The 72,089-nt window shown below is 45.0% G+C and overlaps 1 long non-coding RNA gene across 1 annotated transcript; it reads left to right on the top strand.

Annotated features, from left to right (window-relative positions):
• The first annotated feature begins 28,511 nt into the window (after nucleotides 1-28,511).
• LOC124658281 lies at nucleotides 28,512-59,879 on the top strand. The gene is made up of 2 exons (XR_006989107.1): nucleotides 28,512-29,281; nucleotides 59,322-59,879. It is a non-coding gene; the product is annotated as an uncharacterized LOC124658281 (long non-coding RNA).
• Nucleotides 59,880-72,089: the final 12,210 nt, after the last annotated feature.

Here is a 72,089-nt window from a genome sequence, read left to right as displayed (position 1 = left end):
TAGCTACTCTCCTAGTATGCTACTGCTATCTATCAAGCTGGTATGATGAAAGCTTCTAACAATTGTGATTGATTTTAACACAGATATTGAAGTACAGGAAGATAAACATGGTCATGTTTGAGATTCTTAATCAGGCATAGATGTTTTGATATGTTATAAAATTTTGCTACATGGCAACATTGTAAACTAAGAATTAAGAACATATGGAAGTTCACCTATCACATGAACCTTTATCATGATGCCAATTTGGTATCTGAAAATTTTCTTTTGGAGGGCAGGTGAAGCAAGAAAGCTCAGGTGGAAGTCGTGGAGCTGATGCAGCATGCCGCACCGATCAAAATTTTATTTGATGTACAAAGTGTCTTTATGTAATGGCTCAGAAATTTTTATTTTGTCCAACTGCTTGTCTTAGTGGTAAGCAGCTGCAAAGAATTACAGTATTTCTATCAGGTATGGAAGCTCGAAGCAACAACATGTTGCAGCAAGTTTTCGCAAATTGACATGAATCATGATGGAAATTCTCCATTCCAAACAATACACTTTATCTTGGAATGTGGTCTTCGGTTGTAGCTGGGTTTTCAGTTCTTAGACACTGCAAAATGTTCTGAACACTTCATGTAAGTAGTTGTTTCAGCACTCTGAACTTCCATATGTTCTCAACCTTCAGTTACACTTTTCCCTTGTATAAATCATTTGGTTTTGTTAACATATTAAAAAAAATGTATGGCTTGTTCTTTCTCAAATTTCCATTCACAGCAACTTACACAGTTACACTTTGCAAGCACTAGATACAGTAAACAAGAACACTGAAAATTCAGAGCCTGTAGCCGGCCAATTTCCCAAGCTATGAAGCTATCCTCTTCTGTGCTCGCAGCTCACGCGAGTCAGCAGCAGGCCGGCGTCTTCAGGAGCAAGTGGGGCTCCCTCAAGACGCCATTGGTGCGGAGGCTGCAGACGCCGGCGTCCTCCGCGTCAGGGACCGGCGAGAATGAGGACCTGCGCCACATGCGGCTCCCATAGACCTGTATAGGCACGGCAGATCACATCGGAGCCGTCGAGAGGCGACTCGAGTCCGGCAACGGCGAGAGCGTGGATGGATTTTCACTGGAGACGCGTCTCGCAGACTTGGAGCCGACCTCATCGCAGTCGCCGTCTCACCGTGGAGTGAACCGCTGAGCTCATCGCGGTCGTAGCAGTCGCTGCCTGTTGTTTAGGGATAATACAAGGTGTTGACATGTTTGCCGTTTCGATGTACAAGGGCTATTGTGCAAAATAAACGGGCTGGACGTGGCACTTTAGGCAAAACTACCTAGGAATGAGCAGACGCGCACGATCCAGACCGGGTGGATGAGGATAGCCGGATGCATGGATACAGGAAAGTTGGGGATTCATAGGATACGACGCCTTGGGGAAATAAACGGTATGTTCCTTGTCATCGACATTGAAAGTAACTTTTCCCTTATTGCAATCAATAACAGCCCCTGCGGTGTTAAGAAAAGGTCTCCCGAGAATAATAGACATATTATCATCTTCAGGCATTTCCAACACAACAAAATCAGTTAATATCAAGCAGTTATTAGTAATTTGATCAGGAACATCCTCACATATACCAACAGGAATAGCAGTAGATTTATCAGCCATTTGCAAAGATATATCAGTCGGTATCAACTTGTCTAAATAAAGTCTCTTATAAAGAGAGAAAGGCATAACACTAACACCCGCGCCCAAATCACATAAAGCAGTTCTAACATAATTATTCTTAATAGAACAAGGAATAGTCGGTATACCTGGGTCGCCAAGCTTCTTTGGAACCTTACCATTAAAAGAGTAATTAGCAAGCATAGTGGAAATCTCCTCATTAGGAATTTTCCTTTTCTTAGAGACAATATCTTTCATATACTTTGAATAAGGAGGCAATTTAATAGCATCAGTCAAAGGTATTTGCAAGAATAAAGGTTTCATCCAATCACAGAATTTATTATAGTGTTCTTCTTCTTTTGATTTTAGTTTCTTAGCAGGAAAAGACATTTGCTTTTGAACCCACGGTTCTCTTTCATTACCATGTTTCTTAGCAATAAAATCTTCTTTAGTATACTTTTTATTTTTAGCATGCTTTTCAGGTTCTTCTTCAACCTCTTCTTTATCAGAAGCATCATTCTTATCATTATCTTTATCATGTTCATTACCACTTTCAGTTTCAACATCGAAATAGAAATACTATTAGGATCATTAACGAGCTCGGAGGATTCTACAACGAGTTTTATGTTTCTTTTTCTTTTTCTTAGATGGAGCACTAGTTTCAGTTCGTTGAGAATCTTGTTCAACTCTTTTGGGATGCCCTTCGGGATATAGAGGATCCTGGGTAGAAACACCGCCTCTAGTTGTTACTTCATAAGCATGTTTTTCTTTAGAATTATCTTTTAACAAGTCATTTTGCACATTAGTGAGTTGATCAATTTGAGTTTGAACCATTTGAAAATGTTTAACAAGCATCTTAACATCATTGGAGGTTCTCTCCACAATACCATGCAATTCACCAATAGCTCGAGAATTTTCCATTAAATGATTCTCTGCTCTCATATTGAAATTACTTTGCTTAACAATATAATTATCAAACTCATCTAAGCATTGAGCAGGAGGTTTTGAATACGGAATATCTTCTCTAGTAAAGCGTTCAAGAGAGTGTACCTCAATCATGGATGAAGGGGGAGTGACCTTACATGAATCTTCTATGGGAGGTAAATTCTTCACATCTTCGGATTTAATACCCTTCTCTTTAAGAGATTTCTTGGCTTCCGTCATATCTTCATCATTTAATTTAATCATACCCCTCTTCTTCAATATTGGTGTCGGGGTTGGTTCAGGTGTAGACCAATCATCATGATTCCGGCCTATTGATACGTCCAATTTGCATCACTATTTTATATCATAATTTGTTGTTATTCATTGATATATTTCATATTGGGACACAATACTTATGTTATTTCATCTATTTTGCATGTTTCATGATTATTTGGAGATCGAGCACCGGAGCCGGATTCTCGCTGGAAAAAGCACCGTCGAGATGCAATATTTCGGAAGATCAACTTGTGGAAGGAAGTTTTACCAAAAATCCTATTTTTCCGGATGACGGAGGAAGCCGGAAGGGGGAGCCAGCTGGACCCAAGGTGGGCCCACACCATAGGGTGGCGCGGCCCATGGCACGGCCGCGCCACCATGTGGTGTGGAGCCCCCTCGGCCTCTTTCGCCTCCTTTTCTTCGCGAAACCCTTCGTCCCGAAGACCTAAGCCACGAGAGGAATCCTCACGAAGGGTTACAGCCGCCTCGCGGGGCGGAGAACACCGAGAGAGAAAAGAGCTCTCCGGCGGGCAGGAATCCGCCGGGAAATTCCTCCCGGAGGGGGAAATCGACGCCATCGTCACCGCCATCGAGCTGGACATCATCTCCATCAACATCATCATCATCTCCACCATCATCACCGCCATCTCCACCACTGGACATCGTCACCGCTGTAGCAATTTGGGTTTGATCTTGATTGTTTGATAGGGAAACTCTCCGATATCGATTTCTACTTGTTGTTGATGCTATTGAGTGAAACCATTGAACCAAGGTTTATGTTCAGATTGTTATTCATCATCATATCACCTCTGATCATGTTCCATATGATGTCTCGTGAGTAGTTCGTTTAGTTCTTGAGGACATGGGTGAAGTCTAAATGTTAGTAGTGAATTATGGTTGAGTAATATTCAATGTTATGATATTTAAGTTGTGGTGTTATTCTTCTAGTGGTGTCGTGTGAACGTCGACTACACGACACTTCACCATTTATGGGCCTAGGGAATGCATCTTGTACTCGTTTGCCAATTGCGGGGTTGCCGGAGTGACGAAAACCTAAACCCCCGTTGGTATATCGATGCGGGAGGGATCGCAGGATCTCGAGTTTAAGGCCGTGGTTAGATTTATCTTAATTACTTTCTTGTAGTTTCGGATGCTTGCAAGGGGTATAATCACAAGTATGTATTAGTCCTAGGAAGGGCGGTACATTAGCATAGGTTCACCCACACAACACTTATCAAAACAATGAAGATTAATCAACTGTATGTAGCGAAAGCACTAGACTAAAACCCCGTGTGTCCTCGAGAACGTTTGGTCATTATAAGTAAACAAACCGGCTTGTCCTTTGTGCTAAAAAGGATTGGGCCACTCGCTGCAATTATTTCTCTCGCATTTTACTTATTCGTACTTTATTCATCTGTTACATCAAAACCCCCTGAATACCCGTCTCGTGAGCATTTACGGTGAATCCTTCATCGAAACTGCTTGTCAACACCTTCGCTCCTTGTTGGGATCGACATTCTTACTTATCGAAGATACTGCGATACACCCCCTATACTTGTGGGTCATCAAGACTATTTTCTGGCGCCGTTGCCGGGGAGTGAAGCGCTATTGGTAAGTGGAATTGGTAAGGAAAACCTTTACTCGTTTGTGCTGATTTTATTTCTGCCTTGCTTGCTATAAGTCATTATGGAGAGATCTTCTCTTCAATTTCTATTTGGGAAATCTACTACTACTGCAACGGTAGTGGATGAGGCGCCAGTGAGGAAGTAATACCATATAAAATACCTACGAAAATTATTGAACATGTTATGGATAACCGCTATGAAGGGGATGGAACTGTCCATCCTGGTGATCATTTACTGTTTTTGCATGAATTATGCGGGTTATTCAAATGTGCAGGTATTGCTATGAATGAAGTTAGGAAGAAACTATTCTCTATATCGCTGTCTGGTAAAGCGGCGCATTGGTATAAATTGCTGAAGAATGGTGATTCTCTTGATTGGGAGGACATTGTGCCTTTATTTTATTCCAAATTTTATCCTCCAAGTGAAATTCACAAAGATCGGAACCGCATATATAATTTCTGGCCTCATGATGGAGAGAGTATTGCCCAAGCTTGGGGGAGATTGAAGTCTTTAATGCTCAAATTCCCCATTCATGAGCTTCCCGGTAATGTTATTATTGATAATTTCTATGCAAGATTTTCTTTTCAAGACAAGACCTTGGCTGGATACTTCTTGTTCCGGATCATTTACACGCAACAAAGAAGAGTTTAAAAGGGACCTTCTTGATCGGATCCAAGAAAATACTGAAGGTTGGGAGAACGACAAAGATAGAGAGTCAGGTATAATTTATGATTATAAATGCATTGAAGCTTTTATGGATACTGATACATTTCGTAATATGAGTGCTACATATGGTCTTGATTCTCAAGTTGCCGCAAACCTTTATAAAGCTTTTGCCTCTCATTATGAATTGCCTAAGAAGAATTTTGATAAGTATCATGAACCGTATAAAGATAAAATTGATTCATCTATTAATAAGTGTGTTGTAGTTGAAAGCTGCCGATCGTGTTATTCCTGAAGCTTATATTGAAAAAACTCCTTTTCCTGCTAAAATGAGGGAGTACTCGTTATAAATAGTGTGGTTCATAAAAGTGAAAAGAAACCTATAGAACCCGAAGAACAAATAAAAGTTGAACTCGTCTGTTGCAATAGTTAAAGATCTTGTGACTCGAAAATGTGGAGGATGGTCATATTATTTTCTCGTGAAGATGCTTCTAATATTGTTTCACATCCTAATAAACCCAAACAAGCTAGTGTTCCTATGATATCTGTTAGAATTGGTGATCATTGCTATTATGGTTTAGGTGATATTGGTGCAAGTGTTAGTGCTATACCTTATGAGCTTTACATGGAGATTATGCACGAAATTGATTCTTGTGAACTTGAAGATATTGATGTGGTTATTCAGGTCGGCTAATAGAGAAACTATTTCTCCAATTGGTATTGTTCGAGATGTGGAAGTTCTATGTGGTAAGATTAAATATCCTGCTGACTTTTTGGTACTTGGTTCTCGCTGCTAGTGATTATTGTCCTATCATTTTTGGTAGACCTTTTCTAAATACTTGTGGAGCTATTATAGATTGTAAGAAAGAGAAAATTTTGACTAAATTTGCTGGTGAATCTTATGAGTTTAACTTCTCTAAATTTACCAAAACTCCTTATAAAGCTGATTTGCCTAGTAATGATTTTAAAATGGAGCAAGTGTGCATCTATTGTTCTTGTTCCTAATAATCCTTTGCAGCAACATTTGGAGAATAGCGAGAGTGAAGTTTTTAGGAAAGAAAGAGATGAGCTTGAGGAGATTTTTCTTCGCCAACCTATTCTCAAGCATGATTTACCGGTGGAAGACTTGGGTACAACACCGCCACCAAAGGAAGATCCTGTTTTTGATTTAAAGCCTTTGCCCGATAATCTTAAATATGCTCATATTGATGATAAGAAAATATATCCTGTTATTATTAGTTCTAAACTTAAGAGTTTGAAGAAGAAAGATTATTGCAAATATTGAAGAAACACCGAGGTGCTATTGGCTATACTCTTGATGATTTGAAGGGGATTTCTCCCTCTATTTGCCAACATGCCATTAATATGGAAGATGATGTGAAGCCTGTTGTTGAACCTCAGCGTCGTCTAATTCCCAAGATGAAGGATGTGGTAAGAAATGAGGTATTACGACTTCTTGAAGCTGGTATTATATATCCTATTACTGATAGTAGATGGGTTAGTCCTGTGCATTGTGTTCCTAAGAAAGGAGGAATGACTGTTGTGCCTAATGATAATGATGAGCTCATACCTCAAAGAGTAGTTGTAGGGTATAGAATGTGCATTGAGTATCGAAAAGTTAATAAAGTTACTAAGAAAGATCATTACCCTTTACCATTTATTGATCAAATGCTAGAAAGGTTATCTAAAAATACTCATTTTTGTTTTCTTGATGGTTATTCTGGGTTTTCGCAAATTGCTGTTAAAGCTAAAGATCAAGAGAAAACCACTTTTACTTGTCCCTATGGAACTTATGCTTATAGGCGTATGCCTTTTGGTTTATGTAATGCTCCTGCTACTTTTCAAAGATGCATGTCTGCTATTTTTCATGGCTTTTGTGAGAGTATTGTGGAAGTATTCATGGATGATTTTTCTGTCTATGAGAATTCTTTTGATAGTTGCTTGCGAAACCTTGATAAAGTTTTGCAGAGATGTGAAGAAACTAACCTTGTTCTTAATTGGGAGAAATGCCACTTTATGGTTAATGAAGGAATTGTATTGGGACATAAAATTTCCGAGAGAGGTATTGAAGTTGATAGAGCTAAAGTTGAAGCTATTGAGAAGATGCCCTATCCAAGGGATGTTAAAGGTATTCGTAGTGTTCTTGGTCATGTTTGGGTTTTATAGGAGATTTATTAAAGATTTCTCCAAGATTTCAAAGCCTCTTACTAATCTTCTTCAAAAAGATGTACCTTTTGTTTTTGATGATGATTGTAAGGAAGCTTTTGAAACTCTAAAGAAAGCCTTAACAACTGCTCCTATAGTTGAACCTCCTGATTGGAATTTACCTTTTGAAATTATGTGTGATGCTAGTGATTTTTTCTGTAGGCGCTGTTCTTGGACAGTGAGTAGATAAAAAATTAAATGTTATTCATTATGCTAGCAAGACTCTTGATGCTTGCTCAAAGAAATTATGCTACTACTGAAAAGAATTGTTAGTCTGTAGTCTTTGCTTGTGATAAATTTAGATCTTATATTGTTGATTCAAAAGTTACAATTCATACCGATCATGCTTGCAATTAGATACCTTATGACAAAGAAAGATGCTAAGCCGAGGCTTATTAGATGGGTGCTTCTTTTGCAAGAATTTGATTTACATATTGTAGATAGGAAAGGTGCTGATAATCCTGTTGCTGATAATTTGTCTAGATTGGAAAATATTGCTTATGACCCTGTTCCTGTTAATGATAGTTTTCCAAATGAACAATTGGCTGTAATAAAGGTGAGCTCGCGAGATAGTCCTTGGTATGCTGATTATGCTAACTTTATTGTTTCCAAGTACTTGCCTCCAACCTTTTCAGCTCAGCGGAGGAGGAAATTCTTTTATGACTTGAGGCATTATTTCGGGATGACCCACACTTATATAAAGAAGGAGTGGATGGTATTCTGCGAAGGTGTGTTCCCGAATATGAACAACAAGAGATATTGAGTAAATGTCATGGCAGTGCTTATGGAGGACATCACGCCGGAGATGGAACCGCGCAAAAGGTTCTACAATCAGGTTTTTATTGGCCAACTCTCTTCAAAGATGCAAGGAAGTTTATTTTATCTTGTGATGAATGTCAAAGGGTTGGTAATATCTCCAGACGCAATGAAATGCCTATGAATTATACTCTTGTTATTGAACCGTTTGATTGTTGGGGATTTGACTTCATGGGACCTTTTCCCTCTTCAAAAGGTAACACTCATATACTTGTTGCTTGTTGATTATGTTACTAAATGGGTGGAAGCAATACCTACAAAAAGTGCTGATGGTGAGACCTCTTTAAAAATGCTTTTAGATGTTATTTTTCCTAGATTTGGAGTACCTAGATATATTATGACTGATGGAGGTTCTCATTTTATTCATGGAGGTTTTAGAAAAACCCTTGCTAAGTATGGTATTAATCATAGAATTGCTTCCGCTTATCACCCTGATACGTCCAAAACGTATCTACTTTCCCGAACACTTTTGCTATTGTTTTGCCTCTAATTCGTGTATTTTGGATGCAACTAACACGGACTAACGCTGTTTTCAGTGAACCGATTCAGTGTCTCGTTTTTGTGCAGAAATCCAACTTTCAGGAAAAACCTCGGGATTTTGACGAAAGGGCCTATTTTCCCAGAATACTGACGGAGCCAGAAGGACAAGTAAGGTGGAGGCCCACGCGGCCCTGTGGTGTGGCCCCCTCGGCCGGCCTCCGACGCCCTCCTTCGGACTACTTATTCGCCTCGACCTAAAAACGCACGGAGAGAAGTCGAAGTCGCCAGAAACCCTCCAGAACGCCGCCACATCGCGAAACTCCGTCTCGGGAGCCGAAGTCTCCGTTCCGGCACTCCGCCGGACGGGGAATTGGAGGAGATCATCACCGCCATCACCGCCAACGCCTCTCCATCAACCAGCCATGTTTCCCCCATCCATGTGTGAGTAATTCCCCCGCTGTAGGCCGAAGGGGATGGTAGGGATTGGATGAAATTGGTCATGTAATAGCATAAGATTGTTAGGGCATAGTGCCTAGTGTCCGTAGATGGTACTTTTATGATATTGTTGCAACTTGTTATGCTTAATGCTTGTCACTAGGGCCCGAGTGCCATGATCTCAGATCTGAACATGTTATTGATTCATGAAGATATTCATTGTTTATGGTCTTACCTGCAAGTTGTATACACATGTCGCTGTCCGAACCAATGGCCCCGAGTGACGAAATCGGGACAACCGGAGGGAATGGTAGCGATGTGAGGATCACATGTGTTCACGGAGTGTTAATGCTTTGCTCCGGTACTCTATTAAAAGGAGTACCTTAATATCCGAGTAGTTTCCCTTGAGGCCCGGCTGCCACCGGCTGGTAGGACAAAAGATGTTGTGCAAGTTTCTCATTGCGAGCACGCACGACTATAATTGGAACACATGCCTATTGATTGATTAGTACTTGGATACCGTTTTATTATTATCCGCAAATGCCCTGCTATGATTGTTACATGAGTTTCTCTCATCCATGCAACACCCGTCATCCGTCCCCGTGCCTACAGTATTTTAATCCTGCTTGTTTACTAAAATCACTACTGCTGTCTTTGTTACTCTGCTCGCTGTTATTTCACTACTGCTACTACTATAAAACTGTTACTATCGATAAACTCTTGCGAGCAAGTCTCGTTTCCAGTGCAGCTGAATTGACAACTCCGTTGTTAAGGCTTTCAAGTATTCTTTGTCTCCCCTTGTGTCGAATCAATAAATTGGGTAATACTTCCCTCGAAGACTGTTGCGATCCCCTATACTTGTGGGTTATCAAGACTATTTTCTGGCGCCGTCGGACATACTTCTTAATCGCATCGAGCACAATTCGGAGATGATCCGCAACCTCATGTACAAGATCGACGAGCTTCAGGAGCTTGTGGAGAAGCTTGTGAGGAATTCATCACCACCATCGCCAAAGGAGTAATCCATCATCGGTATTGGCATCCCCTTGGTTTGTTCCAAGCTTGGGGGAGTGCCGCGGTATCACATTATCATTACCCTTTTACTTTTTACTATCAAGTAGTGTCATATCATGAGTAGGGAAGTTATCGTATGAGATGGGTTGCGAGTGTGGAAGTATCTCTCCTTTAGTTTGTCTATGTATCCCTTGGTGTGAGTTATCGTTATGGAATATTAATGAGAAGTCTTATCATTTACATATTGCACACCTTATTTTAGTTTGCAATTTCTACTATATGATTGATCTTGATTTTAGTATTGGTACCACTTTGGGAGCATTGAGTTAATCTATTTGGTTTTGGCAAACTTAGCAATGGTCAATAGCAACAACACTTTGAGTTTTAGAAGAATAGAGGAAACAAATGTAGAAGATGTTATTATCTTTCTTATCGGTTCTTAGCTTAGTATTCTAAAGTTAAAACTGTTTGTGCTTACAAGTAAGATGCATGATTGTTTCTATCACATGTATATTTGTTTGTTTCCCTCAACTCCTGTGCTTGCTATTTAACCTTGCTAGCCAAAGACCTGTACCGAGAGGGAATACTTCTCGTGCATCCAAACCTGAACCCAAACCTATGCCAATTGTGTCCACCATATCTACCTACTGCATGGTATTTTCTGCCATTCCAAGTAAATACTTCATGTGCTACCTTTAAACAATTCAAAACTTATTGCTTCTTATTTGTGTCAATGTTTTATAGCTCATGAGGAAGTATGTGGTGTTTTATCTTTCAGTCTTGTTAGGCAGCCTCAATTAATGGACTAGTGGCTTCATCCACTTATCCTATAATTTTGCAATAAGAGCCGGCAACAGGGTTCCCAGCCCCAATTAATCAACTTTCATTAATAATTCTCTTCACATGTTTTGCCCTGATTCATCAGTAAGCAACTTAATTTTGCAATAGACACTCCTCCATGGTATGAGATTGTTGGAAGGCACCCGAGGATTCGGTTAGCCATGGCTTGTGTAAGCAAAGGTTGGGGGAGTGTCATCCTTAAATAAACTTAAATACATGTGTAAACAAAAGAGAAGAGGGATGATCTACCTTGCTCGGTAGAGATAACGTCCTTCATGGGAGCCGCTCTTTGGAGGTCCGTTTGGCAAGGGGGTTAGAGTACCCGCTACCAGTCGTTGACAACAACAAACACCTCTCAAAACTTTACTTTTATTCTCTTCATATGATTTCAAAACTGAAAAAGCTCTAGCACATGATTTAATCCCTGCTTCCCTCTGCGAAGGGCTTGTCTTTTACTTTATGTTGAGTCAGTAAACCCATTTCCCTCCATCTCAAGCAAGCATTTGAGTTGTTGTGATCAAACTATTATATTGTGATTTGCTTCATCATGTTTTTACTCTTTCTTGTTTAGTACAAGTTTTACCTGAATGAATATAGCCTTGAAAGTCATCAATGATTAATATGATTGAGTATGCAAGTTTACCATAAGTTTTAATATGAGAGCGCTGCTCAATAGATAAGTATAATCGTTAATCGTTCTCTGACCAGGAACAAAGTTTGCCATCACCAATTATGATTCCTTATGCACCTTTATTTGTGACTACCTTATACCTGTTTCAAGTTGAGTTATATGAGGAAGTTGTTTACTATAATGTCTTGTGTAAATGAATATGATGCTTCTTGTCCGTATTTTGTTTATCGACTCTTCACTCCATAAACATGCGGTCCTGTTTACCGAGTTCAGTTTCGCTTGGGGACAAGCGAAGTCTAAGCTTGGGGGAGTTGATACGTCCAATTTGCATCACTATTTTATATCATAATTTGCTGTTATTCATTGATATATTTCATATTGGGACACAATACTTATGTTATTTCATCTATTTTGCATGTTTCATGATTATTTGGAGATCGAGCACCGGAGCCGAGATTCTGCTGGAAAAATCACCGTCGGGATGCAATATTTCGGAAGATCAAGCTGTGGAAGGAAGTTTTACCAAAAATCCTATTTTTCCAGATGACGGAGGAAGCCGAAGGGGAGCCAGCTGGACCCAAGGTGGGCCCACACCATAGGGTGGCGCGGCCCATGGCCTGGCCGCGCCACCATGTGGTGTGGAGCCCCCTCGGCCTCTTTCGCCTCCTTTTCTTCGCGAAACCCTTCGTCTCGAAGACCTAAGCCACAGAGGAATCCTCACGAAGGGTTACGGCCGCCTCTGCGGGCGGAGAACACCGGAGAGAAAAGAGCTCTCCGGCGCGCAGGAATCCGCCGGGAAATTCCCTCCCGGAGGGGGAAATCGACGCCATCGTCACCGCCATCGAGCTGGACATCATCTCCATCACCATCATCATCATCTCCACCATCATCACCGCCATCTCCACCGCTGGACATCGTCACCGCTGTAGCAATTTGGGTTTGATCTTGATTGTTTGATAGGGGAAACTCTCCCGATACTGATTTCTACTTGTTGTTGATGCTATTGAGTGAAACCATTGAACCAAGGTTTATGTTCAGATTGTTATTCATCATCATATCACCTCGATCATGTTCCATATGATGTCTCGTGAGTAGTTCGTTTAGTTCTTGAGGACATGGGTGAAGTCTAAATGTTAGTAGTGAATTATGGTTGAGTAATATTCAATGTTATGATATTTAAGTTGTGGTGTTATTCTTCTAGTGGTGTCGTGTGAACGTCGACTACACGACACTTCACCATTTATGGGCCTAGGGGAATGCATCTTGTACTCGTTTGCCAATTGCGGGGTTGCCGGAGTGACAGAAACCTAAACCCCCGTTGGTATATCGATGCAGGAGGGATCGCGGGATCTCAGAGTTTAAGGCTGTGGTTAGATTTATCTTAATTACTTTCTTGTAGTTGCGGATGCTTGCAAGGGGTATAATCACAAGTATGTATTAGTCCTAGGAAGGGCGGTACATTAGCATAGGTTCACCCACACAACACTTATCAAAACAATGAAGATTAATCAAGCTGTATGTAGCGAAAGCACTAGACTAAAACCCCGTGTGTCCTCGAGAACGTTTGGTCATTATAAGTAAACAAACCGGCTTGTCCTTTGTGCTAAAAAGGATTGGGCCACTCGCTGCAATTATTTCTCTCGCATTTTACTTATTCGTACTTTATTCATCTGTTACATCAAAACCCCCTGAATACCTGTCTGTGAGCATTTACAGTGAATCCTTCATCGAAACTGCTTGTCAACACCTTCTGCTCCTCGTTGGGATCGACATTCTTACTTATCGAAGATACTGCGATACACCCCCTATACTTGTGGGTCATCACCTATTCTTGCCAATAATTCTTCAGCGTCGTCTGGAGTTCTTTTCCTGAAAACACAACCAGCACAACTATCCAGGTATGCCCTAGACTCAATGGTTAGTCCACTATAAAATATATCAAGTAAATCATGCTTTTCCAAATCATGGTCAGGCCGAGCTCTAATAAGAGAGAAAAATCTAGCCCAAGCCTCAGGCAATTTCTCTCCATCTTCCTGATCAAAATTATAAATTCTCTGCAAAGCGATATGTTGAGCACTAGCACGAAAGTATTTACGAAAGAAAACATCAAGAAATTCTTTTGGACTATTAATAGAATCAGGTGGAAAATTATTATACCAAGTTTTAGCATCATCCTTTAATGAGAAGGGAAAATTTTAGCAACGAAATAAGTACGCTTCTTAACATCATCAGAAAACAAGCTACTAAGAGTAGATAGCTCAACCATGTGCTCTACAGCACTTTCTTTTTTAGTACCGCAAAAAGGTGTTTTCTCAACAATAGATATATGAGACAAATCAAGAGAAAAATCATAATCCTTATCCTTAATATTTATAGGAGATGTGGCAAATTTAGGATCAGGAGACAGTTTATATCTAACAGTATGTTGTGCAAGCAACTTTTTAATTTTTCTTGCATCAGTAGTAGCATTGCATTTATCAATAAAATCATCATCAAGTTCTACATAATCCTCATCAAGATTATCACTAGAGTATTCAACAGACTCAGGTGAATTAACAGGTGTAGCAGCATTTTCATTAGGAGTTTCAGCATTTTCAATTTGTCTAGACCTAGCAATTGTAGCATCTAGAAAAGATCCCAATGAACCAGAAGCATCATCAATATTATAAGAATTTTCAGATCTAGCAGAAGTACCAAGCATGTGAAGCATGTGGTGGTGAAACAAGTTTATCAATCACAGATGGTGAATCAAGAGCAGCAGAGGTACTCAGAGTTGTACCTTTTCTTGTAGTGGATGGTAATATGACGACTTTAGTATCGCGAGGTTTACCCATGATGGAGAATTTGCAGCGAACAATATCAATCCAAGTGAACTTCCAAATAAAGCTATGCTCCCGGCAACGGCGCCAGAAAATAGTCTTGATAACCCACAAGTATAGGGGATCGCAACAGTCTTCGAGGGAAGTAAAACCCAATTTATTGATTCGACACAAGGGGAGACAAAGAATACTTGAAAGCCTTAAGAGTGGAGTTGTCAATTCAGCTACACCTGGAAACAGACTTGCTCGCAAGAGTTTATCAGTAGTAGCAGTTTTATAGCAGTAGCAGTGGTGAAATAACAGCAGCAGAGTAACAAAGACAGCAGTAGTGATTATAGTAAACAGCAGGATTAAAATACTGTAGGCACATGGATGGATGAACGGGCGCTGCATGGATGAGAGAAACTCATGTAACAATCAAAGAAGGGCATTTGCAGATAATAATAAAACGGTATCCAAGTACTAATCAATCAATAGGCATGCGTTCCATATATAGTCGTACGTGCTCGCAATGAGAAACTTGCACAACATCTTTTGTCCTACCAGCCGGTGGCAGCCGGGCCTCTAGGGAATCTACTAGAAATTAAGACACTCCTTTTAATAGAGCACCGGAGCAAAGCATTAACACTCCGTGAACACATGTGATCCTCATATCACCGCCATCCCCTTCGGTTGTCCCAATTTCGTCACTTTGGGGCCTCGGGTTCCGGACAGCAATACGTGTATACAACTTGCAGGTAAGATCATAAAGCAATGAATATCATAATGAAACAATAACATGTTCAGATCTGAGATCATGGCACTCCGGCCCTAGTGACAAGCATTAAGCATAACAAGTTGCAACAATATCATAAAAGTACCAATTACGGACACTAGGCACTATGCCCTAACAATCTTATGCTATTACATGACCAATCTCATCCAATCCCTACCATCCCCTTCAGCCTACAGCGGGGGAATTACTCACACATGGATGGGGGAAACATGGCTGGTCGATGGAGAGGCGTCGGTGGTGATGATGGCGATGATCTCCTCCAATTCCCCGTCCCGGCGGAGTGCCAGAACGGAGTTTCTGGTCCCGAGACGGAGTTTCGCGACGGTGGTGGCGTACTGGATGGTTTCTGGCGATTTCTCCTTCTCCCCGTGCGTTTTTAGGTCGAAGGCAATAAGTAGTTCGAAGGAGGGCGTCGGGGGCCAGCCGAGGCCGCCACACACTAGGGCCGCGCGCCCCCCTCCTGGGCCGCGCCGGCCTAGCGTGTGGGGCCCTCGGGCCCCCACCTGGCTTGCCCTTCTGGCTCCGTCAGTATTCTGGGAAAATAGGACCTTTCGCATAAATTCCGAGGATTTTCCTGAAAGTTGGATTTCTGCACAAAAACGAGACACCAGAGCAATTCTGCTGAAAACAGCGTTAGTCCGTGTTAGTTGCATCCAAAATACACAAATTAGAGGCAAAACAATAGCAAAAGTGTTCAGGAAAGTCGATACGTTTTGGACGTATCATGCGTCACCTAGGGATCTGCAGTTTCAGAGGAATGTTCAGGAATATCCTCCTCGTGTTCTGTGCTGGTTTCGTTATTTTGCACCTGATGTTCAGCAGCAGATTCTGACCCGATTTCGTCACTGTCTTGACTGCAGTTTTCTCCAGCATGTATATTTTCCTGCATCACATTAGTACTGGACACAATAGGTACAATATGGGTAGCACAATTATGAGCACTCTCATGGGAGGTGGACGAAGGAAGAAGAATAATCTCATTTTTGAGAAGGGCACCGGCGTTAGGATGAAGGGATGCAAATGGAAAGATGTTTTCATCAAAGACAACGTCACGAGAGATGTACACACGGCCTGTAGAAATACCTAAGCATTTGGCACCCTTGTGAAGGGGACTATAACCAAGGAAGACACATCGTTTGGAGCGAAAAGCAAGTTTCCGTTTATTGTAAGGACGAAGATTAGGCCAACAGGCACAACCAAAAGTTCTAAGAGCATCATAATTTGGTGTAATATGAAGGAGGCGTTCAGTGGGAGTCTCAAAGTTGAGTACTTTGCTAGGAAGTAAATTTATGAGAAAGGTGGTGGTTATGAAGGCTTCATCCCAGAATTTTAGTGGCATGGATGCATTGGCAAGCAAAGCAAGACCAACTTCAACTATATGACGATGTTTTCTTTCGGCTGAACCATTTTGTTGATTGGCATGAGGACAAGAGACATGATGTGTAATGCCAACTTTCTGGAAGTAACCATTTAGTTTCTCATACTCACCTCCCCAATCAGTTTGCATAGTAACAATTTTCCTATCAAACTGGCGCTCAACAAATTGCTGAAAGTTAAGAAAGGCTTGATAAACATCAGAACACTTCTTAAGCAAATAAATCCATGTGAATTTACTAAAATCATCGATAAAGCTTACATAGTATGCATGTTTTCCCACAGAGAGAGGAGCAGGGCCCCATACATCAGAAAAGACTTGCTCCAAAGGAGCAGTGGCAACACTAGAAGAGGTGGGATATGGTAACTGATGGCTCTTGGCCAACTGACAAGAATCACAAAGATATGGGGTACTCTCAGGGGTGTAAGATATTTTATTTCTCCTAAGAACTTGTTGAACCACGAATGTAGATGGATGTCCTAAGCGGCGATGCCATGTAGATGATGATGGCTTTATTGTGATGAAGGCGTGCTTGGCGGTCTCATGAAACATGGGCACCAAGGGATAGAGACCACCCCAGCAGGGGCCCCTAAACAGTGTCCTTCGAGTTGCTTGGTCCTTGATTAAGAAGAAGAAAGGATGAAACTCAATAAAGACATGATTATCAAGGGTAAAGCGATGAACGGATAAAAGATTTTTTGATGCACTAGGAACATGAAGGATGTTGTTTAGATCAAAGGAACCATGAGGAGTGCGCAAAACTGAATTACCAATATGACTAATGTGCATACCTGTACCTTCAGAAGTACGGACTCGATCTTGACCATGATACTTGTTGGCAATGAGCAGTTTGTTCAGTTCACAGTTTGTATCGACGCCATATGAAGCAAGGTTTGCTCCTTTGTCACCATCATCTCGGTCCTTCTTGTCATCTGAATAGCGCCACCAACAAGCATTCGACGGGTGGCCATGTTTCATGCAGATTTGGCACTCAGTGTCAACATATAGAGTGGGGACATGGTCAGAGCGGCGTCCATCTGACCGGAACTACCACCATCATCTTTGTGTCTGTCACGACGATCGTCCCTGCGATCACCCCGACGATCATCACGGCGCCAGTTGCCATCATCTCGGCGATAATTTCCACAGCCATCATCTCTGCGCCAGGATCTGTCGTCATCACGATTGCCACTGCCACGGTACGGACCGCGGTCTGGACTGCGAGTCCGAGAAGGTGGAGGTGTGCGACCACGGGGCGGGGGTGTACGGGCACGAGAGCGCTGATCACCACGTCGAGCCAAATTTGCAGAGGACACAAACGAGCCATTCTCCTCAACCCCATTGTGCATGTCGTAGGAGCTCAGCTGTTCAAAGAACTCTTCTAATGATGTACCTGGGTTGCCATTGACTGTGGTGATGAGGGAATTGTACTCTTCTTTATCTAGTCCATGCAACAGATAGCCAAGGAGCTCATCATCTTCAACCGGTTTCCCAAGGGCAGATAACTCAGATGCAAAGCCCCTCATCTTGGTGTAATATTGATCAGCAGTCAAGGAAAGTTTCTTGGTATCGTTGAGTTCACCACGCAGATGCTGTGCCTTGGTACGGGACACCGTCTTAAACATGGCTCCGATGGCTGCCCATGCCTCGGCAGTGGAAGTAACATCGAGCAGATGTGACAGGATCTCCGGTGATAGGGTATTGAGAAGGAAGCGGAGCACCTGTTGGTCTCTGGCCATCCAATCTATGTATGCAGGGTTGGACACTTTGATCTTGTTCTTTTCTGAGTCATCAACCTCAATAGTTTTGCAGGTGCTTGATCCGATCCATCAAGGAGAGCCATCACGTTTGCACCACGGAAGGCCGGGAGGACGAGGGCTTTGCATAACAGAAAGTTGTTGCGCGTTAGTTGTTGAGCGGGAGGCGATCCCAAGGCAGCAGCAAGAGCAGAGCTAGACATCCCGGATGAACTGGACGCGCTCATGGTTGGTGATGGACAGATTGATCAAAAAACAATCTAGGATTGGGAGATGTGTTGTAGTCTGGCGGTGGCAGCAGAGAGACTGATGCAGCGGCAGATTGTACCTTGTCCAGCGGTGGCGGCGACAGCTGAGGAACAGCAGCAGCGGCGACGGCTTGTTGTGTCGGGCGGTGGCGGCGGCGGCTGAGAGGCAGCGGCGGCGGCGACGGCTTTGTGTTGTCTGAGTTGTGGTTGTGAAGGCACGGTGACGACAGCGGGGAGCTGCGGTGACGGTGCGAGTCTATTGGGTTGTGGCGGCGCGAAGCGGCGGCTGGAACAGCGGCGGCGACGGCGGCAGCTAGGTCTGGGAAGAAGGAAGCTCTGATACCATATTAGCGATCTGGGATTAACGAGTGCCTTTGCCTCAGCGTCGGTTTCATGTTATGTAGGGCAAAACAACCACGTGATATTACAGAGTTTGTTACAAGGGAGTTTGTAGCAAATACGGTACAAGAAATATAAAACACCTAATACATATTCTAACAAGAATGTCGATGCCGTAGTAATCCATCTTGTCAATGTTGTTGCCGATAGCAGCACCGCGGAAGATGATTGAATCATCGTTAAGGAACTCACATCGGGACTCTGGCACAACGTCGGCATGGACAACCTGGAAGAATAGTGTCTCGTATGTGATGGAGAGCTGCTGAAAGGCGGCACGCTGCTTCTGCTCCAATGGAAGATCAGCCTGCTTGATATTCTTCACCGCGTCAGCGAACTCGTAGTCCAACCCGACGCACTTGATCGGTGCGGCGTCGAGGAACTTCTCCTTCACTTCGTGTATCCACCGCTTCGCCCTCGATGCACAGAGGGTGTACGTGACCTTGAAGCTCATCCCCTGCTCGTCGAAGTAGTACAAGGAGGAAGGGGTGCGACCGCCGTTGGAGTGGTGTGCGTTGGTGTTCTTCGTCTGGTGTGTGGCGACCGATCGAGTGGCAGAGGAGAGACGATTGCGAGTTTGTGTGTGGCGATCTTCACGAAATCGCGAGGATTCTATACTAGATTGTGGATGTGAACATGATTACATTTGATCTAGTGTGAACTGGTATAATGTAATGTGAATCGACAATAAAATTTAATGGATAATTTCGATTGGTGTTCCCTCGAACATAATTGCACAAGAGGAAGCATTTTCCAGCCATTTGCTATTATACCTATCACACAGGGCACTCGAAGAATAATCGTGTACGACCTGACTCATCCCATTCGGTATTGCGTCGTAAATCGTGTGACCTATACATGCTTAAGCCGGAATTCATTGGAACAAATCACACCATTAACTGAAATGCTGGAGTGGCCATCATATGTACATTTAACAATAATAGTGTATAATTTTGCATTATCAATATTAAATAATAAATTATCTTTAGTTGGAACACATATGAAGCTTATGGCGCCTGTAGAAAGGAGGAAAGGCAGCAGGAAAGGAAAAAATGGAATCGCGAAAATTCACACACAATTAGGGAAAAAAATCTTTTGCAAATATTTTCCTTGAGCCAACGGTTTCTTCGGATCGCATTGTGTGTGTAAATTCGCATACGCTTCTAGTTTTTTTCCGTTTAATATCTAGCTACATCGTGGGCTAACGAAGACAAGATTTAAGGTAGGCTTTTTCGACGGTTAGCGTTCGACTACACAGCACACGGACAACCTTTCTTATGCCACGGGGGTGTCCTTATTAATAGGTCTAATCTGTACTGGTGTCCCAGAAAAAACCTGCCACGATGGGCGCGCCATCCCCAGTGATACCTTGATCTTTGACATAGTTTGATTTATTTCATGAACCATTTTTTCAGTAAATAAAAGGTGCGTTCCTTGGCTTTCAAGTATATATATTGGTATACTATGTATTAGTATAGTATATACATAAATCGAGTTAGCATCTGTACAAAGTGCCCTCAAAAAGTGAAAACGGAAGTATCGGCCCAATACTGCAACCAAGGTGGTACTCCTATAGTAACTGAGGAAAAACAGTGGCTCTCTAGTACGCTACACGTCTATGTATACGGACTCGGTGAAGAGATCGGGGCGGAGGGCAAAGAGCTGGAGCCCGTCGTAGTGCGCGTCGGACATGCAGTGCTCGCGGAGCCCGTCCCGCCCGCCGCACTCCACCTGGCACACCCGACAGCGCCACCGCCGGCCTGCCGCCCCTCGCCCTGCCGTCGTCCGTGGCGCCTGCTGCGCCGTCCGCCGGAGCAGCGTCCCCGCCGCCGCCGCCGAGTGCTTATGGTCACCAGCTGCATGCTGTACGTCCTCCACCGTCGTCGTCGTCTCCGCACGGCTGGCGTAGTGATCGCCGTCCTCGAGGCCAGTGACGCTTGCGGAAGCGATGAAGGCATCCATGTCGATCGAGAACTCGAGATCACGCGCAAGATGCAGATGATCAGGTCGCGGGCAACAAGCTACGCGCACGTAGTAGTTATATAGACGAAGTAGCACGTTTCCTTAATTGTATACGGATCCTTTTTTTTTTTTTTTTGAGAAACACAGTACAACCGTAGACGCTCACATACACGCGCATACACTCACCCCTATGAACGCACACACGCACACCCTACCCCTATGAGCACCTCCGAAAGACTGAGCCGGCGGATTGGGTCTTGAAATTGACGAAGCCACCACAGGCGTCTCGCTGTCGACGGGAACGTCGCCTCCCACTGAATGAATATTCCGCCTTTATGAGACACACAGATTTCAAATCTGGGATTTGAACTCTGGTGGGCTGGGGGTACAACCACCCTCCTAACCACCCAACCTCAGGTTGGTTCTCAATTGTATACCGATCCTAGTAGGAGTCCGTGTATAGGAGTACGCACGTGCTCGATCGACCGATGGCAAGTGTAGTTGCAATTCTGATACGTGAGAATAGGATATAGATACGGACACGATCAAGTATTCCCCCCCCCCGCTTAATTAGGCCAATACACCGGTGGGCATTAGTGGTCTAAATAGTGCCGAGATATTTCAAATGAATTTTCAAGCCCGCTACAGTTTGATTGAAATTGAGCTTTTCCCCCCAAAAAACCCGGTAAATACCAGATGGGGGACCTGCTATTGCGAATTCTTCACCTTTTTTTTTTCATTTTTGGTTGCTTACCGCGTGAATTCTTCACCTCTTGATTGCAATTCATATGCACTCTATGGAGTGCCTCGCTTGCACTCCTCCCACTCGGTGATGAACGGGGCTAGTTGACATCGGGGTTGAAAAGGGAGGCGAATCCCACGATGGTGGCGGATTTCCCCAAGACCGGTGGCGGCGAGCTTCGATAGCAAGTTGAGGATTAGAAGCGATTAGGGGCTGATTCACTTTTTTAGAGGAGGGTGGACAAGAGGGCTGGCCAATTTCAGCTGATCGGTCCGTCCCAGTTTTTGGAGTAATATTTCTAATCAGTGGGTCGTTTCATCCCTCTCTTTAACAACCAACGCATCCAAATGGAGGACAATCCAAATGCACGCAAGGCAAACATAGTACTACCAGCACGGTGGAAATGATGCATGATGTGCGTTAGACTAGTTTTCCGTACTAGCAAGTAGCTTTATGGAACCATCTATATGCGGGATTATAATTTCGGCTTTACTTTATTTGTTTGTTTTGAAAAGGAGGTTGTTCTTGGATTAAACAACAAAATACAGTCTAACAGGATATGTGTTCGGAGGAACCGGCTCCTCTAACCTCAAGAAGACAAGTCGGACTCTGAGTTTGCATCTTCACACGGGCTGGTCGTCTCCCAAAAAAAAGGTACTCCAAGACACCCAGTTTTTGGAGGGAAATTGGCCCGCCTTGGCACATTTGCGCACCAAAATAGACCGTTATTTCCTCCATTTCTTCTATTTTGTTCAGCTGTGTATCTCCTATGTTGTTTCCTCTCTTCTCCACACAACAACTTATCCTGACGAAAAACATCAAGGATTAGTTCAAGAGGTCGATGGAGAACCAAGATCCAAAGAAGTTTTTTCGCAATCAAAATTTTCATGTTGGGGGATACCAAGATAGAAACCTCAACTTTGGATGAAATTCCACACCGTGCCTGAGGCATGGGACTTTTGGGACTACTATGGAGTAAGGGTGGGATTCAGTGTAAGAAGGAAATATACAAATACAAGCATAATTGATGGGGTTGTCACTAGCTAGATTCTACAACAAATGCTCATGAGTTTGCTATGGATCCCCCCCCCCCCCCCCGCCCCGGCGATCCTATTCTCCGCTCAACGCGGGAGCTATCTGGTGCTCCGCATACCCCATCGTCTTATGGGCCTGGCCCAGTTACACTTCGGGCAGCTTCTTTCAACTGTTTTGGCTGCTTCTTTCACTGATTCGCTTTATCTTTTCCCTGGGCGATCAGTTTCTTTGTTTTTTAACAGCATCGTTTCCTTTCTTTTAGTTCTCTGTCGTTCGGTTTTTCTGCTGGTTTTTTATTTTTATCTATCATTTTATTTTTCCTTTTATATTTTAAATTTATATTATTTCTCATTATTTTTTATTTAATGTTTCTTTTCGTTTTATATTTTAACACATTTTCTAGTTAATTTTTGTTAAAAATAAGCTCATGTGCTATAAAAAAGTTCATATGTTACAAAATATTTTCGTATTTTCTAGAAAACATTCCATATGTTTCGCAAAAATTTCATGTGTTTGAGAAATACATTCAGAAAGATTTTAAAAAGTTTACGGCGGTTCAAAAAATGTTCATGGTTTAAAAAAATTGTTCATGCCCCAAATTCATTTCACCTGATTAAAAAATAAGTTCACCGGTTAAAAAATGTGCACTCAGTTTTTTTTTAAAATGTTGACCTGGTAAAATGTTTTTCATAAAATGTTCATGGCTTCGAAAAAACCATTCATGATTTTTGAAAAATTGTTCACAGCCCAACTTTTATTATTAAATTAAAAATTGTTCACTGGTTCAAAAACTATGATCACTCTTTTATAAAATTATGTTCACCGGGTTTTAAGAAACATGTTCATGGCTTCCAAAAAATGTTCATGGTTCAAAAATATTGTTCATGGCCCAACTTTTTTTCACCGGATTAAAATAGTTGTTCAACAGTTCAAAAAAAATTCACTCATTTTCAGAAAAAATGTTCACCCGGTAAAAAAAAATAGATTCATGGGGTTCGAAAAAAGTTCATTCGAGAAAAAAATTTATGGCTTCAAAAAGGTTTGAACTTTTTTTTAATCTAAACATTTTTCAAGTTTAAACTATTTTGAATTTGAACAATTCTTAATTTTGAATATTTTTTAATCTGAACATTTTTATAGTTTGAACTATTTTCATGTTTGAACTTTTTTGAATTTTGAACAATTTTTAATCCGAATTTTTTTCAATTTGGAATGATTTTCATATATAATTTTTTTTACATTTTTTAATTTGAAGTTTGAACTATTCTACTTTGCTCCGTGCGATTGTGCGAATACAAAAATCCAATAGCTAAAAGTGAAAGTCACGTGGGGACATGTACACTTCAACTGAGAACGGAGATAATCACGCACAAGCAAATCGCGAGACACTACGGGCCAAGCCCATAAATGCCGATGGTTTGTACAGGGTATGCGGAGCTACTAGTCTGCTCCGCTTAAAGCGGATAATAGGGGCTCCCCCTGCCCCCCCCCCCCCCCCCAGCGGATAATAGGGGCTCCCCCTGCCCCCGCCCCCCCCCCCTAAAGATTTTCACTACGTAGTATACATGGGCTAATGGCCGGCCGTGACTAACACCCATTAGTGATTAATTTGTTCACTGCAGACAAAGGTAAGAAGCCCAACAGCCCAATGTAAAGGTGAGGCCACACAGTCCCGATCGTTTCGTGATCGTAGATGCAGTTTGTGCCTACCAGCCGCCTCTATCTCTTCGACTCGCCGTAGACCAATTGCTCTGGCAGCTGCTGCCGCTCGCCATGCAATTCCGCCACTGCTGTCTGTTGGAGATATGCCCAAGAGGCAATAATAAAGTGGTTATTATATATCTTCATGTTTATGATAAATGTTTACATACCATGTTATAATTGTATTAACCGAAACATTGATACATGTGTGTTATGTGAACAGCAAGGAGTCCCTAGTAAGCCTCTTGTATAACTAGCTTGTTGATTAATAGATGATCATCGTTTCGTGATCATGAACATTGGATGTTATTAATAACAAGCTTATGTCATTGATGAATGATGTAATGGACACACCTAATTAAGCGTAGCATAAGATCACGTCATTAAGTTCATTTGCTATAAGCTTTCGATACATAGTTATCTAGTCCTTCGACCATGAGATCATGTAAATCACTTATGCCGGAAGGGTACTTTGATTACATCAAACGCCACTGCGTAAATGGGTGGTTATAAAAGTGGGATTAAGTATTCGGAAAGTATGAGTTGAGGCATATGGATCAACAGTGGGATTTGTCCATCCCGATGACGGATAGATATACTCTGGGCCCTCTCGGTGGAATGTCGTCTAATTAGCTTGCAAGCATATGAATGGTTCATAAAGAGACCACATACCACGGTACGAGTAAAGAGTACTAGTCAGGAGACGAGATTGACCGAGGTATAGAGATACCGATGATCAAACCTCGGACAAGTAAAATATCGTGTGACAAAGGGAATCGGTATCATATGTAAATGGTTCATTCGATCACTAAATCATCGTTGAATATGTGGGAGCCATTATGGATCTCCAGATCCCGCTATTGGTTATTGGTCGAAGAGAAGTCTCAACCATGTCTGCATAGTTCGCGAACCGTAGGGTGACACACTTAAGGTTTGATGTCGTTTGAGTAGATATGGAATAAGGATACTAATTAATTAATCCCATTGGATTGTGTATTCGTAGCTATCAAGCAAATTTGAGTGTTGGTCCAACCAATAATGATTTGACATCCAAACTTGTGTACATGGGAGCCAAATTCAACAATATAGATACCTATGATCACTTTCATTCTTATATATTCATATGATATGTTCTTTTGGCAAGGTATTTAGTGTCATATATCAGAGTAGTTTGATTCTCAACCTCGTTAACATAATGCATATCCGGATTTGTTCACCATTGTTAGCTATTATGCACACGCTTGCAATTGTTTTCTTTGTGGGGGTAAATTAAACTATAATGATACTCGGATTAAGAAAATCTTTTGTTGTTCTGGGAGGTGACTTTTTTTTGGCTCCAGTAGTGGCTCGCCCCCCTATGGCTAAATCCTGGCTCTCCTCCTGCTAGGTAGTCTATGTTACACATGCCAAGATCATGAGAGCCATTTGCGAACAAAGCGCCAAAGAGAGTTGAAGTATGGTGAAGCATGTAGAAATGCTGAAGTATTTTCAAGGCAATGCCATTGAGAATCCTTCATTCCAGATAACAAATATATTTTGGGCTGATGCCAAAATGATCATAGATTATGCTCATTTTTGGTGATTTTATAACCTTCGACACTACTTTCAGAACAAGCAAGGAGTACAAGCCATTTGGTGTGTTTGTTGGATTTAATCATTTTAAGGAAACGGTAATATTTGGTGCATCTCTTCTTTATGATGAAACATTTGATTCATTTAATGGCTTTTTTTAGCCTACCATATTTAGTGATCAAGATAGCGCAATGGGAAAGGCAATTTATCGGTTTTTTTAATCAAAGCATGAATTGTGCACTTTCCACATTATGCAGAATGCCATCAAGAATCTACCTAGCAAAAATAAGGATGGAGAAATGGAAGACACCCCGGAAGAAGGGGATGATGTGGAAAATGGATCATCTCTTCTCAAAGATTTTAGTACTTGTACGTATGAGTATGATGATCCATAAACATTTGAAGAAGCCTTTAAGGCAACTAGTAAAGGTGCACGTGCCACCGCACGTTTCATAATTTAAAATGATTCATGATCATATAAATATAAGTATTCATGATCATATAAATATAAGTATTATAATTATTTTTACAAATATTTAAAAATAATAACTAAGCAACATTATATCTTCTATGTTTTCACTGATGATGATTCTTTCTTAAAGGTCCACCTATGTATGCGATCAATAAGGCTTCGCTCAATGGATGGAATATTTCTTAAAACTTCATTTCCTTCGTACTTCAGGATATGTATTAAAAATAGCTTTCTTAGTTGAAATCTGTCCTACACATGCATTATACAACATTGTTTTAACAAAAGTCATGTGCAAAGCATATACAAATGAACCTCTAATCCATTTAGTCCTATGAAATTAGAATTATGTCAATTACGATGAAGCTACAGCAATTTATTAGAACACTCAATGAACTGGAAAGATTGTGACTTACTCTAGTTAAGGGACATCATCAATCCTATTGATGCATAAGCAAAGTTCATCTATTAAATCCTCTTATGTTGGATTGGCAGATGACGAAGGATGGCAAGATAATAACCCCAACTTCCGATGATGTGTTCTATGTTTTGACGTCTTCAGGTGGTCCACCCACAATCATACAATTCGTGGGGTCAAATGTGTCATTGCCATCTTCTTTCAACTCTAGCTTTCTTATGGTGTCATCATTCAATTCCGAGTTCACGGAATTTACTGCTAGTTTGACTCTAAAATGTGCCATATTGACCTATTAATAATGCATTAATCAAAGTTACTTTTGAAATGATAAAGATCTAATGTGAAAAAGGCATGAAGATACTAAGCGATATATATATACTTGTTCAGGAGTGCCGGATAAAATATACCCTAAAGTATTACATGAAATTTAACATCCACACTGTACAATGACCTATATGATTAGGAATTTTTTATAACACAAAATTCGATATATATATTCAATAAGGACAATCAATCTTTGAAAAAACATTCTTCAAAATCATCAAAAAGGAAAAAATTAAGGGCAGTCATTTTTTTTCTGAATCTTGTATGACAGGAAAAGAGCGGCCCATGACACATGCTCACCCGGCACGCCTGAGACAAACACGCTGACCAGAAGAAATCTTGTATGACTCGCTGCATGCATTGATGCAAATTCCACTCCAAGAGAGAAAGATAGTACCACTCACTCAGCCTTCTACTCCCTCGTCTACCCCAACGCCGGCGACCGGATCCTCGATATGTTACCGGAGACCAACTGCCACCTTGCTACCCCTTCCTCCAGGCGAATCGTGGCTCCAGGTCTGCCCCATCTCACCTCCCGTGTGACCGACCCCTCATCGACCACCATCTCCGGCCGGTGATCCACGACTGGGAGAACGACCTCCTCCAGCCGGCGACCCAAGACTGGGAGGGTGACCACATGCGACCGGAAACCCTGCTCCACGCCTCCTCTCTGTTGAAATGTATAAGTAGATTGCCTAACCCTTTTCATCAGTTCGGACTTTTGGTTGCAGTGGCTACTGCATGAAGCTTAACATGGTATGAGAGCCCCAGGTCTCGAGTTCAAATGCTGGTTTTCGCAATTTATTTGCGCTTTCGCAATTTATCCTAAAATTGCGCTTACCCTGCAACCTCCTGCCGTGTGGTCCCGGCCTCCCGCTGCCTCTTTGCCTCTCTACACGTGTTGACTTGTCTTCTCGTCTTCCCGTCATACGTGAGAGGGGGTGTTGATGTGTATAAGTAGATTGCCTAGCCCTTTCCATCAGTTTGGACTTTTGGTTCAAGTGGCTAGTGCATGAAGCTTAACATGGTATCAGAGCCCCAAGTCTCAAGTTCAAATCCTAGCTTTCACAATTTCCTGACGCGCCCGGCCTCCCGCTGCCTCTTTGCCTCTCTACATGTGTTGACTTGTCTTCTCACTTTTGGTTGCAGTGGCTACTGTATGAAGCTTAACACTCTCAAACCTGCCCTACAGGAGGTAAAATCCCTTCTTTATTTCTCAGTTTTTCTTGCAATAGGAGGATTTTCGGATTCAGCTCAGGCTCAAGGTTGAAGAATCAAGACATGCCCACTGTTTATTTTGTAGACATATTGATATTTTTTTGAATTCATAGTCCTGAACTTTTGGATTCTATAATTTACAGATAGAGAAACTGTAGTTTAGACAAAAAATGATTCAGTTGATCAGGAGCGTCAGGGCTGAATTGCCGGTAGATCTTGCATCCGTTCACAGCTGTGCGTGCAGTGAGTGGCATCATCACACACACAGGCACACTCCACCGGCGGTCCTCCCAGTGCGTCAAGGAAGCAGTGCAGATGAAACATGTTGTTGTGGAGAATATAATGGAGAACTAGTTAACAGAACTAAATGCCATCTATGCCAGTTTTAAAAGATACTTATATAGTGCACTTACCCTTAACAGGTTTGGACATCACGGAGACCAGCAAGGACTGGTTAATACAGTCAAAACAATATTGTTTTTCTCTTACGAACTTCTGGCAACATGGAAGAAGTGGTTCATGAAGATTTCCAATGTGTGTTTTTTAATGCCTCTGATACCCCTACCTGTGGTTAGTGACATTTCATCTACTTCTTCAAGATGTTCATTTGTTTTTTCAGTCCTCTAAGTATTAAGATAATTTATAGTTCTAGTGCATATATAGAAAAATTACGGAGTAGCTACACTACTGCAACATCATGAGCCATCAAAAGAAGTAAAGAACCATTGGTTTGATGTGATTTAGTGCCATTCTAGTTCAGTCGTTGATTTATTTCTACTTTCTTTGCATTATTACAGCTCCCTACGATATAGGAATGGTTTTGCGTTTCTTTGACAGATCTCACATGAGGAATAAAAGTCAGATTACTTTGTAGCCAATCAATATCATCTTCCTGAAGTAAAACTGGCTCGCTGCATCGCGTGGTAAGATCATTGGTCCTGCTGGAATATACAGATCCAATCTCCTAAATTCCTAAAGTAGAAAATGTGAAACACATACCTTGTCCTATCAGCTCATGACAATCGTTATAAAGTAGTGTTGAGAATGGTTCTGGTTAGTGTATCATCTATGTGCTTGAATGTGCACATACACTCTGGAATTGCATCTGCAGATACCCTGCAGGGGGACATGAATGAAATCTTATATATACCATTAGCCCAAACTTTACTTCAATAAGGGCATCTCCAGCGGGCCGACGCATTTCGGACGTCCGAAATGTTCGTTTGCGTCGGTCCGCGGACGCGTTGTGGCCCAGGGCGACCGTTTGCGTCGGGGGTAGCTCCAGCGGTGCGGACGCATATTTTATCCCGGGACAGCGTCAAGGTCGCTAATGGCGTTTTACGTCCCGTCGAGGACTGCCGCCGGCGATTAACTGTTCCCGCGCGACGACGATCGTTCCGCGCGCGCCCAATACATTGGCAAGTTTCGCCGGCGTTTCGCGCGCGCGGAAACGCCCTGCGCGCCAACGCCGTTTCCCGCCCCGCCGTGGCTATATATGGTGGACACCGGCGGGGGCGACGGGCACACCTCAAGCTACCATCCATCCATGGCCGACCACATGAATTGGGAGCACGTTGTTCACATGTGCCGCCAGCTCCACCCGGAGGAGGAGGAAGACGAGGTAGCCGCCGCCGGCGTTGAGGCGCAGCAGCTGGACCTGGAGGTGGCAGCGGCGGAGGCGGAGGTCGCGGAGGCGGAGGCGGAGGCGGCAGAGCGCGCGGAAGGGCGCCTCGCGGCGACCAGGGCGGAGATCGCCAACGCCATGGCCGAGCTCGCCGACGCCAGGGCCGAGCTCGCGGAGGCGCGGGAGGCCATCGCGGCCCCTCCGGCCGACGCCCATCATCCACGACATCGCGGACAACGACGTCCCCGTGCCCATGCGCTTCGAGTGCGCCGGTGACCAGCTGGTTCTGCTCGCGTCCTTCGAGTCCCTGGCTGGGGACGCCCAGCGCCGTCAGGCTTGGCTGGCGGAGGAGGAAGCCCACAGCTATGCGATGGCCATGGCTGGGGGGTTAATGTGCTCCGACCTGGACTCGCTCCAGCGTAGGGGCCCTTCTCCCGCGCGGGTCGAGCAGGAGAACCGGGAGCTGGAGGTCGCCATCGCCGCCAGGGACGAAGCTGTGGCGGCGGCGGCTAGGGACAGGGCCCGCTTCGTCGCCGACGTGGCGGCGATCCAGGCGGCGGTCCAGGCGGAGGAGGACACGGCGGCGGCGGTCCAGGCGGCAGCGGAGGAGGAGGCCCGGTCGGCGGCCAGGCCCGGATGTACCCAACGCGGACATTTTCCGCGACCACCGAGCGTCCGCGGAGACGCAAACCTGGCGCATATTTGGGCCAGGTTTGCGTCTCCGCGGATGGCCCGGTCACTTTCACTGGTGGAAAAAGGGCCTTTGGTCGCGGTTCGCAACTGCCATTAGTCGCGGTTGCGCAACCGCGACCAAAGTAGCGCGACTAAAGGCCCCCTCTCTGGTCGCGGTTGCTTACGAACCGCGACTAAAGGCCCGTCCACGTGGGCGCCGGGCGACCATCGGGCGGAGGCCCTTTAGTCGCGGTTCTTCTGGCCGACCGCGACTAAAGGCCGCCGCGGGTTTAGGGTTTTAGGCCCCCCCTCAAACCTGCCCCCTAAACCTGTTTTCACGTTTAATTTGTATTGTTTTATTTCTTTTGTGCTTTATTTGTAATTTTGAAGGAGTACGTTTCACATATTCTACGGTACTACATACATGCATGCATATGAATGTACAATTTCAAACAAATTTGAAATTAGAACCAAAAAGAATTCAAGAGGAATATACAATATATATTCAATATCATCGGATGACCATATACAAGTTTGAACAAGTTTTCATACATAATTTAATGCATGTATAGTTCTACGTCCTCTACGTAGTGTTGTCCTGTAGGATCGATGACTTCCCTCGCGAACCATCCAGCTAGTTCCTCCTGAAGTGGTCGGAAGCGAGCTTCGGACTAAGCGTCTTCCGGAGGTTATTCCTCTTGATGTTGTTCTCATCCGACTGGTCCCGCTCATTGGTGTATCTCCGGATCCTCTCACAAACATAGTATCCACATAGATTGGTCCCCGGTGGCTGAATATCCCCAGTCGTCCGCACTGCCCTTTTAAAATGTAGCTCTTTTTTGAATTCACCGACCTTTTCATCTACGAACCGTCTCCAAACCCTACGAGGCAAAGAAAATTAAATGAACAAGAGAGTTATTAATTAGTTACTTGATATTAGGAAATGATGAACGAAATAGGCCGATCGATATAGAGCGCAAATGAATGAAAACAATTACTTTTGCATCATTTTTCTCATGTCGGCCCAAAGCGCCGCATCCATATTCAGAGAGTCATGGACGAGAGCTGTGGAGGTGTGAAATTGAATTACCATCGGAATCCGAGTGGAACCTGCGGACACGATACATGCACAGTCATGCATATATAACTCATCGATTAGCCACATACCATGCATGGAGTAAACAAAAGAGAATGTGCTCAAGACAGAAACACTCACCCAAAATGGTAAGGAAATAGAATATCACTTTTGAGTTCCTGTTTTCTAAGAAACCGCCACAAGTCTTCCTCCACGTCGGCGGGGTGGTGTTCTAACACATATGAATTAACGATGTGTGGGTCAATGAACCCAACATCATGGATGTTCCTTATTTGCATTTCCCGCTTCTTCATTCTGCATAATAGCGTACACAACAAGATAGTTAGGACAATATATAGTGGAGGCAATGAACGAGATGGGGTAGAAATTAATAAATCACTTACAGAACGTAGAAACTGATGATAGATTTGTCGAGGTCGCGCAGATTGAACAGCTGGAACAATTCACTCCGATGAATTGGTATATAGTAATGTTTGAAGTGATGCTCAGCTCTAACTTCCGCATAAATATAGTCTTTGGCGTTTTTAAGTTTTATGTAACTCTTGTACCAATTTAGCGAGACCTTTCATTTGTCGAGGTAGATCCTCTTCCTGCGCGAGGCTCGACGAGAGGGCCATTCTTCACATATGTAAATACTACGTCCTTCATTGGCGCCTCATCAAGGCCTAACGGTGCACGAAGAGTGATACCTAAGTCGGCCGCTTGTTCTCCGGCACTCGTTACGGTCAATCCATGTGCTGCCGCAGCTGCTATGATATCGGGGGCATCCGGACCGGCGGCTTGCACTATGAGCGGGGCGATCGATTGTTTACTTTGTTCCCGAGCTGGGCAACTTCTTTCCCCCTTTCTAATTTTTTCTCGGCCTCCTCCAAGGCTTTCTTCTCCTTCTTCTCCGCCAAATCTTGGTTCCTCTTGAACGCGAGTGCTTGCCTACGAAGTTCACGTGCATAGTCGTCAGGCAGATTCTTTGCGGCTTGGGACGGTGTGTTCAAAAATGACTTAGCCCACTTCTTTTGCTCATCAGAAAATACTGGCTTGGGCTCGCCCTCTATTTTCTTCTTGCAGCTCGCCTTCCATTTCTCTAAATCAGCAGCCGCGCCCGCCTCGACTTCCTCGGCACTATGTTCCCAAGGCCTCGTGGGGAGAGGCTTCAGTGATGGCTCCGGTACCTTTGTTTTCTTAGGTACGTAAGGGTCCGGGTTAATAATCCAGGACTGCTAGCTTCAGCTTCTTCGCCGGAGGTAGATTGGGGGCGGCGTGCGCTTACCCGCCCGGGGCGGACTAGGGGCGGCGGCTGCTTGCCCGCCGGAGGTGAGTGGGGGCGGCGTCGGCCCTCGTGAAGGAGGTGTAGGTGAAGCACCACCACCAGCACCGCCACCGCCGCCACCACCACCACCGTAGGGGGTGGACTTGTTGGCGCCTCGCCGGAAACTTGATAAACTTCTTACGCCATAGAATGAGCTGGCGCTTGACATCTCCAAGTCTTGTCGCCCCTTCGGGTGTAGCAATGTCAATGTCCAGGTCCTCAAACCCTTGGACTATGTCCTCCACCGTGACACGAGCATAGCCATCTTGAATGGGGTTGTTGTGGTGGAGTGCTCCGAGTGGTAAAGCACTGCCGATGGCTACCTTCATGGACATGTTCCCGATAGGATAATACGGATGACATGCTTTCATCTCCTTTATATCGTCCACGGGGTAGCGAGGAGGCTCCGGTGCAGTAATTTCGACCACCGGAGGCTCCGGTGCGGTAATTTCGATCGTCGGTGCACCGGCCGATGGGGCCTCCGTGGAAGCCACGCTGCTTCTCCGCGGCTGGCTTCCGAGATCCAATGGATGATCTTCATGCTGCGCCAGAGCTGCATCTCTTTCGGCTACTAGTACACTCACGGTTTTCTTCATGACATCCATTTCCGATGCCAACCGCGCCACAACATCTGCTTCCCGATCCATCTTTCTCTTACGGCCTCGTAACCGTACGGGTCATCGTTACGGGGAACCCTATTTTCCACGGAATGTGCCCCATGCCTCGTACACGTCCTCCGTGTTCGGGATTCCCGAGGGCTTTTGTCGGGCGTCGTTCTCTCGTTGAACTTGATCCTCCCCTCTTGAGCATCCCTCATTGCCTCAATTAGCTTTTGGGTGGGTGTAATTATTTTGCCCTGGTAAACACACTCCCCTGTCTCCGGGTTCAGCGATCCCCCATGCCCGTACCACCAGCTTTTGGCCCTTGGGTCCCATCCCTCCGTACACTGGACGGATTCCTCGCGTCCTCAGCTCGTTCTCCATCTTCTCCCACCTAGGCTGCCAAAGCGATACCCTCCTGGCCCCATTTTATGATTTTACTCCTTCTTTGCCGCATTATCCTTATTTTTTTCGATATTTCAAGGAACTGCTCCGATTTCTTTTGCTTCACAAATTCTAGCCAATCATGTTGCAGTTTCTCATATTGTCCTTTGAAATCCGGAGTCTTGCCCGGCTTGACAAAGTCATGGGCTAGATTTTGCTTGTATTTCCGGAATGCGTTGGCCATCCTAGAAAGAACGAACTGTTTGACTAGCTTGCACCTCTCCTTGTTTTCCGCAATCTTGTTACCCTCCTCATCGTATTTGCGGTATTCCGGAGGTAGAACGAAATGTTCCATAAGCTTTTTGAAGCAATCTTTTTTTGTTCTCTTATCGACAAAAGTGAAACCAACACGTGCCTTCTTTGCCTCATTCCACTCCTGGACGGTGATCGAGACGTTGTCTCTAACAACGGCTCCGCATTGGCTGACAAACTTGGTGGCGTTCTTGCTGGGCTCCAGCGGCCTGCCGGTTGCTTCCTCGACAACATCGATGGTGCATGTTTCTCCTGCTTTCATCGTCTTGGTTGCGCCATGCTTTGACGACGACGTACTCGATTGTTTCGACGATCCGGCCGAGGGCTAAAATAAGAAAGAGAGGCGCGCGCGTTAGTACACACATATTTATTCAAATCAGTGAGTTTGTATCACCAGAGGCTCAATGTATATATATATACCTCGGCGCCGGAGGTGGTTGCTACTTCCAGTTGAAGATCGTCGTTTATCGACGTTTCTTCGGCACCATCTTGCTGACCATGCCCTTCATCTTCACCGTCAAGGTTCGGATAAGAATCGATATCATCTTCTTCTTGTCCGGTCGGCACATATAGAACATCGCCTTTTATGATGCCGAAGATTTGTTCTTCGAGCGTCCGGATCATAGTTGTCCATAATTGGGTCAGCTCTATCGTCCGCCATATGTCGATCCTGAAAACATGTAGTCAAAACAAATTAATTAAGTGCAGAAGGGGGCGGTGGCGGTGGCGAAAGGCGGTGCCAAAAGGAGGGGGCCGGCGAGCTGGAAGGGGTGGGAGAGGGTGTCGCGGAAGAGCGCGTGTGTGCGCCGGGAGAGATTGGAGGGGCCGGGCGCCGGCGGGCGCCGCCCTAGCTATTGCATGTGTGCGTGTGTGGCGCGCCCCCGGCCGGCCCCCTCCGTATACGCGCCCCCGGCCGGCGAAAGGGCGACGAGCGCTGCCGGCCCCCTCCGTATACGCGCGGTGGTTAAGTCAAATTTTCGTTAAGTCAAAAAATTTAAGACAAAATTTTTAAGTCAAGTTTAGAGTTCTTTTAAAAGTGAAAAAATACAAATAATATGTTAAGTTATTTTGAGTTCTTGTAAAATTTAAGTCATATTAAGTCAAAATTTTAGTTAAGTTAATTTTATTAAGTCATAATAATATGTTAAGTTTTAATTTTATTAAGTCAAAATTTTAAGTCATATTAAGTCAAAATTTAAGTCATATTAAGTCAAAATTTTATTAAGTCATAATAATATGTTAAGTTTTAATTTTATTAAGTCAAAATTTTAAGTAATTAAGTTATTTTCGTTTACAATTTAATTAAGTTACAAATTTAATTAAGTTTTTAGTTTTGTTTTTGAATTTGTAACTAAGTTTGTTTAGTTTCTTCACATATACACGTTTACAATTTAATTAAGTTACAAATTAGTTCTTCACATATATACACGTTTACAATTTATTTAAGTTACAATTTTAATTTAAAAAACTTAGTTACGATTTAAAAAAACAAAAAAAACCGGCCAGGGTGCCTCCGGCACTTCTCTCCTCTCCCTCTGCTCATCTCTCTCTCTCTGCGCCGATGGCGCCACGGCGGCGCGCGCTGGCCGAGCGATCGAGGGCGGCGGGGCTAGAGCGCTAAACGGCAGTCGAGGGCGCGAGCGAGGAGGCGGGCGGCGACGTCACGTCGGGCGGCGAGGCGGCGGCGGCGGCGGCGGCGGCGGTGAGGAGGCGGCGGCGCGCGCGGCGATGCGGAGAAGCGCGGCGCGGCGCGTCGACTTACGCCGGTGGAGGACGACGACGCCGGAGGCGGGCGTTAGCGCGCGGCGACGGCCGGCGTTGGCGGCGAGCGACGGTGGCGCGCAGCCTGACGGCGTGCGAGAGCGAGGAGATCGATCGCCGGAGCGCGCCCGTGTGTTCGAGGAAGAAGAGAAGTGAACCGCCTCGCGCACGCGCGCGTTTAAATAGGGAACGCCCTTTAGTCGCGGATGGGGACCCCAACCGCGACTAAAGGAACTACCTTTAGTCGCGGTTGGCGACCCCATCCGCGACCAAAGGTCATTTTTCGCCGGGTTTTCGTTTCCGCGGAAAAATACCCTTTAGTCGCGGTTGGCGAGGCCAACCGCGACTAAAGGGTATTTTTCAAATTACTTTTCTTTTTCAAAATGTTAAAAGTACATATAATATATCAAAAAATTCAGAAAAATAAAACTAATTAATTTCAAAATCTCAAAAATAAAAATAATATATCAAAAAATTCAGAAAAATAAAACTAATTCATTTCAAAAAATTAAAAAATACAAATAATATATCAAAAAATTCAAAAAATAAAACTAATTAATTTCAAAATCTCAAAAATACAAATAATATGTCAAAAAGTTCAGAAAAATAGAACTAATTCATTTCAAAATCTTAAAAATACAAATAATGTATCAAAAAATTCAGAAAAATAAAACTAATTAATTTCAAAATCTCAAAAATACAAATAATATATCAAAAAATTCAGAAAAATAAAACTAATTCAATTCAAATTCTTAAAAATACAAATAATATATCCAAAAAATCAGAAAAATAAAACTAATTCAATTCAAATTCTTAAAAATACAAATAATATATCAAAAAAATCAGAAAAATTCTTCCCGCCACTTTCTTCCCGCCACTTTCTTCCCGCCACTTTCTTCCCGCCACTTTCTTTCCGCCTCTTTCTTCCCGCCTCTTTCTTTCCGCCACTTTCTTCCCGCCTCTTTCTTCCCGCCTCCTGTCTTCCCGCTCCCATTTTTCCCGCCATTTGTCACTACATATAGGTAGCCCGGCTTGGCCAGCATTATCACATCTCTACAATCTCTCATCACTCTCTCATGGCTTCCACCGCACCCACTCTAACCTACCGGCGGGTGGAGGAGCTTTGCGCCTCGAACTACCCTTGCCCACCGGGCTACCGCGTCCCTGCACGGTCGGAGCCTAAGCGCCGGCGGCGTGCCGGTCCCTCCCGGTCCCTCGGGTGCTGCGCGCCGGGCGGCCATCACGAACCACTACTACCTCGACCTCACGCCGGCGCAGCGGATGAATCCCCGCTGACATCCCGATAACCAGCATACTTGGGACGCCTTCTTCATCAATCGGCGTGAGAGGGCTCTCGCCAGATATGAGGAGGACGGTCTGCCTCCTGGGATCCACGAGGCCGGCCGTCGGCTAGGGTGGTACGGCCGGACTCTGCGAGCGTCATGGACTACATCACGGCCGGCGATATCCCCGCCTGCGCTACCCTCGGTTCGAGCCAGGAGCGCCGCCGCGACGCAGCCGCGACGACAACAGCGGACGACGACGCCGGCAACTTAGAAGCAGGCGGCGACTACGGTACAACGGCGGCGGCTATGAAGACTACGAGTATGCATATTATACGCCTAGGCAGGAGTATGACTAAATCACTCCAAATTTCATGTATGCGGGAGTATGACTTAGTCACTCCAAATTTCCCGTATGCGGGAGTATGACTTAGTCACTCCAAATTTCATGTATGCGGGAGTATGACTTAGTCACTCCAAATTTCCCGTATGCGGGAGTATGACTTAGTCACTCCAAATTTCATGTATCATCAGTGCTATCTCGAGTCAATTGAATCATTCGAAAATGGACACCAACCACATCACGGGTAATATAATTCACATGATCCATTCAACAAAGTTTGGTACAATAAATTATTACACATCATTTCTTTCCTTGTGTCCCTGCTGCTTACGATTGTGCCGTATCCATGGAGCATCCTCATCATTTAACTTAATGCTTGGGTCCGTGTTCACTTTGAAGGGCGGAATTTCAGCAAACATATTATAATCTTCTGACATGTCTGTCTTGTCCTCCTCTCCCACGATGTTTCTTTTCCCTGAAAGAACAATGTGGCGCTTTGGATCATCGCATGATGTACTGATCGTTTTCTTATCTTTCCGTTTCCTCGGTTTTCTACTCATGTCCTTCACATAGAAAACCTTAGCGACATCTTTCGCTAGGACGAATGGTTCGTCAAGGTAACCAAGATTGTTGAAATCCACCATTGTCATTCCGTATTGCTGGTCCACCTTTACCCCACCTCTCGTTAGCTTGAACCATTTGCACCGGAACAAAGGGACCCTAAAGGAGGGTCCATAGTCAAGTTCCCATATCTCCTCTATGTAACCATAATATGTGACCTTTTGCCCATTCTCGGTTGCTCGCATCAAAGCGGACACCACTGTTTTGGTTGGTGCTCTTTTTATCTTGGGCGATCGTGTAAAATGTATTCCCATTTATCTCGTACCCTTGGAAAGTCGTTATAGTCGAAGATGGTGTCTTGGCCAACATGTACAGCTGATCTACAACATGTTCGTCACTCATTAAATGTTTTCTCAACCAACTGCCGAAAGTCTCCATGTGGGCCTTCCTAATCCAGGATTCGGGCTTCCTGGGGTTGTCCGAGCGTAAAATATTCTTGTGTTTCTCAAAGTACGGAGCCACCAAGCTGGAATTGGTCAGAGCCGTGTGGTTTGCTTCGGTCGGAGAATGGCCGTCCATACATATCGTTGATTTCCTTCCGATCGTGCCTTTTCCACTTAGTCTCCCCTCGTGCCGCGATCGAGGAAGACCAATCGGCTTAAGGTCGGGAACAAAGTCAACACAAAACTCAATTACCTCCTCATTTCCATAGCCCTTGGCGATGCTTCCTTCTGGCCTAGCACGGTTACGAACATATTTCTTTAATATTCCCATGAACCTCTCGAAGGGGAACATATTGTGTAGAAATACGGGACCGAGAATGGAAATCTCATCGACTAGGTGAACCAGGAGGTGCGTCATAATATTGAAGAAGGATGGCGGGAACACCAACTCGAAACTGACAAGACATTGGATCACATCGTTCTGTAACCGTGGTAGAACTTCTGGATTGATTACCTTCTGAGAGATTGCATTGAGGAATGCACATAGCTTCACAATGGCTACTCGAACATTTTCCGGCAGGAGCCCCTCAAAGCAATCGAAAGCAATTGCGTCATAATCACGTGGCGGTCGTGAGACTTCGGGTTTTGGAACTTTTTCTCCGCCATGTTTATTATTCCCTTTATATTGGACGAGAATCCAGACGGGACCTTCATACTTGCTCGGGCATTCAAAAAAGATGACCTTCTCTTCTTTGGTGAGAGCGTAGCTGGCACGACCTTGAAACCGTTCCGGATGCCGGTCATCAGGGTCTTTCAAAATTTGCTGGTCCTGCCGTGCTTCCTTTGTATCATTTGACTTCCCATACACGCCCAAGAAGCTTAGGAGGTTCACGCAAATATTCTTCGTAACGTGCATCACGTCGATTGCGGAGCGGACTTCTAGGACTTTCCAATATTCTAGCTCCCGGAATATAGATTTCTTCTTCCACATGGCTGCGTGCCCGTCGGCTCCCTTCGGAACCGATTGTCCGCCAGGACCCTTTCCAAAGATGACTTTCAAATCCTTGACCATATCAAATACCTCAGCACCAGTGTGTTCCGCAGGCTTCGGCCGGTGATCTGCCTTGCCGTTGTAATGCTTGCCTTTCTTTCTTACTGGATGACCTTTCAGAAGAAATCGACGATGCCCAAGGTACACGTTCTTCTTACAATTTGGCAAATGTACACTTTCAGTCTCATGTAAGCAGTGCGTGCATGCATTGTATCCCATATTTGACAGTCCCGAAAGGTTACTAAGAGCAGGCCAATCGTTGATGGTTACGAAAAGCAACGCTCGTAGGTCAAATTCCTCTTCTTTGTGCTCATCCCACACACGGACACCAGGTCTGCCCCACAGCTGTAAAAGCTCATCAACTAATGGCCTTAGGTACACATCGATGTCGTTGCCGGGTTGCTTCGGACCTTGGATGAGCACTGGCATCATAATGAACTTCCGCTTCATGCACAACCAAGGAGGAAGGTTGTAGATGCATAGAGTCACGGGCTAGGTGCTATGGCTGGAGCTCTGCTCGCCAAAAGGATTCATGCCATCCGTACTTAGGCCAAATCTTATGTTCCTTGCGTCAGCTGCAAAATCTTTGAACTCTCTGTCGATATTTCTCCATTGCGTTCCATCTGCGGGGTGTCTCAACTCCCCGTCCGACTTACGGTCCTCTTTGTGCCATCGCAACAACTTGGCATGCTCTTTTTTCCTGAATAGACGTTTCAACTGTGGTATTATAGGAGCATACCACATCACCTTGGCGGGAACCCTCTTCCTGGGTTTCTGGCCCTCAACATCGTCACCGGGGTCATCGCCTCGATCTTATAACGCAATGCAGTGCATACCGGGCATTCATTCAAATTCTCGTATTCACCGCGGTAGAGGATGCGATCGTTGATGCATGCATGTATCTTCGGAACCTCTAAACCTAGAGGGCGAGACAACCTTCTTTGCTTCGTACGTCACTGGCGGGCAACTCGTTATTCTTTGGAAACATATTCTTCAACATTTTCAGCAAGTTTTCAAATGCCGAGTCAGTTACACCTGCCCGTGCCTTCCATTTCAGCAAATCCGAGTGTGCAGCCCAGCTTTTTCGGACCACCATCGCATCCGGGGTACAGCGCCTTCCTGTGATCCTCTAACATGCGATCCAAATTCTCCCTCTCCTCTTCAGTTTCGCAGCGTCTCCGTGCATCAGCAATGGTCCGACCAAGATCATCAACGGGATCATCACGTGCCTCTTCTTCACCTTCCCCTTCACCTTCCCCTTCACCTTCAGCATCCTCCATGAAAGTATCACCGAAATGAGCAAGATAGCTTTCATCGATGAAATCATCCCCTTCTTCATCTTCTTCCATTATAACCCCTCTTTCTCCATGCTTGGTCCAACAATTATAGCTTGGCATGAAACCGTGCCGAAGCAGGTGCATGTGAACATCTCTTGAGGAAGAGTAACCCTTCTGATTCTTACGAGTTAACACATGGACAGATAACAAAACCCCCCTGCTTGTTCGCATTAGCCACTACGAGGAAATCTTTCAAACCCGTACTGAACTCGCCGGAGAGTCGGTTACCGTACATCCATTGCCGATTCATCTGCATTATTATAATATAAAATATATAATTAACCATCATGCATTTGTTAAACTAACTAGCTACAAACAATATAAATTAAACAATGAACTACACACACATGCATATTGTATCAATGACGACACATCAAAGGTTCAAGTTGCTAACCGCGATCGAGGAGGAAAAAATAAATGAGAAAGCTCAAGTGTGGCTCCAACACTTCATATCATGTTTGTTTCATGCTCTTGGGGCATTTCATCAAACACCTTATGTGCATAAGAGGAACCAAAAGCAAACCTAACACTCACTTGTGAAGTTTGTGAAGAGAATGGCTCCAAATGGCTAAGTGTTGGCTCCAAATGGCTGGATGGGTATATATAGGGGAGGGGCTTTAGTCCCGGTTGGCCTGGCCAACCGCGACTAAAGGCCTTCGGGCACTTTTAGTCGCGGTTGGCCTGGCCAACCGCGACTAAAGCCCCCCACGTGCACCAGCTGGCCACCGTGCGCCCTGGGCCCAGGCCTTTGGTCGCGGTTCGCCACACGAACCGCGACTAAAGAACCCATTAGTCGCGGTTCCTTTACCTTCGCGACTTATGGGGCTTCCCGGAAGCCTGTTTTTCTACCAGTGTTTGCGTCGCCCCGCTGGAACAGACCCCAGACGCATTTCCGGTCACGGCGGACGGAAACGGTCGCTCAGCGACCGTTTGCGTCGCGCCGCTGGAGATGCCCTAAGGTTTATGCACCATTTTCATGTGACATGGTTACATTACTCAATGGCGTACTCTGCCTCAGAGACACTTCTGCACGATTAACACCACTCCGAGCTGCGGCATTCTTTAGCTGGTGGGATTAACGTTTCAAGCGGCACGGGCATGGGACGTGAGTCTCGCGCCTGATCTTGCCCATCGGGACTATCGGGATAATCGGGAGATTAGCAAGTTGGTTAGATGACATGTTTTGTTATGCTTCCCTGTCTGCAAGCAGTAACTGGTATTAAAAGACTTTGGCACTAAAACACAGTAACCATACCAGCCTGAAAAACCTAGAAAGATGTCTGGGAAGTGAATAATTGTAATTACAGTACACCATCTTAAAATTCAATAACTTGCATTTTAGATGGGCTCGGGTTGGCATCTAAAACAGAACATGATTAACCAAACAAAAAATGCAGAAAAGTCTGCAGCCATGTAAGATAATACTCATAAAAATGGGTTCCTGTCCAAGGCGACATGGACTGGTGACGAATGGGTGCAAATAGTTGGGATGCACAATGCATTGAGTTTTCCATATGCAATTCATTCAGTACCAATATCAGGTCGGTTTAGAATATGAAATTCAGTTACCTTGAAATTAAGATCACAATTTTGAGTTGGATGCGCTCAGTGACAATGTCCAGCGAATTGGAGGTGTAGGTTGTGTCGAAGTACTGTAGTGTCCTTGCTACTGTTCTGAGTTTCTTAAGTCAACCTATGAGGAATTAGAACCAAACCCCGCAAGATAGTCCAGTTATTACTAACAAAATAAAACCAGTCAAAGTTGCTAGAAAATAGTAGCCTAAACCAGTCGAAGTTGCTAGACAACAGGTGGCATACAATAAGCAGGCCATCAGGTTGTACCACCTTTTAGAACACATAGAACAAGAAATAATAAATTGTGGAACATAAATGATCGAGTCTCCCGTCACCATATGTGGAACAGAAACATAAATGTGTTCTGAATAGCATCCTCGCCATACAACGTGGACAGATGTACCATGGTCAAGTAGACAAACACCGAAAATATGTGTACATGAGATTGTAGAGCATATATATTTTTGTTGGAATAAATAAAACATGATGCATGATATTATACTACCTGATAATTGGGTGATTGAATCTGTCCCAACATAATTGAGCTGGGCAGTAAGAATAGGTGTAGTTCCTCCTGGTTTTGGTTGCATCATTTCTGTTTTAGCAATCGGACTCATCGTCACCGCCCACCTGAGATGCATAGTGCTGAACATCTATAGACATACCTATAAATACATTGCAGCTTTAAAAAGTCAGCCTTTTCATACAATCACTAGTTGAATGCCCGTGCTTCGCCACGGCTCAAAAAACTTATCCAATATGTAGAAACTTTTTTTAAGAATAAATTAAAAGACTCAACTGTAACGTCAGAAATTCCATTATTTTTACTATTAAGGTGAAACCCGTGATTACTGAGTAAATGGTGAGAGAGTTTGGTGAAACTCACCACCGGTGACATCTTCATTCCAGGCGGAAGCCATTGGTTTTGGGATAACAATAGCAATCTCGAAACGCTCCATCTTCAGCAGCTTTGCTTTCTCTCTGACATATTTTGGTGAAAGCCATCCAGAGAAACCATTTGAAGCCAGCGTTCCTAGAAGTCTGAACTTCAAAGCAAACCAACATGCTTATGATTTGTACCAAATATGTGGATAAGCACAATCTGTGGATGAGCGCAAATTTCTTCTCTTTTCACTATGGTTTGTAGTAACCCCACATCAAACAATAATGAAATCAGTGAACTTCATTGTCACCCTCCTCCAAATGGAAAATATCATTAGAAAATATCACCGCCATCTGCAACAAATTAATTAGAAAAAGAAAATAGTACTCCCTTCGTTCACAAAAGGGTATCTCAACTTTATCAAAATATGCATGTATCTATACGTGTTTTACTGTATAGATACATGCAAATTTAGACAAAGTTGAGACATACTTTTGTGGATGGAGGAAGTATTTGTTATTTGTTCTTACCACCATAACTGATGTCATCATATAGGTATTCTTCTCAGAATGAATCAGAGAAGATTAAACAAACTTGGTACCACAATAGTTTCTCTCTATCCTCAATTGGGATGTTACCACGATCAATGCATGTTACCCAAACATATGTCTGTTTGACAAAAATTAGAATCGACAAAAGAAAAATGTCAGATCTTCCGGTCTGATAGAGACCCAGACACATCAAATTAATCCGCAAAGATGATTAGGCGAATCACTTTGGTGGCATATGAGAATTCTAACAACACCTTGGCCCAACGTAGCAAATAAAAAGGATTCATGTTTAAATAGGAACAATTACTGCAATTAAAAAAAGTAGGCCTTGTCACTATATTTGGTCTCAAAGCAAAATATAATATGGCAACCACATAAATGGCAGTAGAAAGGAAAGAGAGACATAGCACATACCTGACGGCATGTATCAAGGCCGCTGTTGCAAAAAGGTAACCTGCATCCCACCGCACAATTCATGTCAAACACAACAGAACCTTGATCCTTACGCAAATTTTAGGACTGAAAAAAAGGAACATCTTATACAACCTTGTTGGCTTACTGTACAGAAAAACACTATTGTTACTTAGTATTTTTGCTAGTATAAATAACACTTCATTTTTTTGTACGTTATGATATATTTTTGGCATGAGAAAAATGGCTCAAGAGCAATCACGGGCAATTAGCCAATTACTACTATATATAATGCAAGAAACTAAATAGTATTCAGTTTTATCTTGTACAGACATGATGCCAATATTAATACTGAATAAAGGACAAACCAGAAGCCATGAAAATATCAGGCTGTACGCTACATCCTATAGCATATACATATAGAAGAAGATAATGGCTCAACAAATTATTTAGATTTAAATAATATACCTCCTGTAGGTTTTAGCTGCTCTCAGTTTAATGAGTATAGCATGGAAGTTTGGATCCAGATCCACTATTTTGACAGATTTAGAATTGAATCATATGCATGTTCAGAAATAGACATGTACTACACAAGCACAAGTATATGCTAGCTATGTCCAGTGGCAGCATTTTAAACTCTCAAACTATGGCTATCAAACTTATGAAAAGTAAGGATATCCATTTGTGTTGAACATACATGTCCTAGGCTAAAGGAACACCCAACTGGTACTAACAGAATAAAAAGAAAAAATTGAATAATGAATATTTCCTATTGAATATAAATAGGTGGAAAGTACAATGGTGCCTTGTTGTTATAAAACCCAACATCTATATTAACATTGTATCAGTTCAATTGCCTAAACATAGAGTTCCTAATATGGATTCTTAGATAGTCTAGATAATTATAGTGTTCTTTCTAAATAAGATTTCATTGTCCATCTAATACTCGCAGCTCCTATAACGGTGTTGTCCCATTACTCCCCTAATACCCTAGATATTTCACAAGAAAAATTCTCAAAACATTAATAGATCTTTCTAAAACTCTTATACATATCATGATATTTCACCTGAAAGCGAAATAGGTGAAGAATGCAGCTTATGATTGATGGAGCAATGCTCTTGCCGGATATGTTTATCAACGAAAATATACCTTTTGAACTGTTGGCACCAACAGAGAAGGCCTTGCGTAAGAAGCATCAGAGAGGATGTCCTTCTCCTCCTGCTCCATCTATCTAAGAAACCTGTTCAAGCTTGTCCAGCACGGCAGGTCGGCGAACCGTACGAAACCGTCACCGATGCGGTGGCAGCAGCAGAGAAGAACTTGCGCAAGCAGCAGCAGAGAAGGATCCATGCATGTACCTCTCCCAAGCATCTCCGGTCCCAATTTCCTCCTCCCTGTTTCACGTCTCCAGCAACCGACCTCCCCTGCTCCACCTATCTACGCGACCTGGTCAAGCTGGCTAGAACAGTGGGTCGATGAACCGCCGTACGAAGCCGCAGCTGATGCGGTCGCCTCGAGAGCGGCGCGCGGATGAGAAACACCATATCGCGACCGAGTGACATGGTGGGTGGACGAAAACGGTGACCGGTAGCGAGGGATGAGGGCGACTGGAGGCCAGGGCGCTTGGTGGCAGCGCCGAATCGAGATTTTCTCCGCTGCAGGGGAGGCATCCCGCGTGATCGTGCGTGCTATGTGGGTAAGTTTGGGCCAGGCAAGATGTGATGCACGACGTTGTTTTTAGGCAGTAGAGATTAGTAGGCTGGCCAAACACAATTCTCATACGCGTTTCGGTAAAAAAAAATCTCATATGAAACTGTTTTCCCACAATCTCGGTATCTATACAACCCCTAACATCGGATGGAGTCCGCGGAGGAGCGGCTAATTAGTTGCGTTCGCTCAGCTATGCAAGCAGAAAGAAAGGAAAAGTTGCCGCGGTGGTATCTTTTACGTAAATAATGAGAAGTGTGACATCGCATAGAGTGTGACATCGCATATTTCACCTTAATAGTAAAAGACAAGAATTTCCACATCGGAGCCTATGAGTTCTTATAACCTGTTGGGCAAAGAGAAATTATTATTTGGAAATAAAAACATTTCATCTAATGTGTGCAGTTTTACATAGCCTCGCATAACAAATTTACAAGTTACAAATACAGATCAGGAAAAAAGACCTAGTCGCAGTTCCGCTGGCAATGAAACAAGAATGCATAGCAACAGTTCAATTACCATGTGGAACTTAGGACAATGCGTTTTGTAAACCAGACAATATAACTCCAATCCTTTGGCCTATTTATTTACAAAAATATTGTTTATTTCACAAGAAATTAAAGCAAGGTTTGCTGATTGATTGGCCAAGCAAGAATTACAAGATTTTCATGCCTTAATCTCGATCAGTGATCTAACTATATGTCTGTATTACTGTATATATGGGAAAGGCATAAGTGATTGGTGTTACCACTTGAAGAAGGAAGAATTAATATAGACACTTGCGGAGATTGCTTAGTAACCCATCGATACCAAGCTTGAGGAGAATACCTTGCGGCTCGCTGCAGCAAACATCCATAGCGCACCAAGAGCTCATTTCCCACCGACGGATCGAGGGATGGTGCCGAGTCGCTGAACTTTGTGAAGTGCTGCTGATGGCCGCCAGCGAGACGCAGCCCTTGGCGAGGATGTGTCTCCAAGGCGTCAGCTGGAGCGCATTGCAGAAGAAGAAGACGGCGTTTTTGAGGACAGGAGACCACTGGAGAAGGGTGCTGCAGCAGGTGCCATCGGGGAGGACGAGGAGCCGCGTAGTCTCCTCTTCGGCACAAAGAGTACGTACATGTAGGATCACAGCGCTGCCACCTTGTTCTAGGTCTACTTTAGCCTCTTCTGTGGCCCTGCGCACCCACCTGCTTGAGCTACATGAAAGACATGAACGAGGACTTGACGGCTGCGAGAGTAGACCGGCATTGTTATTTAATATGCTTCTTCCATATGAAAGACATGTAGGAGAGGTGAGGACGTGCCACATTAGTCGCTGATGCCTGATGGTATGTTGAGTGACACGTTGGTTGTAATTTCTTCTATGTGTGACACCAGGCATTTACATGTTTCACTTTAATAGTAAAGATTTTTAGAATCAGATAGAGTTTGTTAGATGCCAAGTCGTGTGAGATAAGTCTTCCTTATATCTCTCCCGTTGAGGTTAGTTTGCAACAGAAAAAAAACACTCCAGGGGAGATGAGCGGATTATGGTATGTGGTTGGGATTACAAAGAGGTGAGAGCGTTTTTAGGAGAGAATTGGAGGGAGTGCGGGGTATTATTGTCCATCCTGAAAATGTGACACCGGGCATTCACCAGTTTGCTCTTAATAGTAGAGACTAGTGGAAAACAGGCCTAATGTCGCGGGTCGTATGACCCTTTTGTCGCGGGCGGCCAGCCGCGACAAGGGAGGCGCGACAAAAGGTCCCCTTTTGTCGCGGGTCGCTTACGACCCGCGACATAAGGTCCACCACGTGGCAGCCGCGGGGCGCGCAGGGGACATGCCCTTTTGTCGCGGGCGGTATTACCACCCGCGACAAAAGGCCCTCTACGTGGCGGGCGCATAACGCTGCTGCTTTAGGGTTTGAGAGGTGCAGCCCCCCCCCCCCCCCCGCCACCGACCGCCTGTTATTTCATTTTTTTCATTCGAAAATAAAACTTGGATATATTTGTACGCTACTAGAAGTGGTACACGTTCATTCATTATATATATATAGATCGATCAAACAAATATTGGAAGCAAAAGTCGATTCCCCTTACATGTAGATTCCCCTTACATATATATATACATTTAGCTCACGATCGACAAGCGGTACTAACGACCGTCTATTTGGAGGTAGAGCATCTATTTGGACTAAACAAGCCTTTGTTGTTTAGTACTTCTCTAACCAAAAGTCCCGCCAGCTTCCTCCGCAATTCCTAGTAGGTGTTCCTTTGGTTGGAGTCTCGTCCCGCATGTAGTCGACCTATATACGAAAATGAGATGAGTATGACTATATCAATCTTGATAACGAATATTGACGATAATAAATAAAGTTGTGAGTGTTATTGCTTACGTTGAATTTATTTTTGTTCTGCTTCTCGTTGGTTAACATGCGAATGGACTTCGCAAACGTAGTATCCACATAGATTCATCCCTTGTGGCCGCCGAGGGCACGGCACAGAGTAAATGTTAGCTTCTCCGCCCAGGTACCGTTCTTACGATGTCTCTTGATAGCGGTCCAAGCCCTGCCAGGCAAAAGAATGATTGAATGAGTGGATAATTAATTGATATCTCACGAAAGATATAGTGCGGCGATGAAGGAAATTACACTTGGAGCAACTTCTGCAAGTCGCGGAACCCGTCCACGCCTCTACTCAGTGGGTCTCTTACTTCAACTATTCCCTTATCAGGTTGAATGTCTAGTAGAATCCAGTGGAAGCTGCACATGTTATGTATATACGTCGAGAATTACACTTAACATCGAGTAAGAAAAATTGAATGTGCATAAAAGATCATTAAGACTCTCACTCGTAGTTGTAAGGAAACAATATTGAATCACAGAAATATTGCTCCCCAAAAACCTTAGTAGGCTTCCCGTTTCTTGGCCGTTATGCTTTACCGTTTGAACATGTATTTTATCCGGGTCAACAAACCCAATATTGATAATATTATTACTTTTGCATTCACCGATCTTCGCTCCGCATAATAGAGAACACATAAGATATAATGAGTATATGCAATAAAAACGAACATGAACTGAATGAAAATGAACTTATATGTAGTTAACAACTTACAAGCAATAGCAACTCATGAGAGATTTGTCGAGGGCTTCTAAATTGAATAACTCGCGAGTTCATTCATCTCAATATGGATCTCCTCCTTTCGGTAGTAATATTCCCATGGTATAGTCGTCACGATGTACCTTATGTTCTCCTTGCATGCATCAAAGTACCACTGATGCAAATTCCGCATATGTGTTGGCAGTTTATGCAGTTGCTCTGTGCTGACCAAGTCGGCCCCGTAGACAAATTTAGGAGCTATATCAGCAGTGGGTAGTGCAGCATCAGCTGATAACAGCAATTCCTCCACGGTAACATCACAGGCAGCCGCTAGCTTTGCAGCTTCTTCCATATCGAAACCACCCTGTTCCTGGTACACCTTGGGAACATTAAACACTTTGAGTGCTGGAATCGATTGTTTGGGCTGATCTCCGAGGAGGGGAACTTCCTTTCTCTTTTTGCCTTTTGTCATTTGCTTGGCCTTGAGGGGTGCACTTGTTGAACTTGACTTCTTCTCGGCTGCACTTCTAGCTGATGATTTGCTCGTGCTAGCAATATCCTTCTTCTTAGCCTTGTCATCCTTGTTCTTCTTAGCCTTTTCATTCGCCCTGTCATCAATTACCCTCGCAGGGTGGTGTGTATAGTCATCCTTCTTCTCGTGTAAGTCATATTGCGATGGTGTGTTCAGAAAAGAAGTCTCATATGCTATTTGCTTCTCGGTGTATGGCTCTGGCGCTGGAGGTTTTGGCTTATGAAAAAATCATAATTGTATTTCGCAACAATGGCCTCATTTTCCTCTTCAGTACAATCGTAAGGACGGGGGGAGGAACCTTTGGTACTTTTGGGAGGGGCGACATCTTGCGGATAGGACTCTTAAAACGCTTCCGGCTGGGTGCATTCCGAGTCTTAGTGGGCGGAGGCGGCAGCGCTGGAGATGGAGATGGACTACAGATGTCGTGGTCGACGTCGTACCCATGGGGTGATGGTGGCGACATGTGATCGAGTAGGAGGAGGTGATGGTGGCCTCGCGATCACCCGGAGGAGGTGATGGTGACCTGCTCGGACGACCGGTACTAGGGGCTATCCAGCCTCGGCAGCCCGATGTTCTTCTTTTCCCGCAGAATGATTTCTCCCAGAGACCTCTCTCGAGTGTAAGCCCCCCATCACCTCCAGGGATTTCGAGCTCCAATGTCTCCCACGACGGTACAACCGAATCCACCCCGACACGAGCATAGCCAGCCTGGAATCGATTGCCATGCCATGTTGCCGGCTCACCTTCGCATCCAAATGCAGGTAAGACATAGCCGACCGCCACCTTAACGTACATGTTCCCGAACACCACATGGAGATCACAAGGTGTTTGCTCCTTGATTCCATCCACGGGGTCGCCAGACCGCCATCTATCATCCGTTTAGGAGGGGCCTCCGAGTCGGCCACGCCGTCTGTCTCGTCGCCGAGATATGCCGCCGGTATTATCGGGCCGGCGCTGTCCTTTTAGTTCATTTATCTCCAGCCTGCCGCTGCTGAATCTCCCGCCGCTGCTGGTCAAGTCGGCGTTGGAACTCGGCCATCCGGTCATTCTCGCACCTCCAGCTCGCGTTGTTTAGCTCTCGCTCGTCTTCTATAAGTCTCCGCGTCGGCCGGAAACCCAAGCGACCACGGAACACTAGGGCCGAAGCCTCTTGTTCGTCCTCCCTTCTCAGGATTACCGAGGACAAGTGTCGGCAAGTCTTTCTCTCTATCGGGAGCAAACTTTAGTTTTCCCGCCTTTATATCCGTCGTCACGGCAATCCATTTTTCCCCGGGTACCCTAACCCCGTCGTCACTTTCAACAATGTTCCCCGTCTTCATGTCATACTCACAACCATGCGCGAGGAACCAATTTCGAGCCCTAATGTCCCATCCTTCTCGCGTGGGTTCCGGAGTGATCCCATTCAGCTCCATCTCAGCCTCTTGTGCATCCCACTTAGGCATGGCTACTTCGTAGCCCCCTCGCCCCGTATGATGGTGATATTTCTTTTCGCTTGCATTCTTCTTGTTTTTCTTGGACAGGTTCACAGCCTCCTCTGATTCTTTCTACTTCACAAATTCTTCCCAATTATGCTCCTACTTCGCTAGGTAGTTTTCGAATACTGGAGGCTTCTTCTCGGCCTTATAAGCTTTCCATAACCGGTTCTTATACGCTCGGAAAAGTTCCCCATCTTCTTAAGAGCCCATTTCTTCACTAGCGCCTTCTGCTTGGCATTCTCAGAGTCCGATCCCAAATTTGGCAAAGTGAAATGTGACATGAGGTCGTCAAAAAGTGTGTTCTTGTACCTATCGGCAACCAGATCTTCGGACACATTCTTGGTCTTGTTCCATTCACTAACAGTGATCGGGATATGATCTCTAACCACAACTCCGCACTGATTCTTAAATGTCACTCTGACACTCGCGGGTGCCACAGAGTTGGCCTTCCGGTGATATAGCTTCAATGTTGAAGTGGTCTTTTTTGCCCAGGTCTCTTTGCCGGGCCTCGTTTCTCCAACTTATCTTCGGAGGCCTAAGAGAATAAAAATCAGCTAATTTATATACATATGTACATATAGAATTCCATTAATGCCTCAACTGATCGTATACCTCGTCATTACCGGAGCCGTCGGCTTCTCCATCACCGGAGCCGTCGGCTTCTCCATCACCAAAGTCCTCGGCTTCTCCATCACCGGAGCCGCGGTCTTCTCCAGCTCCGGAGCCGTCGGCTTCTTTATCACCGGAGCCGCGGTCTTCTCCAGCTCCGGAGCCGTCGGCTTCTGGACCATCGCGGATTATGTTCTCGAAAAAGTCTTCCTGTTCCAAGTCACGACGGATTTCGAATGGATCCATTTTTTCTGCAAAAAATTAAATCGATAAGTACATGGTCTAACCCTAACCAAACCCTAACCAAAGCCTAACCCTAATGGCGACGCGTGTTTGCGAGAGGGAGAGGGTGTCGGCGACGCGTGTTTGCGAGAGGGAGAGGGTGTCGGCGACGCTAGTTTGCGAGAGGGAGAGGGTGTCGGGGACGCGTGTTTGCGAGAGAGAGGGTGTCGGCGACGCTAGTTTGCGAGAGAGAGGGTGTCGTCGACGCGTGTTTGCGAGAGCGATAGGGTGTCGGCGACGCGTGTTTGTGAGAGAGAGGGTGTCGGCGACGCTAGTTTGCGAGAGGGTGTCGGCGACGCTAGTTTGCGAGAGGGTGTCGGCGACGCTAATACATATACTAAAAAACGTAAATACATATACTAAACATTTTTCAACCTAAAACTAATCAATTAACTAACTAACCCTAAACTAACTAAATAAACCTAAACTAACTAACTAAACCTAAACTAACTAACTAATTCATACTAATTAACTTAATACATATATACATACTAACTAAACCTAAACTAACTAAACCTAAATTAACTAACTAAACCTAAACTAATTAACTAACTAAACCTAAACAAACTAACTAATTACATACTAATTAACTTATTACAAACTAACTAATTAACTCAATTAAGTATAAAAAAATGAAAAAAAGGCAACGGCGGCGGCGCAGAGAGGAGGCGCGGCGACGCTACCTCTTGCAGACGGCGGCACCGGCGCGGCCCGAGGCGGAGCGCGGCACAGGCGGCGGCCCGAGGCGGCGGCGCAGGGAGGAGCGCGCAGGCGGCGGCCGAGGCGGAGCTTCCGTGCGGCAGAGGGCGTCGGCGTCGTCGGCGGCGGCGCGGCGTGGGGGAGGCGGCGGCCCGCGGCGCAGAGAGGGCGTCGGCGTCGGCGAACGGCGGCGGCGGCGAATTTCGGCAGCCTGACGGCGTGGGTAGGGTTTGGCCTCCTTGTCGTCGCGGGTTGTGCGTCGGCCCGCGACGCGCGGCGCCTTTATACCCACCCCCCTTTTGTCGCGGGTCGAGCCACCACCCGCGACAAAGACCCCTTTGTCGCGGGTCGTGCCACCACCCGCGACAAAGGAGGTCTTTGTCGCGGGTCGAGCCACCACCCGCGACAAAAGGCTTTGGCTGATCCGTGGCACAGCCCATCCAACGGCTCGCCGTTTGAATCCAACGGCCTAGAGCCGTTGGATGGGCTGTGCCACGGATCAGCTCATCATACCCTCTTCACCCCTTTTCTTTTTTCTATTTTAAATTAATAAAACTATTATTTCAATAACTTTTGAATGGTAACTCAAATACAAATGTTTTATATATGAATATTGATCAGAAAAAGCTAATGAACATGAATATGACATCCATATACCTATTTGCATCTCGCATCATATGAAATATTGATAGTCGTGTATGTTTCACCCATGTGCACCGCCGCCGTGCCACACGTGTCGCGTCCCCGTGCCACGTGTCGCGTCCCGTCGACGCCGTCGTGCGACGTGTCGCCACCGCTTCCACGTGTTGCGTCCCGTTGACGCCATCGTGCGACGTGTAGCCACCGCTTCCACGTGCCTCGCCCCGCCGACGCCGGCGTGCGACGTATGTAGCCGTGGCTTACACGTGCCATGCCCCGCGTGCGCTATATAGAGCGACGAGTGCGGGCGCAACCACACGTCGCCACCGCCTCCTCCGCTCATTCATTTCCGGGATGCCTCCACGTCGTCGAGGGGCGTCCGGTTTCCGTGGCGTTCGAGTGCGTCCGAGCGGTAGGTTCACCGCCGAGATACGCGCCGTTGGCTTCCGCCTCACCCTCGGCACGTACAACACGCCGGAGCTGGCGGCGCGCGCTTACGACGCGGCGGCGTGGCGCTTTCGGCGGCCAGGGCGCGACATGAACTTCCCGGATGTTGAATCGCTAGAGGAGGCGGAGTTCCTCGCGCCACCGCCGTGCCTCATCGACGACGAGGACTGACGCCGGCACCGCCAGGTGCAGCGCAGGATCGCCATCGCCGAGCGCGACGAGAAGTAGTGGTTCGTGATGGCCATCTCGCGTGCCACACCTAGAGGGATAGGAGGCACCGGTACGCCTCCGACACTCAGCAACCAGCCGGTCGGGACGCGGTACCCTGGCGGGCAGGTGTAGTTCGAGGCGCAAAGCGCCTCCGCCTCCGGGGTGTTAGACATACGATGGAAGCCATGGGAGAGAATGATGAGGTTTGCAGATATGAGTCTAGATGTGATATGTAAATGGAGGCCAAGCCTACATATATATAGTGGAAAAATGGCGGGAAGACGGAGGCGGGAACGCGGGAAGAAAATAGGCGGGAACGCAGTGGCGCGCGAAACTTTCATCCCGGGTGGAGGCTGAAACCGGGACAACAGACTGGGAGGCTTATCTAGGAGGGCCTTATCTGGGGGGCTGACGTGCGGGTAACCTTTTGTCACGGCTGGTGGGTGCAACCGGGACTAAAGCCGTCGGCAGGATAAGGATGTGCGGGTAACCTTTTGTCACGGTTGGTGGGTGCAACCGGGACTAAAGGTGTCGGCAGGATAAGGATGATGTGCGGGTAACCTTTTGTCACGGTTGGTGGGAGGACGCGTGGGTGGACGCACTGCTCGATAAGATAAAGCATGTAGCGCACGACTTCCTGTCGAAGGAACAAGACAAAGTAGAAGCGGTGCCGTGCCTATAAAAGGAGCATCGATACGCCTTGCCAAACAGATCAACAAGCCAAGCATAGTTTCATTCCCATGCATGAAGGAAAGGGTTGGGAAATCTCCTGTGGCGCAGCTTCTCGAAGATGTCGTTGGTGCACACGCCCTACGACATCTTCGGAAGCCGCTCCTCGAAAAATTTCCCCGCAAGCCCGTGAAAGACTCCATCTCCTCTAACGAGTGTTGGGGAAATGGTTCTCATTATTACATAAATGTAGAGATTGTGAAGAATACATTATTACATCGCCATCTACTGATGTGATCTTCTACGCCGTAGCCATGGAGAATCTTCATCATTTAGCAATATGCTTGGGTCAATTTTCACCGTGAAGGGCGGAATTTCTTTAAACTTATTATAATCTTCTAACATGTCTGTCTTGTCATCCACTCCCACGATATTTCTTTTCCCCGAAAGAACTATGTGGCGCTTTGGATCCTCGGTTGATGTATTCTTTTGTTGATTTCTTTTTCTTGATTTGCTAGACATGTCCTTCACATAGAAAACTTGAGCCACCTCGCTGGCTAGGACGAATGGCTCGTCCATGTATGCAAGATTGTTGGGATCCACTGTTGTCATACCGTACTTATCGTCTACCTGTATACCGCTGAGCTTCACCCATTTGCACCGAAACAAAGGGACCTTAAAAGTGGGACCATAGTCAAGTTCCCATATCTCCTCTATGTATCCATAATATGTGGTGGTTTGCCCATTCTCATCTTTTGCATCGAAGCGGACACCGCTGTTTTGGTTGGTGCTCTTTTTATGTTGGTCGATCGTGTAAAATGTATTCATATTTATCTCGTACCCTTGGAATGTACATATGTTTGAAGATGGTAACCTGGCGAACAAGAACAGCTGCTCCAGAACAGATGGGTCATTAATGAGATGTCTTTGCAACCAACTGCCGAAGGTATTCATGTGTTGACGTGTAATCAAGGACTCGGGTTGGCCCGGGTTTATTTCTCGTAAAATATTCTTGTGTTTCTCGATGTACGGAGCCACCAAGCTGGAATTGTATAGAACTGTGTAGTGTGCTTGATTGAAAGAAATCTTGTCCCTGCACACCGTTGCTTTCCATCCTAGTGTGCCTTTTCCGATCAGCCTCCCCTCATACCGAGATTCGAGAACACCAATCGGCTTAAGGTCAGGAAGAAAGTCAACGCAAAACTCAATGACCTCCTCAGTTCCGTAGCCCTTTGAGATACTTCCTTTCGGCCTAGCTCGGTTATGAACATATTTCTTTAAGACTCCCATGAACCTCTCGAAGGGGAACATATTGTGTAGAAATACAGGACCGAGAATTCTAATCTCTTCAACTAGGTGAACGAGGATGTGCGTCATAATATTGAAGAAGGATGGTGGGAACAACAACTCGAAGCTGACAAGACATTCGACCACATCTTCCCGTAATCCCGACAAAGTTTCGGATCCATTACCTTCCGAGAAATTGCGTTGAGGAATGCACATATCTTCACAATGGCTAGTCGAACATTTTCCGGTAGAAGTCCCCTCAATGCAACCGGAAGCAATTGTGTCATAAGCACGTGGCGATCATGGGACTTCGGGTTCTGGAATTTTTCTCCTTCATATTTACTATTCCCTTTATATTCGACGAGAAACCGTACGGAACCTTGATACCGAATAGGGCTTCGTAAAAGATCTCCTTCTCTTGTTTGGTAAGAGCATAGCCGGCGAGGCCCTACAAACTGCCCCGGATGATTGTCGTTTCGTCCTTTATGACTTTCCTGGTCCTCCCGTGCTTCCGGTGTATCTTTTGTCTTTCCATACATGCCCGTAAAACCTAGAATATTCACACAAAGATTCTTTGTCGTGTGCATCACGTCGATTGCGGAGCGGACTTCCAGGACTTTCCAATATTCTAGCTCCCAAAAAATAGATTTCTTCTTCCACATGGGCGCGTGTCCGTCATCGTCTTTCGGAACAGGTCGACCGCCCGGACCCTTTCCAAAGATAACATTTAAATCCTTGACCATGTCAAATATATCAGCACCACTACGGGGACAGGCTTCGGACGGCGGTCAGCCTCGCCATCGAAATGCTTGCCTTTTTTCCTTCAGGGATGCTTGCGCGGAAGGAAACGACGATTGAACGGGTACACAACTTTTCTGCTTTTTCCCAAATATTTACTTTCAGTCTCATCTAAACAGTCTGTGCATGCATTGTATCCTTTGTTCGTCTGTCCTGAAATGTTACTAAGAGCAGGCCAATCATTGATGGTTACGAATAGCAACGCTCGTAGGTCAAATTCTTGCTCGGTGTGCTCATCCCACACACGTACACCTAGTTTGGCCCACAACTCCAAAAGTTCATCGACTAATGGCCTTAGGTACACATCAATGTCGTTGCCTGGTTGCTTTGGGCCTTGGATAAGCACTGGCATCATAATGAACTTCCGCTTCATGCACAACCAAGGAGGAAGGTTGTAGATACATAGAGTCACGGGCCAGGTGCCGTGGATCTGCAGCTCTGCTCCCCAAAAGGATTCATGCCATCTGTACTTAGACCAAAGTATAAGTTCCTTGCCTCACCTGCAAAATCCGGGAACTCTCTCCCGATGTTTCTCCACTGCCGACCATCAGCGGGGTGCCTCAACATCGCATCTTTCTTACGTTCTTCCATGTGCCATCGCAACAACTTGGCATGCTCTTTGTTTCTGAACAAACGTTTCAACCGTGGTATTATGGGAGCATACCACATCACCTTCGCAGGAACCCTCTTCCCGGGTGGCTCACCCTCAACATCACCAGGGTCATCTTTTCTCGATCTTATACCGCAATGCACCGCATATCGGGCATTTATTCAAATTCTCGTACTTCTCACCGCGGTAGAGGATACAGATCATTAATGCATGCATGTATCTTCTGCACATCTAATCCTAGAGGGCAGACAAGCTTCTTTGCTTCATATGTACTGACGGGCAATTCGTTATTTTTTGGAAACAACTTCTTTAATATTAACATCAATTTTTCAAATCCCGAGTCAGTCACACCGACCTCTCGCCTTCCATTTCAGCAATTCCAATATGCTACCCAGCTTTCTATGTCCATCTTCACAACCTGGGTACAACAATTTGTGGTGGTCCTCTAACATCTTGTCGAACCGCAACCTCTCCTTATCCGTGGCACGTCTCTTCTTGCATCGAAATGGCCCGACGAAGATCATCATCAACGGGATCATCTCGCTACCTGTTCTTCACCTCCTTCTTCTTCATTGTCGTCCATTGCGGTATCATCACATTCAGAGAACATAGATCGGTACTGGTCATCGTTATCTTCTTCTTCATCGCCGTCTTCCATCATAACCCCTTCTTCTCCGTGCTTGGTCCAAACATTATAGCTGGACATGAATCCAAACCGAAGCAGGTGGCTCTTAATGTCTCTTGAGCAAGAGTAATCCTTCTCATTCTTACATTTCAGACATGGACAAAACATAAAACCTTGCTTCGACTTGTTGGCCTCGGCCACAAGCAGGAAAGAATTCATGCCCTCTCTGAAAGCGGGAGCACATCGGTTACCGTACATCCATGGATGACTCATCTGCATCATAAGTGTATCAGATGCAATCACCTTGCTAAAATTAGTATTGTACGGACTATGTATATACGAGAAAATAGTTGCTAACCTTTTAGGATCAAAAAGAGGAGAAATCTTATCAAATAAAATCAAGTGGCATCCCTCACAAGCATTCCATCAAACACCTCTTGTGCACATGAAGAAAAAATGAGCTAGCATACACCTCCACCTTTCACCACCAAGGAAAAAATGTAGGGAGGTGGGGGGGCTAGCTGCGTGTATATATAGGCATGGCCCTTTGTCGCGGGCCGTATTACGACCCGCGACAAAAGGGGTGCTGGCAGGAGGCGCCGAGCTCAGACCCCTTTGTCGCGGGTTGTGATACGGCCCGCGACAAAAGGGCGCGATAAAAGGCCCGGCTCGCTCCAAATGGTTTCGGGGCGACGTGGCCAGGCCATTTGTCGCGGGTGCAGGCGCGCCCGCGACAAAAGGCTCCCACGAAAGCCCTGTTTTCCACTAGTGAATATAGCGGAAACTGTTGTCTACTGCTTCCTATTTACTCTCTGAAGCATACTTGGACATTCTGGGTATACCAAGCATCTTAAAATTCTACTTCGAAGTATCCTTCCCATAAATGCTAAATAACAGTACCCATGCTTGCCTTCATATAAGTGTACTGGTGGTCCAAACAGTTAATATCTTTAGTATAAATTACTGTGTAAACCAAGGGATTGAAATGAATACATAAACCAAGGGAATGAAATGAATACATTTTTATATATTCAGAAGTAAAAAAAATGTCCATTGCCTTATTTATATGTTTTTATGAAAGGTTGAAACTGTTTGACAGGTGTTTGAGGTTGAGGTTCAACTTATAAAGGCCAAACCTGAGCGTCCTCGAGTCCCAGGCGAGGGTGCCGTCGTGGCGGTCGTCTGCGTGGAGGTGAGAGGAATGCATAGGATTCCCCGGCGTTGAGGCGACAGAGCGTCGGCAAGGGCGACAAGGAGTGCTGTGGCGGCAGGGGACGCGACGGCGGCAACGACAGCGAGAAGGATTCCTGTGGCGGCAGTGGAGGCGTCGGTGGCGAGAAGTACTGCTGCGGTGGCAGTGTAGATGACGGCGGCGAGAAGTACTGCTGCGGCGGCAGTGGAGGCGATGGCAAGAAAGTCTGCTGCGGCGTGCATGAGAGGTGTCGTGCAGGTGAGGGACGGCATGAGGAGTGGTGTGTGGTCGTGCTGAGGAACGGTTGTTTGGAAGGAGAGAAAAAACTGTTTGCTAGCGTGGTTGGATGGTGGATGTTGTCTGCCAATGTAAATCACCGGAGAGATGTGAGGCGTTTGATTTTGTGATTGTACGGCTGAGATGCCTTGGATGGGACTCTCCGTGTCTTTTATTAGTAGTGGTGATGGTGATGAGAAGCAAAGTGAAAAAGCAAACATGGATAGATAGTCTTTATAAGGTAAAAGAAAAATGGGCACAATGTCTTACGAGAGAAACTTTCACTTTGAGAATGAGAAGCACGTAGCTAAGTGAAATTCTCAACAATGACCTAAAGAACAGTTTGACTTCAATAGTTTTTTCATTAGTTTGAAAGGGCCACGGAAGTGAAAAGAAATACTGAGATAAATTCATAGTATGAGTCCAGGTAAAGCCTACCTAGAACTTTATTTCGCATACGCATGGTGCAACAAGTCAGTAAGTTGTACACTCATTCTATCTTTGAATATTTCAAGCTGATTATGGGAGATCATTGGCAGCTTGTGTGGATAATCTAGCTATCTGCAGATAATGAATACATGGTTAAAATTGTAAGGGTTGTTGATGAGAAATTTTCAATCTTTGAAGAAGAACACAAAGTAATTGGAGACAAAAACCTACATAATCTTTATGTAGTTGTGCGGTCATGCTTTAAAAGTTCTGGATTTAATGAGTAACAAGTTGTTGCCGCCACACTATATTGTGAAGACATGGGCAAGAGAAGCATTATTAGGATCCATCAAATATTGTTGTGGAAGGATTGTAGTTCGGAATCCGAAGTTGGAGGCCACCATTCGATGCAATTATAATTTCCACAAATTTTATAACTTGACCACTCTAGCAGCCAACTCTGAAGAATGTTGCATTTTAATTCAGAATGCACTTGACAGTGCAAAACAAATGGGAAAAAACGAGTGGGTATAAGCACAATTAATCCTGAGTAAAGATGTGATGCCCATGTGACTCCACAACAATCAGATGAATTGTTCATTGATGCACGTCTCAAGAAAAAGGAGGCTCGGAAGAAAATCGTGAAAATAAAAATGACTTTCCTTGATAGGAAACACAAGATAAATAAGGAAACAAACATCTTCTTGCAAGGAAGAAAGGGAGAACATATCAACACATAATGATTCAGTAGAGAATGTTGATTCAAAAAATTCATCAAAAGAAGAATGTAACATCCCAAGTTTCAACAATAATAAACAAGAAAGATAAATTTCCCAAACTCAAAATTTGCAATTAACAAAAACTTTTTCTATGCATATAGTGCCACATATAGGTTCATGCATTGGAGTGATTTCCTTTTGTGCAATTGCCATGATGAGTGTTAGTATGTTTATCAATTTCTATTGAACCCTAACCAAAGAGCATCAAACCCTAGTTTGAAGAGAAATGAAGAAAATGGGAAAAACTCATATTTCACTTACATACACAATATGGCAAATTGCAAATCTTCACCCTAGGCCATAATTGCTTGCCCCCTTGCTTGTAAAATACTTTAATATGATAAACTAACACAATTGCATCCTTGGATCAAGAATCAAACACAAGGAAATCAAAATTTCTTCATACATATGATAATGGTCACATGGCCCAAAAATATTTTCTTCACTACTTTACCCCTCTGGTTCTCTCAACTCTTAAACTAAACTTGGTCAACCAAAGCCATGTCATCCAAGACCATGTCAAGGTGAGTAACTTTGATGTTGACCACCATGGCTAGAGTTGACTAGGTTGACCAGTAGCAAGGTGACAAGTGGTGATGCTGAAATAAAGAGAAGATCTTGTCACTTTTGCCATTTTGCAAAACAACTCCAAATTGACCAAAACCACCACCAATCCAACACATTAATTATATCAATGAGATCCACCAAAAAGAAAACCAAAATTCAAACAAAAAGTTCATGCGGCCATTTTAACAAACACTTGGCAGGCATCATCTCCAATTTGTGTTACACTCTATTGCCCATCGGTTTCTTGCCTAAACCAACTTTAACCAGTGATCATTTGATCCCTCTGGCTCCCCTGCATCAAGCTTGGTACATGCTAGGGCTTGGTAGAGTGGAAAAGTGAGAGAAAGCATCCATGTCAAGCACACCCGGCCAACTTTGGCCAAACTCTCTCCAGCCCTCCTCTCAACTTTTCTCCGTGTCCCAGAGCATCATGGCATCACCAGGCATCTCACCGCACGCAGCCCAGCATCGCCAAGCCTTGGCATTGGCCAGAACGCGCGCGCCCAAAGCTGGCCAGGACGTGCCAGCACGCGCGGTGACCGCGCTGTGGCATCGCCAGGACACCACGCGCTCGAGCACCTCCGTCCTCCTCTGGCCAAGCTACGCCTGCGTCGAGCATCGCCTCCCCGCCCTCTACACGCCGGACATCATCCCTAGCCTGCCCCTCGCTCCGTCGCCGTCGTCCTCCCCACTTTAATGCCGCACGCCGCGCCACGGACCCTGCAAGCGCTCGAGCTCTCCCATCGCCCTTTTCTCCGTCTCGATACGGGTTGAGCATCTCCAGGACACCAGCTAGCCGTAGCAGTCCTCGCCTTGCCCTTTCGCCCGCCACAGGAGCCGCGCCATGGCCGTTCCTTCTCAGCACCCCGCGGCCAACCCTCGACCCTATAAATAGAGGCGATCGGCTCCTCCATTCCTCACACCATTCACTCCCCTCTCCGCACTGAGCCACCTCCACCCATAAATTTCACCAATCGTCGCCGGAGACGCTCGAATTGCGAGCTCAAGACCGCCGGAGCTCGCGGAAGCTCTGCTTCGATTGGAGCCTCCCCGAGCGCCGCCGCTGCACCAGGTTGTTCCTCGTCGACAACCACTTCCCCGAGCACACTGCCAGACACCTGCAACGGCCTGGTAGGCTCCCCGACCCCCTAGGCTCGCCGCCAGTGAGCTCGCCTCTCGCCGGAGACGACGACGCTCACACGCCGTCGATCTCCTTTCTAATCCTACGGCTTAGATGCGGCGTACCGTTTCGCTGGTTAAAACATCGCCGACAGGTGGACCCCACCTCGTCAGGGCAGCCCACTCGCACCCGTGGCTTGTTGGGCTGCGCAGTGAAATTAATTCCTGTTTCGGCCCAGTAGTGTTTCCCGCCTAAGCCCACGATTCAAATTTGGATTTAATCTTAATTCAAATTGTTCTGCAGATGGTTTAGTAAAATTTGAATAGTTTAAAAATCTGCCAAACCAAATTTAGCAAACTTTATACCGTTGGAAAGCCTATGAAATTATCTAACCAATTCCACTGGTCCCACCTCCAATTTCAAAGTAGATTTAATTTGATAAAAAAGACAAGATAGGGACTTTTGTACATTCAAACTTTAATTAAATTTTAACCAGAATAGATTTTGAATTGTTTCCAATTCTAATAAATCACAAATGATGTCCTCTAATTGATTATGCAATAATATAGGCATGTTATTTGTATGATCATGGACTAGATCAAATAAAATAGCTAGGTAGTCAATTCTAGTGCAATTAAACTTGAATTCAAATTCAATAAATAGTATGAGAGCTACTCTCTCATTTAAATCTTGATCCTAAGTAATAAAACCAGAGGGAATGACTTAGGCTAATGAACCTCTGATAATTATTACTTACAGATTTTAATTCATTTAAATGTTAAGTATTAAAACTATGTGAAGTATAGCACTTCAATTAATTTATACTCACATATAATAGATATGAAATGTTGACTTTGGGTCAACCTATATTTCATACCTGATTATTATATGAAGAGATTAAATCTTAATATGAGGTAATGAGAAGAAATTAATTTCTCTAAGGAGCTACATACCAAAGTTAAGAAATAGTAATAATAAGAGGAAATTATTTTTCTCTTAAATAAGAACTCATCCAACAATCCACCATGCCATGTTTGATTGATGATAGGATTAGTGTGTGAACCCTTTTAAGTGTTTCTAGTTTAGTATGTGAGCTTGGTTTAGTATTTATACCTCGTATTCGTATATAGACGCTAGTAACGAGGAATACCAAGAGGAGGAGGCCTACTCACAGGAAGAAGAAGAGAACTTCGATAACTACTCAGCTCAAGGCAAGCTAATACTCTTGCTAACCACCATGATGCAAAGCTCTACAAGAGCAAGGCACCATCACCCATTTAATTTTATGTATTACCTATCCCATGTTTTTACCTTGCAATTACTTTTGCTTATTTATTTCGAAGTACTTTTTGATTTATGATTCACTTGGTATAGAGTAGAACAAGATTAAAGGTTAGCTTAGAAACACTCAAAGCTAGATAGCACCCCTCATGAGATAGTTGCTAGTGCTAATCAAATAAAATTTGACTACTCTAGATGGGAACATGAAATGAATTTGAAACCTTGGAATGATGATTCATTCCATGGAATGACTTTGAAGGAGAATATGACCAAGAGAAGATGGTGATTTTTGATATAAAACTGATATGGGTTTGAATGCGATACCCTTCCAATTATACAAGTACCCCCACAATACCTGATTATGGGTAGGGCTTAACTAGAAACTTGTGTATTTTAGTATGGGTTCCCTCTAAACAAGCATCATAGGGGTTACGCCGAGGCTGCCTCCGTATATGAGAAATGATGTGAATATGAGGTGAATGTACGACCCAAGCCTTGTGCGGTTCCGGGTTAACGGTTGGTTTTCACCGGGAGGCCAAGCTCATGGGGAGAGGTGCCTATACTAGCATATATAAGTGAAAGGTTAAGGTTGATGATCCGCGTACTTGAGTTACGATGATTCGGGGTTATCCTCGACGGATGTAATCAAAAGTTGTGGCACAAGAGTACAACCTCTGCAGAGTGTTAAACCTATTCGAATAGCCGTGTCCGCGGTTATGGACGGTTGGAAAGGCCATACTATTTCCGTTATCAGAATTTTTTTGAAATGATGAATTTGAATGGTGATTTGACTTGGATCCCAAATGAATTGTGGGAATGACACTAATGTTCCCACTTGAGTTAGTCTAGCAAATGATGGGTTTTACTAAATGTTTATCAAATTAAACTTGGCTTTATGCAAATAAACCTAGAGCTTAGCACCCCTTACTACACTTAATATGTTTCTACCTTAGTATTAGTTTGCGAGTACTTTAAAGTACTCATGGCTTTGCCCTGGCTATTCAAATGCCAGACTTTGAAGAGGAGCAACGAGTATCGGGATGACGGATAACAGGACGTCTACGATAACTAGGATCGTCTTGTAACGTCAAGCGTTGCCTGTGGAATAGATAGTCCACTACTACTATGCTTCCGCTATTTATTTGTGATGTTGAACAATCTATTTGTGTAATATTGGATCATGTGATCCCTTGTTGTAAGACATTATGTGTTGTAATAAATGATGACTCTGAACTACTTACTATTATGTCTCGCAAAAACAATCTTCCTGGGATTGCGATGTATGATGTAATAGGGCATCCGGACTTAAAAAAATTCGGGTGTTGACAAGTTGGTATCAGAGCCATTGTTTGACCTTAGGAGACCCTAGTTAGAATGGACGATTGACAAACTTAGTTTTAAATATAATGAATTGAATAATTATGAAAAATACAATCATACCCTTACCTTTGAGATCTTTTTAAACATGCCAATTCATGTTCTTATTTATAAGTTACTTAAAATTTTGAACACTTGCACTTCTCTAACTTTCTCATAAATCCCTCTACAGATGGAGCCTATCATCCCACTGGAGCCCTTCATCCAGACTCAAGTGTACGAGCTGGCGAACAGGGGAGATCTCATCTTTGAGAGGGATCTGTTTGCCCTCTCGGAGTTCCTCGGACGCTCGCCTCCCGTGTTCTACGGAGGCCAGATCGCTGATCAGACAGGAGGCCAACTCCAATGGATCATCATGGCTAACCTCCCCGGACAGCCGGAGTCACCCATGTTCCGCCAGATTTAGTTCTCTCTCCGAGAGAACACCTGGGTGGATGGACTCGCCCGCGCTCTCCAGGAGGGTCTCGCTCGTCTGTGCGGGCAAAACTCGGTGGCGATAGAAGGGGAACGCTTTGCACACTTTGCAAGGCACTCCTCTCTTGGGCTGCCCATCAGCCTGCCGTTCCACCCCGTGCTGAGGCACCACGTGGATCACCTCGACTTTATGCTGTTCGAGACCCGTGCTGAGCTGGACAACTCCCGCGCTTTCGCCAACAGCACCCACCTCCAGCTTGTTCAGCAGGCGGAGACCATCAAGGTCATCGCCAAGGAGCGTCGTAGTCTCCGCCAGCTGGTCTCCAAGAAGGAGTACACCATCAACCGCCTCAAGGCCAAGATCGCCGTCCTGAAGGAGACCATCTCCACTCAGGCGGAGCAACTCCAAGCTCTGGAAGGAGAAGGCGAGGGAGAAGACATCCAAGGGGATGGCTACTCCTACATCAGCAACGATAATGACTACGAGGAGGACGATGAGGGAGATCTGGACTTCCACCAGCACCTGCCTGCCGGGATGGACACCACCTTCCCGCTCCGCATCGATGGATAGTAGTTCCGTCTGAGCACTTGCGTCTCGTGAAATGTATCGGTCCTTTGTACCCGCCCCATGTATCGTAGATTGTTGAAAGGGTTCTTCAAACCCTCCGGATTGTTGGCTTGTAATATTTGCTACCTTCATGACTATGTTCGTGTGTGTAATATTATTATTATTTTATGAATCAAGTTTAAATTGTGTGAATTTATCCCAAAATGAGCCATAGAAATTTCCCTCTCGTCTCATTATCCATATCCCTGTTCAGATGGCACCTCCAACTCGCAACATGACTCAGGAGGCGATGATGCAGATGTTGCAACAGATGTTGGCTGATAGAGAAGTTGAGAGAGCTGAACGACAAGCCAACCTAGCTGTACTTCAACAGCTTGCACTGGAACAATCGGGGCCACGGAAACCATGACCACCCTGGGTCAAAGCTGAAAAACTTCCAGAACACCAATCCACCGGTGTTTAGCAAGACGGAGGAACCCCTTGATGCCGATGATTGGCTCCAGACTATGGAGAAAAATCTTGAAGTGGCCGCAGTGGAGGAGAATGACAAAGTACTATTCGCCACCCACTATCTGGCAGGACCTGCTCGTGCACAGTGGACAAGTGCCCGCGCATTGAATGCGGGGCAAATGATGACTTGGGCAGATTTCAAGCTCAAGTTTAGCAAGTATCACGTGCCACCGGGTCTCATCAAGAAGATGCGGGATGAGTTCCGCGAGCCGAAGCAAGGCCGTCTAACCGTGGTAGAATACCGCGACGGATTCCTCACTCTGTCAAGGTACGCCCGGATGAGACCGACACCAACGAGAAGAGGAAGGAGAGGTTCCTGAATGGACTGCATGATGAGATGCGGACTATGCTTGATCAACATTCCCTTTGCTGATCTAGAAGCCCTTGTTGACTCCGCCATCCGGATGGAGGGAAAGATCCATCGAGCCAATGAAAACCGCAAGCGCCGCATGATGAATCGAGTGGGCCCGAGCAACACCCACAAGTATCGCCCCAGCTCAAGTGGAGGGTTTGCCCCAAGAAACAACAAGCCCCCGATGCAGAACTCACGTCCGGGTTATCAGAACCGGAGTGGAGGAAACCCCAGGCCAGGAGGCCACCACAACAACAGCAACTACAACAACAACAACAACTTCAACCGCGCCCCACCTCGAGCCCCCAACCACAACAACAACACCTCCAACACTGCTCCAAGGACTGGGAGCAACGCTGTTCCCATCACTCCCAAGGACAAGTCCACCATCACTTGTTACGAGTGCGGAGTGGTGGGGCACTACTCCAACGAGTGCCCCAAGCGACTCGCCAAGACTACCGCCAACACCTCTGGCCCTGCTCAGCAGCAGCGCCGTGTCGCCAACAACAAGAAGTTCACCCCCAACAACCCGAACAACCGTAGCGACCGCCTCTTTCACATGAGTGCGGAAGAAGCTCGAGAAGCCCCGGATGTCGTGTCGGGTATGTTCTCTGTTAACTCAATACCTGCAAGAGTGCTGTTTGATTCAGGAGCATCGCATTCGTTTGTAACTGAAGATTTTGCATGCACTAGTAAGATTCAACCTATCAGTTTGAAGCATGTCATGATAGTTCAAATACCTAGATCAACCACTAAAGCTAGAAAATTTTGCAAAGATGTTCCTATCAGAATTCATGAAATAGAATTTTATGCAAACTTGATTGTTCTGGGAACAAAAGGATTGGAAGTAGTACTGGGTATGGACTGGATGTCGAAACATCATGGGCTGATTGATTGTGCCAAGAAGGCCATCACCATGACTAGTAGCACCGGAATTTTAGTCGAGCACATATCTGAAAGACTGCCCAGAAAGTTTACCTGCAACCAAAGTCTAGCTAAACCCACCTTGGATCAGATCAGGGTCGTTTGTCGATACCCCGATGTGTTTCCCGATGATCTACCCGGTATGCCCCCAGATCGGGATATCGAGTTTATCATTGAGTTAATCCTTGGAACCGGACCTATAGCCCGGAGAGCCTATAGTATGAACCCAGCAGAGTTAGTGGAACCGAAGAAGCAAGCTGGATGATATGCTATTCAAGGGTCCGATTAGGCCAAGTGCGTCACCTTGGAGATCACCGAGTTTTGTTTGTGGACAAGAAGGATGGTGCAAATCGTTTATGTACGGATTACCGTAAACTTAACGATGTCACCATCAAGAACAAATATCCCTTGCCGAAGATAGAAGATCTGTTTGACCAACGCGACCGGTGCCAAAGTGTTCTCGAAGATTGATCCGAGGACTGGTTACCATCAAGCGAAGATTCGTGCCACCGATATCCCCAAAACTGCTTTCACCACCGGATATGGATTGTATGAGTACAATGTCATGTCATTTGGATTGACCAACGCCCCCGCTTACTTCATGAATCTCATGAATAAGGTCTTCATGAACTTCCTGGATAAGTTTGTCGTTGTTTTCATCGACGACATCCTTATATATTCCAAATCTGAAGAAGAGCATGAGCACCACTTGGAAGTGGTCTTAGATACCCTTCGGGAGCATCAGCTGTACGCCAAGTTCAGCAAATGCGAGTTCTGGTTGAAGGAGGTAGGATTCCTGGGACACATATTGTCCGCCGGAGGAATTGCCGTCGACCCCTCGAAGATCAAGACTGTTGAAGAATGGAAAGCCCCAACCACTCAGACTGAGGTCCGTGCATTTCTCGGATTGGCGGGATATTACCGCCGATTCGTTGAAGGATTCTCGAGTATAGCCAGACCAATGACTCAATTGTTGAAGAAGGACAAGAAGTTCGAATGGACAGACAAGTGCGAAGAGAGTTTCCAACAGCTCAAGAGCAGACTGACTTCAGCCCCAATACTGATCATGCCGGACATCACCAAACCATTCGATGTGTATTGTGATGCCTCCAAGATTGGTCTTGGATGTGTGTTGATGCAAGAAGGGAAAGCGATATCTTACCTGTCAAGGCAACTGAAGCAGCATGAGCAGAACTATCCAACCCATGACTTAGGCTAGCAGCCGTGGTTTTAGCACTGAAAGTGTGGCGTCATTACCTCATGGGTAATCGATGCGAGATCTATTCAGATCACAAGAGCTTGAAGTATATCTTCACTCAGAAGGAGCTGAACATGAGGCAGAGAAGATGGTTAGAGCTAATCAAGGATTACGATATGGAAATTCACTACCACCCCGGCAAGGCCAATGTGGTAGCGGATGCTTTGAGTAGACTGCCGTGCCAGTTGAACTCCATGATCGCAGAAGAGCAACCTAGCCTGTTTCAAGAGTTTGAACAGTTTAGAATGGAGTTAGTGAGTGAAGGATTTCTCGCAAACATTGAACTTCAACCCACCCTGATTAGTCAAATCAAGGAAGCCCAGAAGGGAAATGCAAGCATTGACGGGATTAAGAGCCAAATAGCTGCAGGAAAAGCACCGGGATTCACTGTTGATGAAGAAGGAGTGCTATGGTACAACGGACGCCTTTGCGTGCCGTCGGACTCAGAGTTGAAGCAAGTTATTCTGAAAGAAGCTCACGACACCCTATACTCCATTCATCCCGGAGGAACCAAGATGTACCAGGATTTGAAGGAACAATTCTGGTGGAATGGAATGAAGAGAGAAATTGGAAGTTACATCGCCAAGTGTGACATCTGTCAAAGAGTCAAAGCAGAACATCAACGCCCCGCAGGACTGTTGCAACCCCTACAGATTCCAGAATTGAAGTGGGATTCCGTAGGAATGGACTTCATCACCGGACTGCCCAAATCTAGTAAAGGGAATGATTCCATCTGGGTAGTGGTCGACAGACTGACCAAAGTCGCCCACTTCATCCCCGTCAAGACCACCTATCAAGGACCGAGACTTGCAGAGTTATACATCTCAAGGATAGTCAGCACCGCACGGAACCCCGAAGTCGATAGTATCCGACGGAGGATCCCAATTCACCTCCGGATTACGGCGAGAAAGTGCATGAAGGACTCGGAACTCGTCGAATTTCAGCACAGCCTATCACCCGCGGACGGATGGACGGACCGAACGAGTCAACCAGATACTAGAAGATATGTTGAGAGCATGTGTGCTAGAGTATGGATCTAAGTGGGAAGACTGCTTGCCGTACGCAGAATTCTCATACAACAACAGCTACCAAGCCAGCTTGCAGATGGCCCCCTTCGAAGCACTGTACGGAAGGAAATGCCGTACCCCTCTGAATTGGTCGGAAGTCGGAGAGAGTCAAGTCTTTGGACCAGATATTCTCCGAGAAGCCGAAGAGAAGGTGCACAAGATCCGCGAGTACCTCAAGACAGCCCAATCAAGACAGAAGAGCTACGCCGACAAAAGACGCCGAGAGATGACCTTCGAGATCGGAGATTTCGTATATCTCAAAGTGTCCCCTCTTAAAGGAATGCAGAGATTCCAGCTGAGAGGAAAGCTCGCACCCCGATATGTCGGACCTTTCAAAGTCCTGAGTCGCCGAGGAGAAGTGTCTTATCAACCGGAGTTACCGGAAGAGATGTCAGCGGTGCACAATGTGTTTCACATCTCGCTACTCCGGAAGTGCTTAGAAGTGCCCCGAGAAGACCGAGGTTTTCAAGAACATCGACCATCGAGCTGTGGATATCAACTCAGATCTGACATACCGCGAAGTACCTATCCGCATCTTCGAAGAAGCTTTCAGAACCACTCGTACCCGGAGTATCAAGTTTCTGAAGATCCAATGGAGTAACCACACCGAAGAAGAAGCCACTTGGGAGAGAGAAGACTTTATGAGGACTGAGTACCCAGATCTCTTTAGTACCTAGTTTTCTCTCAGATCTCGGGACGAGATCTTTTGTAAGGGGGAAGGGTTTGTAACATCCCAAGTTTCAACAATAATAAACAAGAAAGATAAATTTCCCAAACTCAAAATTTGCAATTAACAAAAACTTTTTCTATGCATATAGTGCCACATATAGGTTCATGCATTGGAGTGATTTCCTTTTGTGCAATTGCCATGATGAGTGTTAGTATGTTTATCAATTGCTATTGAACCCTAACCAAAGAGCATCAAACCCTAGTTTGAAGAGAAATGAAGAAAATGGGAAAAACCCATATTTCACTTACATACACAATATGGCAAATTGCAAATCTTCACCCTAGGCCATAATTGCTTGCCCCCTTGCTTGTAAAATACTTTAATATGATAAACTAACACAATTGCATCCTTGGATCAAGAATCAAACACAAGGAAATCAAAATTTCTTCATACATATGATAATGGTCACATGGCCCAAAAATATTTTCTTCACTACTTTACCCCTCTGGTTCTCTCAACTCTTAAACTAAACTTGGTCAACCAAAGCCATGTTATCCAAGACCATGTCAAGGTGAGTAACTTTGATGTTGACCACCATGGCTTGAGTTGACTAGGTTGACCAGTAGCAAGGTGACAAGTGGTGATGCTGAAATAAAGAGAAGATCTTGTCACTTTTGCCATTTTGCAAAACAACTCCAAATTGACCAAAACCACCACCAATCCAACACATTAATTATATCAATGAGATCCACCAAAAATAAAACCAAAATTCAAACAAAAAGTTCATGCGGCCATTTTAACAAACACTTGGCAGGCATCATCTCCAATTTGTGTTACACTCTATTGCCCATCGGTTTCTTGCCTAAACCAACTTTAACCAGTGATCATTTGATCCCTCTCGGCTCCCCTGCATCAAGCTTGGTACATGCTAGGGCTTGGTAGAGTGGAAAAGTGAGAGAAAGCATCCATGTCAAGCACACCCGGCCAACTTTGGCCAAACTCTCTCCAGCCCTCCTCTCAACTTTTCTCCGTGTCCCAGAGCATCATGGCATCACCAGGCATCTCACCGTACGCAGCCCAGCA

This window comes from Lolium rigidum, chromosome 5, assembly GCF_022539505.1.
Source record: "Lolium rigidum isolate FL_2022 chromosome 5, APGP_CSIRO_Lrig_0.1, whole genome shotgun sequence".
In the NCBI taxonomy this organism is placed as follows: domain Eukaryota; kingdom Viridiplantae; phylum Streptophyta; class Magnoliopsida; order Poales; family Poaceae; genus Lolium; species Lolium rigidum.
Note: the sequence above shows the minus strand (reverse complement) of the source record. Positions and strands in the feature narration are given on the sequence as shown.